The sequence below is a fragment of the Zosterops lateralis genome, assembly GCF_965231275.1.
Source record: "Zosterops lateralis genome assembly, chromosome: 8".
Taxonomy (NCBI): domain Eukaryota; kingdom Metazoa; phylum Chordata; class Aves; order Passeriformes; family Zosteropidae; genus Zosterops; species Zosterops lateralis.
This window is the reverse complement of record NC_139768.1, coordinates 10853083-10908242: the sequence shown is the minus strand read 5'-3', so window position 1 is coordinate 10908242 and position 55160 is coordinate 10853083. Positions and strand designations below refer to the sequence as shown.

The 55160-nt window shown below is 43.7% G+C and overlaps 2 protein-coding genes across 3 annotated transcripts; one reads left to right on the top strand and one right to left on the bottom strand.

The window, feature by feature from the left end:
* Nucleotides 1-472: 472 nt before the first annotated feature.
* On the top strand, nucleotides 473-17153 carry DRGX (dorsal root ganglia homeobox; the record flags this gene model as incomplete). The annotated part of the gene is made up of 6 exons (XM_083867028.1): nucleotides 473-506; nucleotides 3375-3472; nucleotides 3698-3799; nucleotides 6440-6612; nucleotides 6922-7034; nucleotides 16885-17153. The coding sequence occupies 6 exons, from the start codon at nucleotides 473-475 to the stop codon at nucleotides 17151-17153; spliced, it is 789 nt and encodes a 262-aa protein (XP_083723154.1).
* Nucleotides 17154-30777: 13624 nt separating this feature from the next.
* Nucleotides 30778-50823, bottom strand: LOC310912183 (cardiac-enriched FHL2-interacting protein). Of its 2 annotated transcripts, XM_083866503.1 has the most exons (4): nucleotides 50532-50823; nucleotides 44735-44930; nucleotides 40033-40204; nucleotides 30778-38308 (listed from the first exon to the last, which is right to left on the bottom strand). In XM_083866503.1, the coding sequence occupies exon 4, from the start codon at nucleotides 38130-38132 to the stop codon at nucleotides 33507-33509; it is 4626 nt and encodes a 1541-aa protein (XP_083722629.1). In that variant the 5' UTR covers nucleotides 38133-38308; nucleotides 40033-40204; nucleotides 44735-44930; nucleotides 50532-50823; the 3' UTR covers nucleotides 30778-33506. The 2 variants fall into 2 exon arrangements, with proteins under 2 accessions (XP_083722629.1, XP_083722630.1); XM_083866504.1 differs by lacking the exon at nucleotides 44735-44930.
* Nucleotides 50824-55160: the final 4337 nt, after the last annotated feature.

Genomic DNA, 55160 nt, shown 5'->3' with positions numbered 1-55160 from the left:
GATAGATAGATAGATAGATGGATGGATGGATGCATAGCTAGGAGAACAAGAGAGCCACAATCTGCTATTCTGGGCAGAAAAAAAAAAACAACAAAGTTTTGCTGATTCTGATTACTGTACACCAGCCATGGAGTTTTCTGCCTTTAGCATTTTTAATTCATGGCACAGGGTTAGACACTAATTTCTCTTCTTCCTCTGGGATGGGCTTTAGGGTTATGGATGAGTTTCTTTAGGTGTTTTCCTCTGGCTCTTCACCTGTTCTGTTCTTTCCCTCTGTGTCCTCAGGTCTGCAGGAGTCACCCCGGCGGCGGTCGCGGTGCCGGACTGTGGAGCTGGTGCCGCTCCGCCGGTGCGGGGGGTTTGCGGGAGCCCCGCGTCCCACGGGCTGGCCCCGGTGCCGGTGCCGGTGCCGGTCCCGGCCGCCGTCGGGCTCGCAGCTGCGAGCAGCGGGCGCCCACCGAGCCGCAGGGCCATGTTCTACTTCCACTGCCCCCCGCAGCTAGAGGGTGAGTGTTGTCGCACAGAGGTGTGTAAGTACAAGAGCTGAACTTGGAGTTGTCTGCGGGCGCGGGGTGCGCTGGGGACGGGAGGAGAAACTGCCACCGAACTTGCGCCGCGACTGTCATTGTCACAGATACATGCTGGGATAAGATGCACATTTATAGAGACAACTAAGTAGCATCCTTTTCCTTAAGAAAATACAACCCTATCCCCTTCCCCCCTCCTCCTAGCGTTCCCCTCTTGTCACAGGAAGGAAAGAAGGATTGCATGATTTTTTTTTTTTTTTTTTTAATTTGATTCCTGCTGGAAAGGGCTTGGTTTCACACCCCCATCCCCGTCATTTTGCCACCTGCCTCCCCTCTGTGGATAGTGATCCCGCAGTTGAGCCTCGGGCTAAGAGAGAGATGCTTTTCTCCCCTCCCAGCACAGATGTTGGTGTCATGGCTGTAATCGGGACACTTTCAGGACGTGGTCACGCCTCCTCCCTCCAGCCAAAGGGACTGCATAAATCTTTAATGCTATTTTACAAACATTCTGTGGGAGGATGGGGAAAAAAAATGAGGTACATCAGAAGAGAAAAAAAAAAAAAAAGGCGGAAAATAAATATTTGGGAGGATGTTTGTTATTGGTCAGAGACTTTTAAATTTATTATTATTATTATTAGTAGTAGTAGTAGTGTTGTTGTTACTGATTTCCTATTTAAAAAACTGGCAGCCTTGAGGATTTCCCGGTGGTGTCCCCCCCGCAGATGCGCAGGCCCCGCTGTCCCCTGTCGCTCCGGCCGCTGCCCGCAGTGCTCGGAGCATCCCCGGAGCCCCCGCCGGGCTGTCCCGCCGTGCCCGAGCTCTGCCCGCGGCTGCTCGGCGGGCAAAGCGACCCTTCCCCGGAAAATCCCCCTGCCCGACCACCCCGCTCCTCGCACGGGCATCCCCCGGCGAGGAAAGGGCTTTCCCTGCGGCGGCGCTGGCAGGAAGAAGTGGTCCAGCGGTTTCATCCCACTTCGGGGGAGGGTCAGCATCTCTTTGAACGCGGCTTCCCAGGGCCAGCGGAGCCAAGCCGATCTGTGTATCCCGGCTGGAATATTCGCTCCGCAAAGTTTTTTCCAGGCGGGACAGGGGAGCCGGGCTGGGCAGGACAGTGCGAGGGTCCCTCCCGCCGGTGCCGCCGAGCTCTGAGGCGGCTTTGTTTGCTTGTTTTTGGCAGACAGCTTGGGAAACGCGCTCTTGTTTTTGCTTGTTGGTTTGTTTGCTGTGTGTTTGTTTCTCCGGTGCCTGTGTTTGGCGGCCCGAGAGCGGGAGCGGCCCCGCAGGCTGCAGCCTCTCCCGGCCCCTCGTTCTCCCGGCTCGGGCACTGCGGGGCGGGGGAAGGGGCGAGCTGTCCTGCCCAAGGGCGAAAACAGCGATGGGCATCACAAGTGAAAAAAAAAAAAAAAAAAAAAAAAAAAAAAAAAAATATATATATATATATATATATATATACACACCTCCGTCCAAAGCCCCCCACCCACCCATCACAGAAAGGCTCTGCTCGGGCAGCGTTTGGGCAGCCGGGGAGGGCCGGGGCCGCAGGGAAGAGACCGCGCTCTGGGCGCCACCAGGACAGTGTTTTATTCTCTGCTGAGCCCCTCCCAGGCCCACATGGGGTGAGGTCTGTGCGAGGAGAGGGCTCGGGGCCGTGTTTATCTTCTAAATGATGCTGCAAGATGAGCGGTGACCTCCAGCTCCCGGACCCCAGGGGCAGCTCTGCCAGGGGGGTCATGGGGACACCCAGCAACGCTTATGGGGGTTTAGTACTTTTCTGTTCCGTGAGGGTTTATTTTGGCTTGGTTTGTTTGCGGGTTTTGGTTTGGGGTTATTATTATTATTTTTTTTTTTCTGGTTTGGGGTTGGATTTTTCCCCCCTTTGGTTAAAGTTTTGAGTGTTTTTTTTTGGTCAGTTTCGTTTTGTTTGTGTTTTTTTTTTTTTTTTTTTTTTTTTTTTTTAGTTGTCCGCGAACAGAAAGGGAGTGACACATTTCACCACGGGCACGCAGGGATGATGTGTTGTGGCTGGGGGAGGCAGGAAGGCCAGGCTCTGCCCCATGGGACACGGTTGGCATCCCGGTGGCCCATCTGCCCTGTCCCGTTTATCTGGGGACAGAAAAACCCGCGATGCCCTCCAAAGCCGGTCGGGGAAGGGCAGGGTGGCCTCCTCCAGCCCCGCTGCCCCTCCCGGCCCTTCAGCCGGGCCGAGCCTGTGGGGCCGGGCTGTACCGAGCCCGTGGGGCCGGGCTGATGGCGCCTGTGGGGCCGGGCTGTACCGAGCCCGTGGGGCCGGGCTGATGGAGCCCGTGGGGCCGGGCTGATGGAGCCTGTGGGGCCGGGCTGATGGAGCCTGTGGGGCCGGGCTGTACCGAGCCCGTGGGGCCGGGCTGATGGAGCCTGTGGGGCCGGGCTGTACCGAGCCCGTGGGGCCGGGCTGTGCCGAGCCCGTGGGGCCGGGCTGATGGAGCCTGTGGGGCCGGGCTGTACCGAGCCCCAGGCCCGCGTTCCCCTCCAGCAGCCGGGGCCGAGCCCTGTGGGGCCGGTCCGGTGCGGGGACAGGAACCCGCCAGCGGGGCCCTCCTCGGCCGGGCAGGGCCTTCCGCAGACGGGCACGGCCTTTGCCCGCTGTCGTCCACACGCTAATGTCAAAGCTTCGTCTCTGCGTCCTTTAAAGCACAAATGGCCGGACAAATACTCTTTCCCGGGACGGGGTGAGCCCCGGGCCGCGGGGATGGGGCAGCGCTGCCCGCCCGAGCGGCCCCGGGCCCGGCCCTGTGCCCACAGGACCCTGTGGCCGCCCTGTGCCCGGCCCGATGCCCACAGGCCCCTAACGCGGCTCTCGGCCCGCAGGCACGGCCCCCTTCGGAGGACACTCCGCCGGAGACTTCGACGACGGGTTCCTGCGAAGGAAGCAGCGCCGCAACCGCACCACCTTCACCTTGCAGCAGGTAGGACCCTCTTCTGCCTGCCCCTGGCCTCCCCTTGCACCCGCTGCCCGGTGCTTGCTGCACCATCCTCGCTCCCTGTTTCCCCGTGCCCGCTCCCAGCTCCTTCTGTGCCAGCCCCATCCTGCCTGCCCCGTTTTTCTCATCCCTGCCTGGCAGACACCCCTGTGGGGCGGCCGGAGCCCCCACGGATCCCTCACGGATCTCTGCTCTCTTTCTCTCCATCAGCTCGAGGCCCTGGAAGCCGTTTTTGCTCAAACGCACTACCCCGATGTGTTCACTCGGGAAGAGCTGGCTCTGAAAATCAACCTCACGGAGGCCAGGGTGCAGGTAAACATCCTGGGGAATTGCTTAACTCGGATATTCAAACTGGCAAACTTTTTTTTTTTTTTTTTTAATTTTTTTTTTATTTGACATCATGACTGCAGAGTGCACATTTGGCCAAAGAACGCAAATGAAGACGATCTGTCATTTTCATGATGCACTTTAATAACATCAACATAATGTGGAATATTAGATTAGGTTGATTAATCGGTCATTCATAATTAACTAGTGATAATGTTCTACACTAATTTGTCCGCGTCTCCAAGGTACTAAATTACATCAATGCACATCCATTTCCTTGCTTTTGGAGGGGGGGCGTGGTGCAGAGAAAAGAGCTGAGACGTGATTCTCCAAAGCAACTATGACCACTGTCGAGCAGTGGGGTTAGTCAACTGCAGGGAGCCCGGCTGCCAGGAAAAAAGCTTCTGCACCTCTTCGACTTTTCTGCCCTTTGCCTTCTTTCTAAACACTTAATTTAGGCAGCTAAAGAGCCTGCAGAGCAATTCCCACACCTTTAATATGATCCAATAAATACCATTAGCCATGATTACTCTTTCCACGGACACACTTTTTCCAGCCCTTCCTTTCTTCCTTCTCCTCACCTTTTTCCTTGGTTTTATTTTTTTTTCTTTTTTCCATGTGTCTGTTTTTCCATATCCAGTCCATACTTATGTGTACATGCTCTGCTAAGAGAAGCAGTCCTGCAATTGTCAGAGATGGATCCCTATAACTCTTCAGGCATCCACCACAGAGTTGCAAACCATTTTTTGAACAATTATGCATTCATTTTTATTTATGGGGCTTTTCTGCACGCTGTTCTTCTATTTTTATTTTATTATTTTTTTTATTTAGGTGCTTGGGGTTAAGACTATGCAAAGATCTAATTGTAGGAAATATAATAGCTTGCCTTTTGTTCCCTAGGGTCATGTTAGTATCTCTTAAAACCCAATGGCTGAAGAGAGATAATGGAATTCACCACAGTAAATTGGGGATTGTAAACAAATTATTTCTCCTATAATCAGATTATGTGATCCTGATTATTAAATCTGAACATGAATCATTGGTCATATGTGGGCAAATTAAACTGATTATTATTTGGAAATGAAAATCTCCTTTTACCACTGCATTGTAGGTACTGGCTTAAAAAAATAATAAAAAATGCCATTTTGGCTATTGGTGCCTAAAGACTGAACTGCAAATTGAGATAAATGGGACAATTATTGAGCATTCAGAAGTGGAAGATCATAACTTCTTCCTGAAAGGTGCAAGGGTGAGATAGGGGTGGTGACAATTAGATTGCTGAGGACTGGTGTTTAGCCTTGTTGTTGGCTATTATGCAAACAGACAATAGATGCAAGCATTTGTTTAGCCTGCTTTCATGCAGGGACATGGGGAAACACAGAGGATGGGAGATATGTTTACATTTATACCCCTTGCTCATTCAAATATGATTAATGTGCTATAAAGCAGAGTCTTAATCGAAGATGATGTTGTCAAACAATAACTAAATAGGGAAATAAACGACTTCATCATGCTCTTTCCTCAGAAGCAGGCAAACTGTCAGTGCAAAGTCATTAAAATATGATAATGAAAAATAGCTCAATTAAATATTGTTATAGCTGTGACCTTCATTCAATTAAGACACAAGAAAGTGTCTGCATTTTGCTTTGCATTTAACTGCTCTAAATTTAGAATATAGATAAAATCATTATTCAATGTTTGCTGATACATGCAATTAAAAGGCAGCTAACTAAAATGGAATTGGAGAAGAAGAATAATAACAATCTCGCCTATACTTGAATTCATGTATTAAAATGTGGATTTCCTGACCTCAAGAGAGGCTTGGCATTTTCCACCTCAAACATTGTTCTTTCAGCATATCAGCTGCAAGGTTAATAGAAAAAAAAAAAGTTTTTAGACTAATAGGCAAAAAAATCAAGAATATGAGTATTTGTTTTGCATATGGGGAAAAAATGTTTTGGAAATGGGTGTTCTATTCTGAGGTCCTAGTGTGGCCTGAGGTGGGGGCAGTGGCATGACCACATTATTAAACTGCAGAATAATGTTCCAGAATTAGTACCTATCAGCTTTTGAGTCCTCTGAAAGCAGACTGGGAATGAGAGAAAGAACAGCCAGTTTCAGCTCTCTCCAGAAAATGGGCTGGATGAGATGGCCAGATACACACCTTTTCATTTCTGACCTCTCTGATTCTAGCAGATTTAAAGACTTATATATGTTTTCATCACAATGCTTAGATATGTATTTAACACCGTCCCTATAAAAAGGCTTTTAGATGTGTTAAAGCATAGAAATCAGTGAGAATTCAATGTGTTCATAAAGGCTTGCATGTGATTAAATGCTTTTCTAACTGGCACAGTAATATCAAAAATATTACTTTTAAAATTTTTGTTGTGAAATGTGTTTTGAATGTCTTTAGACATTTCTGGCTTGTTTTCCAGACACAGAAATATTACAGATACAAATGTAATCATAGGACTCAACCAGAACAGCGATGGGGATACAAAATAAGAGGAAGGTTTAGCCAAGATACTAAATGGCAGATTTCACTAGAGTAACAATTTACAATATCCTTGCTTCACATTTGGCTAAACATGGATTTCACCTAGGATTGCTCTCCTGCTCCAGGTGTGGTTCCAAAATCGAAGGGCTAAATGGAGAAAAACAGAGAGGGGTGCTTCTGACCAAGAGGGCTCTAAGGAAACCATGGCTGAGGTGGCACCTCCTGCGAGGAATTTAAATTCCCCTTCTCCAGCAGATCAAACCAGGAATAAAAAAGAGGGTCTGGAGATCCAGCAGAGGTAAGAGTAATAGATTATTCTATCAGCTGTCTGTCTGTGGGGCAAGAATGCCTCCTATGTGTGTATGTGCATACAGATTTCCTGCTATGCCTTGACCTACAGGTATCATCTTTAGAAAATGAAGTGTTTCTTGTGCAATCCACTGTTCCCTGTGGAGATGCTGAGAAGCTGGTGGCTGTGGGAGACTGATGTTGCCCAGCCTGGGTCACATCTTGTTGGCTGCTGAGACACCAATGTGTTTGTGTGCATGCACAAATGGAATCAGCTGGTTCTGGTTTTGTAAGGAAGTTGTTTTCTCTTCTCCATCAGCCTGAGCCGATCAGTGGGTCCTACAGGACCTTTCTTCCCTTCCTGCCTGCCGGGGACTCTTCTCAACACAGCCACCTATGCACAAGCTTTATCCCACGTCGCCTCTCTAAAAGGTAAATTACTTTATTTAACTTTGGGGTAAGCTCAAAGAGCATCCCTTTCCAGCTAAGTGGCATGGTTCCACTGCCCTCTGTGGGGAAACCTTTGGGAAATGGTGAATTCCTCTTTCTGTTTAGATTGGTAGTAATTGCACTGACCAATGCTGCACGTACCAAAGTGAGTCTCCCATTGTATCTCATAGCATCATTTGTGGCAAAACTCCTTCATTTTACTCTGACAGATACTTTTTTGTGAGGTCAGGTTTTCTCTCAAGAAGTAAGTCATTGTAGGGTTTGCTCCTTTAGAGTTTTTGTTGCATATGCTTTTTTTAAGAGTTAAATTTATTCTAATAAATTAGTTATATACATCCTTTTGCATTATGTAGTACCTGGCACCATTACTGATGCCTCATCCGCTCTTTGCATGTGGTTTCCTTTGCAGTGCATTTCTGCATAATCCAGACCTTTCTCTTCTTGGACAGTAGGTCCCCTTTGAGAACTTGAATAAAGCATGTTCCTGGGGACAGACGGGGGGGATATAAAGTAATTCCTCATTACCTGAGACCCAGGCTTCAGCAAGGGTACATCCCGTGTCTATATACTTTCAGTTTCCAAAAAGCAGCAGTATGCATCTTTTAAAAATAAATCACCTACTCATCCATTAGCTGTTCTTAGTCTAACAATTTATAAGACTAAGGGTGTAAGCAGGATGAATTCAATTTATAGATTTATGGGATGCAAAGCCTCATAGCAGTGCCAAACACAAAGAGGCACATACATTTACTCTGCGTCCCGATGTGCTGCAATAACTTGTGAGGAAAGTTTCTCAGTTAAAGACCCCCCCACTATAAAGAAGAATGTTCTCAATACATCTCACTGTATTCTCTGGATGTCTCATGCTCCTTGTATTTCCAGTTAAATCAGTGCTGCCAGGGTATATTCCTGAAGCAAATGATTGGAACTTCTGAGTTGTGTGTTAAGTCCTGCTTCCTGCACCTCCTTCCCTCCTGTCCTTCAAAAAAAGCTGAAACCAGACACACCACACAGTTACTGCTCTTTGGTAGGTGGGAAACCTGGAATTCTGAATCAGGAAATGACACAGAGGTGTGACCTGAACCCTAAAACTTTAAGGTTTATTATTGCCTGTAAGTGGGCAGCAGCTGTTTGAAGTGCCTGAGTCCTCTTGATCTCCACCCTGTCCAGTGTTGGGGTCATGAATTTTGGCTTTTTCCATTGGGCAGGAACAGCCTCTCTGGAGTAGGTACAGCTGAAATCTTTCAGGCAAAAAAAATGTTCATTGATAAATGTAGCCCCAGACAGGTTGAAAAGTGTGGGAAAAGGGTTGTGTTCAGTGAATAATAAAGGGGTTTTTTTCTTAAAGTTTACATTCAAACATTTTCAAAATTAAATGCATCAATATGTGTTTTCACTTGTTTCATATTTACATGTAGCTGAATTTTAAGAAAAAATTACCCAAATAAACAAAGCCAAGCAAAATGAAGTAAAAAAGATTAAATAATTGTTGTGACGGGTCGGTATTTTTAGCTAGTTGGTTTTTTGTTAGTTTGGGGTTGGATTTTTGTTGTTGTTGTTTTTGTTTGTTTATTTTTAGTTTTATTTAGTTGGAAGGCTTCCTGATATTCTTTTCTTTGATTTTACAGCTTAGCCACTAAATTGAGAATCTAATAATTTGCTCTTTTTTCCTTGATTGAAGTTTTACAGCCCAGGGGGAGAAAAAGTTCTATTTCTGAATCTTTGGTAGATATTAAATAGTCAGTTGTGCAGACTAAGAGACAGTGTCCCTGAAAATCTGGTCCCAAATGTAAATAGAGACTTTTTTATTTATACAATTTGTAAAGGAATGTCCAATTATCAGATGCCTGCATATTGTCTCGGTGAATGTTGTCAGTTACACATGCAGTTCATTCCTGAAATGTCTGTTTTATATTTCCTGCTTGGCACTAGAAATCTCCAGGTACATGCAAGGGGACTGGGATAAAGTAGTATATTTTGATTTTATGAAATCCAGATTTGAGCATCTGCGTATCGTACCAGGAGCTGCCTGTGCCTGTCAGCGTATTGTTATCCTTGCAAGGAGCTGGTAGTCTGAGCTGCTGCTTTGAGGGGAGCTCTTTTTCTTCTGCTGCCAGCTCTGCTTCTAGGTCTTACTAATGTGAAATTCTGGCTTTGAGGTTAAGGGGGAAGAACTTACTGTTATATGAGGGACCAAATCTGATATGTACAAGCGGAGAATATTTGTAACATCTTTCTTGTGGTATTGATACGTGGAGCATTGTGACCTCCTTCCTTGGCTCATCTCCACAAGTTCCTCTTTCCCCACTTCTCCAAGAGTAATTCACTTGGGCTGGGGTAGGGCTGTGCACAGCAGTCACTGAGCTTTGTCCTGTTAACTGGTGACCAGGACAATCTCTAGAGCTTCTGAGTGGAACAAAGGTGTCACAAGCCTAACACACAGTTTGTTATCCCTTGGTATGGAAACTCCAAGCTCATTTAAAGCAATGTATTTGAGAGCACAATCAAGCTCATCTATCTGGAGGAAAAGATAATGGTTGTGGGAAGGAAGGAAAGGATAGGGAGAGACACAGTGTTCACAAAACCTTAATATGACTGTCTTTGTCATATACTCGCTTCAGTTTGCTTGACTCTCCCTTTTCATTTCCATTTGAGACAGGAGCTGTGTGCATGTATATGTATATGTATAATAGTATATGTTCGTATACATATTAATTAAGGGACCTAAGCTTCTCCCTTGAAAATCAAGTTGCATTTTGCTGCAGAAATTATGCCAGAACCCTGCCACAGTCAGTCTGTAAGCATAGGACTTTATGTCACACAAATCCCATAAAACTCAGCACAGGGCATAAAGTTATGAGCTGTTTGGTTTTTGGATTGCTTGGATAAGGGAAAATCCAGCAAATAGAAACGTTTCCAAAATTTTGCAAGTTTTATTAAAGACTGAAATGATTGAGAGGTCCTCCCAGTATTTGTCTTGTTCCAGCCATGCTTTGAAACTACCAGGAATTCTCTGCGCTTTTGAAAGCAAAATAGTTGCTCCAGAATCAAAGCATTATTTCACTATGAAAGGATGCATGACCCTGCTTTCTTCTATGCAAGTGTCAAACCAAATGCAGCTCCTCTATGACGATCTTGTAAATAGATATGTATTCCCACCATTGGTTGAACAGTCCTGGCCAGTAAAACGAATCATATTTTTCAGTGCAGCCATAAGAGCTGCCTGCAAAAAAAATGAGCACTCTCAGCACATCAGGTTCTACTAGGAAGTGTAGGTTGTTTTCTTATTCTTTTGAGGAGACAAGATGTGCTTTGTTGGACTTGTGAGCCAACACTTTGCTGGTGTCAGTGAATAATATTTGACTGATGCTCTAAAAGGAGACAAAATCAATACAGTGAGTAACAAGTGATGATGGTGATGTAAGTAATTAATAATTATTTTGTGCTCTCAGGGACCATTTTCATTCCGTCATCTGAGAGTTCTCCATCTTTAGTAAAAAACCTAATACCTCTCTTTCTCTGACTTTGCTTGGCTCCAAACCCAGGTTTCCAAAGCTACATAAAGTGCTTAGGTCAGAAGGTTCTGGGATTTAATTTGTAGTATAAGGATGTAATAGTTGAGGGTGAAGTTGGTCTACAAGAGACAGGAAATCTCAAGACAGCCTAGTCTGGGGCAGGGACTAAACCTGCAACTTTGCTTTTAGAAAGACTGAAGTGCTCATTAGGCTTGCCTCATGTGGCTCTGGACTCCACATGTGCCACTTCTAGGATATGGGGATATTGTTGGAGCATGAGACCAAGTCTGCTCTGATGAATGAGAAGAAAGCTATTTTCCCTAAGCACTATGCCCCATGAACTCTGCTGTCTCTGAAACTGAGATTTTTTCCCATCAAAGTGAGGATATTGACACCACAGGATGTTCTGTTAATAGGATGGGCTGGCTATTCTATGCAAAGAAAACTGTTATTCAGAATATAGACTTTTCTAGAGAAGAGTATTATCACTGGACAGTTTTTCTGTGTTTCTACCAAATGTTCTCTGTTCTGTAATACAACAGCCCTTTTCCTGTCTCCTGTCTCTCTGAAGTTTGACACATTGGAGGCTGTAGTCAGTACCAAGCATCTGTTAACTACTGTATCATCTCCCTATGTACTATTCTGTGAGGAAATACAATTCCTCATTTGAAAAGTTAGCACAACATCATAATTTCTGGGGTATACAATGTTTCCTACTTCAGGGGTTTAATACTTCACCGCTGGCAATACTTAGGAAAAAGGTTGACTCACAGAGATGAAATTTCTTTGAATTTTTTCTCTGAAATTGCCCTGATTTGACAACTATGCTACTTCATTGTGGTGACTTCGACAGTTCCATGATCCTCCAAGATGAAACACTTACTGTAAGCCAGGCATCTGCAGTCCATTTAGTAGATTTAATTGCAGACCTCAAAGATGAAGGGAAAATACTTGTTTTATTTATGGGCTGTAAAACTATAGAGTCATCTGGAGAAGGTAGTGCTCTGTGCAGAGAGAGACCTCAAAGTACCTTCTTAATGGATGGCAGCATGAATGCAATTCATTAATGCAGAAGATGTTATTAATGGGTGTAAACAAGAATCTCCGTTTTTTAGCGGATGTGTTCTACCGTTCTGGTGGCTGAGGCCAAGAGTGTGTCTGTTACGTTCCGCTGAAATTTCCCCAGACCCCATGATGAGTGAAGTGTATGAGGAGAGAAATAATTACACTTGCCAGGGAATTACTTTCATAATTCACCCACAGCTCTGCTCTGTACAAGTTATAGCTCAGTTAGTTTTCACGGCACCTCCACACCACTGATAGAGGAGCATGACTGCATTATGCACATCCAAATGGGTATTGCAGGGCACTGGTGATTAGGGTCTTTTATGGTTTGCTGCTGCTGTGGTTGCTGTTCATATAAGGGAGGCTTAATTGCAATATCCAGGGAAAAAACCTACAACATAACTAGAACTGCCTGTCCATTACATTTCAATTTCTATTATGGAAAGATGAAGGGAGTTTTCCCAGTTCCATTGGGCAATTCCCATTGGCAACCCTACAAAAGAAGTGTTCAAGGACCTAACTCACCCTTGAACTGCTGATTTACTAGATCAAAGCTCCATTGTTTACTGTAAGACTGGGGAATGGGAATAAAACTCTTGGGGTCCTTTATTTTCAGTGTCATTCTTGATTATGGACTTACTGACTTTTCTCATGTAGCATAGTCAATATATTAAGTGGGTTTGTTTGGCATTTTTCCTAGTTTATCTTAAACTCTGACTTCAGAGAATCTAAAACATTTCTTTAGCTTGCTGCAGATGCACACACGTTGGGAAAATTATTTTGATTCCCATCACAGGTCTCCAGCTCTAGCACTGCCTTACCTCACAGGTAGAGAGTTTTGGTCTTTTTCACAAATACTAGGAAAACACCGGTACTTGGAGCCCTAAGATCCATGGATAGGAAATACGTGCAGTCTTGTTCCTCTGGGACAAATCTTGGTTAGGTTAGTTGACCTTGGCTGGGCAGGGGTTCCTGTTGATGATGTTGCTGAGCTGACAGTTTTCAAAGCACTGGTTCTGTTCTCCCAGCCTTTTTGTGGGCTTTGCTGCCAGCCTTCCTGCCCTAACAGGCAAGTCCTGGCTTTTGATTTTTTTTTTTCCCAAAGAGTGCTATTGGCACAAATAAAGGAGGATGAAATCCTCCAATTCCAGTGTTGAGTTATTTAGACAAAAAGGCACCTGGCGATAGAGCAACTGAGCCAGATCATCAGCTCTTTGTTGTTTCCACTGGGCATATAAGGGTCACAGCCAAGGAGATGTGAGATTATAAGGTTTGGACTCTGCTGTCACCTCTGAAGTGTTCTTCCAGCCTCTGGGCTGCACAGGGTACCTTCCACATTTCTCAGTGGAAGAAGAAACCATCTAGTAAAATTCCTGCAGCCTTGAGGCTAACCCAAATTAAACTGGGGCCATCTGATGCTTCTCCATTTCAGGACTGAGTTCATGGCTTTCTTGTTCTGAACTTCCTGATGCAGAGCTCAAGAAGATTTGGATAAAGCCACTTGTATGTTTCCTGCTTTTGACTCAGGCTTTAATAGACAGAATGTTGGTGTCATCTCTGATGTGTAAGAGGGAGCTCCCTTTGAATCAGCTCCCACTGGTAATCAACACTGTGAACCTGAGGTTGTTGTTGACCTTCCAGTCCTTATGAAAGGGATTAGAGCTGAAGAAAACCAATGTGATGACTATGAGAAGATAACAATAATTAAATCAAACGTAATATTTTCTCTGAAAGCTAAACAGCATGCATTGATATATGAGGATTTTAAATGGGATTTTTTCTCTCCTTCTCTCTATGTTGGGTTGTCATTCAGCTGTCTATATCAAATGCTGATATACACAAATAATGAAAGAGGAAAGGCATGTGGGGTTTGCCTTTTGGAAAGACTACCTATTAAATTCTTTAAGCTCTTGACTTGAAACACAAAATGCATATGTAAAAACTTATATTATGTATCAGCATGTGCCCCACTCCTATCCCTCTCCCACCTGAAACTGAACGATGGAACTGCACAAAAGAGTCCACAGCGAAAAATGTAGATCAAATATTGTTACAATTTAAATGTGATGTTGGCAGAGACAAGACAAAACTAATTTAATTTTTCCTGTCAGTCTCTGTAGTAGATCAATTAAACTGCCAAGTGGATCAAATATTTCAGACTGTATTTATTACATTAAGTATTTATGTTCAGGCTGGGCATTTCAAGTATGATCTCATATAGGAATAGAAGGAGGTTCAGATCAATCCAGCAGAATTTGCTGTAAGTTAATGGAAATCTAATTGTGTATTTTAATTTTGTGTACAGGAGGCAGCAAGTTCCTGAAAGAAAGCAAACAATACCCTGTCCATATTGCAGCAACTTGATACAAATCTTGTTAAACTAATCTCAGATTGTCACAGATGTTGGTGGGAGCTGGATCAAGATCTAGGGCTGACAGCTGTACCCTCACTGATTTTGATGGGAGCTGGATGCCTGAAGTCCTCTGAAGATTCAAAATAAGTAGGAACAATTCCTTCCTTTCCCACTGTGGGCTCAAGGCTATTGCAATAAGATGTTAAAAATCACTGCTGCCTGCTATATATGAGTGTCTCTTTCTTGGTCAGTGTCACTTTTCTGGAGATTATGGGCTGACTGACAGGCAAGTGGAGACCTTGGAGTGTCCCATTGTTGGTATTGGCTTTGTGCTGGCAAAGTCCAGTAAATTTCACTGGACTTATTATCTGCAAATTCAGGTGATTGTAAGGTAGAGTCAACCTTCTTTACAACATACATTAAAAAGGAACAGGGCTAAATTCTATTCTCTATTCTAGCTGGACCCGGGACCAAATGATGCTTTTTACTTTACTTTATTTCATGTGTGATATGTTTGCAAGTATTTTAACCTCAGTGAAAATGAAAGAATGGTTTATGGGTGAATTATTGCTAGAGATAGCTTAGTTTCCACCACAGGTAACTGCACCCTCAGGTTGCAGAGCCACTAGGTAATATCAGGACTAATTATTAAGCAAAGAGCTTAGGCTGGTACTGAATACTGATAAATATTTTATTCCTCTAACAGCGGAATGAAAATTATTCTTAGGGGACTGAGCTGATTCCTGCTTTTTTGAAAAGGGGAAGACTGCTTTCCACTTCTCCCCACCTCTCACTAAGCAATGTCTGTGCCCAGTCCTGCATTAGGCACCAGAGGCCAGCCCTCCCCTCAGCCTGGGAGCTGAACAGCTGTGTTAGAAAGCCTCATTCAGTTTGTGCTAGAAAGCAGCAGAGCAAAGGCAGTTGATGCTCCTGCAGCCTCCCGGCTCCCCTGTCTCTGAGTAGAACCTGAAGATAGTGGGACTTGGTGCAAAAGACCTGCTGCAAACTGCAGGGACTCTGAAAGGACTCTCCTCCCTCTTGTTAAAACAGTGGCTGTGATTCAACAGGGCAAAAAGTGACATTATGAGCATGGCTGGTGGTAGGAAAAACTGTAAGTTGTGCTACTGAGTAGATTTTATTATAAACCCTCCTTCTGACCTGCTCAAAACAGCCACAGAATTCAAGATAGAGCTTCCTAGAGCTAAAAGCAAAAGAAGCAGAGGATTTTAGTCAGGTGCTGAAACTTGCTTGTGCTTAAATGCCTGGACCTGTGGAAATGTTGGTCTGCTAATCATATGGTTTATCAGAGAAGTATTACAAGAGAAAAGGGATCTTTCCATTTATATTAATAAGCTGTCCTTTGTAGATGCTGTTTTTTGAAATACAAAGAATACTTTTTCCTGAGTATTACTGGCAACCACAATTGCTGTGGAGAAGTCTTGCCAACATCTTAAAAACAAACAACTGGCTGCTTTCATTCCTAGCAGATGAGTGCTGACCCGTTGCTACCAAGAACAGAAGTGTAAAACTCTGTAGGTTATTAGTTCCATCACTTAGTCATGAGCCATTTAACTCAAATATTAACTGCAGAAATTAAAGCAAGTCCTTGGCTTGGAAAGATCAGGGGAAGATACTGCATCGTGTCAGGATGTGTGTCACTGGGCTGTTTCTTGTTGGAAGGTAGCATACCAGCAAAAGACAGGCTTTTGCCAGGGGTGCACATGAGGATGTGGAGTTGGTGTGGCTTCTAAGACCCCGGAAAAATGGTGACTAGTGGTGTCTGGTTTTTTAACCAGAGAGTAAATTTCAGGAATAGCTCAGCCATCCCACCCTGCATCCCCATCCTACTCCTCTGACACATTCAATAGATGCCTCTAAGCTGGGTACCAGTGTGGCTTTTTGGATGGGCTGCATGTCCTGTCAAGTGATCGACCTACACTTCCAGGTGTGCTTGTTTAGGAACTGGCCCAAGCTCCAGCATTATCAGAGAGAAACCAGAATTGAAGCCTGCAGTGTTCCGTCACAGGAAGACAGCTGGTAGAGTGAGGACTGCCTCTGTCAGTGGGTTGCAGGGAAGATTTTGGCTTCAAGAGAGAGGAATCACTTCATCTGCTCTCCACGGTTTTCTTGCCTTCATGTTTCCCAAATGCCAGGGTAGAAATGCTCTGGCCCATCTCTCCTCATGGGACTCTTAAGCTGTATCACAGCAGCAACTTTAGGTAGCCTTGGCTCACTTCTGGAGGCCATTCTCTTTGAGGTGTCACCCTTAAGCAGCACAGACATTGAATTGGGTAAAGGTAGAACAGACTCTTGCAGGTAGACATAGTGCCAGTAGTTGGCAGGGGCCTGGCCAAGGAAAACTATCTCATTTTACAGTGAGGTAAGAGAAAGTCGTCATAATATTTTCATCTTTCTCTCTGCTGTAATCTTTCAGGCAAAGATAAGTGACAGGACTGCTACACTCACTCACCAAATGCTGCTGCCCACATTGATCAGGCTCAGTGTGCAGGTGCAGGGCAGGGGACATCTCCAGCATGGGGCTGATGGCAGCCACAGAACAGCAGCTTGATATGAGAGGAAGGAATGAGCTGAGCCTTGCTTATGAGGAAATCTCATGCGCGATCTGAACTTCACTGCTCACTTCTGTCTGTATTTCCCTCATGCACTCTGTCACCCTGGATGACTCACAGTGTAATATCCTTCTTACAGAAGGATCAGCAGGACAGGATATGGGTTTTCAGCACTAGTGATCCAGAAGACACCTGTGTACTCACTAAAGGTCAATGTACCCACTTAAAGTGAACCCCACCTCCGTCCTCTTCAGACTAACCATGGAGAGAAGAGATGGTCTCCATGCTCTTCCCCAGCAGTGACGTTGCCTTCTCTCCTTCCTCCCCAGGGAGCCCTCTGTGCTCGTGCTGTGTTCCCGACCCCATGGGCCTCTCCTTCCTGCCCACCTACGGCTGCCAAAGCAACCGCACCGCCAGCGTGGCCGCGCTGCGCATGAAGGCGCGTGAGCACTCGGAGGCCGTGCTCCAGTCTGCCAACCTCCTGCCCGCCGCCAGCAGCAGCCCCACTCCTCCTCCTGCCAAACCCGGCCCTGAGGGCAGCCAGGACAAGCAGCCCTCTCCAGCCAAGGAGCACATGGAAGGGGAGAAGAGCGTATGAGACCGGAGTGGTGCTGGCCCCGCGGCTCAGGGCGGTGGCTCTGCCATGGGGTGAACTGCAGTGGGGCCGTGCCCAGTGGGACGTCATGAGGCCACCAGGGACCCCACACAGCTGAGTGGCCTCTTTGGCTGCCTTTCATGCACCCTTGCTTTTCTTGTGTCGCTGTAGGTTCATTCCCCTGATTTATCAGCACTATCTGTGTTTGGAAACGTTCGTGAAGCTGTTTTTATTCCCCCCCTGCCCCATACATCCCAGGGACACTGAAAGGCTCAGGATCCTGGCTTGCTCCTGCTTGTCTGGACTTCTCATCCTGCGTGAAACAGATGGTTGGAAGCAGCACATCACTTCCAGATGTGAGTTCTGGAACAAGAGATGCACCCAGGCACCAGTTACTCCACTGCTCACAACAGAGGGGAAGGAATGTCCAGGTATAATCCAGTTTGGCCTGCTGTTTTCTGAAGGCATTTGACCTATCCCAGGCAATGCAGGTGTAAGAGAAACAGAAAATAGAACAAAACCCTTCATAATTTTTTTCTTTTTTTTTTTTTTCTCTGAAAGTGAAACTTCCTATGGAGTAGATTATTGGGAAATTGCTGAGATCAGTTTACTTGTGACTATAATCCTCACACTAGCCTCTGTGTGAACATTAGTGTATTACTCTTGCCATTCCCTGGGTTAGACATGAAAGACACATGACTTCAGAGTGGCATTCACAGCTTCAAACAGTAATGCTGGTATTTAATGGAGAGTGAATTGTCTAGATCTGCACAAAGCTGGGGGTATTTTGACATCACTGTCTTGGAAAAAGAGACCGAATGACAAAAATAATCCTTCACTGCAAGACTGAAAATATGTTTTTCCATGTTTTATGTTTAATAAAGTGGAAATAAAGCTTGGAAGGATATTCCTTTATGCCATCCAAATTCAGACTATTCCATTTACTAAAAGCTTGTTGTAATGAATCTAGATATGAAAATATATTAATTGTTATAGATTGGGAACAGTGTAAAGGAGAAATTGATGCCTTAGTAAATTTAGTCTTATCTCTCACCCAAACCTCCACAAGACAAAGCAGATTGATCTGAAGAGTAGTAATTTTAATCTAGGGTGCCTCACATTTTTTTTTCCATGTGAACTGCACTTGTGGATTTAAACTTAGTGACATAGACTTGAATTTTTCAGGTGCCATTTGCAGATTCCTTAGGTGTGTCCACTGATGTCCCTGAGAACAGGCTGAAACCACTTATCTGAGATTTTGATCAAGTAACATGGAGGCTAGTGGAAGGATTCCTGTCACCTCTGATCCTGCACATTGTGCTGCAGACCTCCTAAAATGTGCTGACCACATGCCTTTACACAGGCTTTTCTTCAGCTGTTCACAGAATCCAAGTTGGGGATATGCTTGGAAAGACAGTCCTGAGTGAGGTTGGCCGCAAAAAAATTGTCTCTTCCATGTAAGTGATTTCAGCCCATGAATTTCACAGAACCTGAGACTTCTCTGGGGCTCACAGGACCCCTTTATACCCTCTGGTGTACACCTTCCTTTCCATGAGGCATGGGTTGATGTCAGCACCCACTCCAAGGGGGGGAGCCCTGGTGTTTGTGGGGTCGCTTTGCAGCACCAGCACCTCACTGTGGAGGAGCCAGGGGCGCCAGGCACCCCCAGAGTGGAGTTTGTGTCTTCTGGGCACAAGCCAGCAGAGAAGGCATTGCCAGGTCTGTCCTTTGGGCAGAGAACAAAGAAAAGTCAGACAGGGCCCACATTCATCAAATGGAGTAAATTTGCTTTATTTATGCCACACGGCATGTTTCTTTTGAGATCCTTAACTGTCCTAATGCTGGGAGGGGAATCTAGAGCAGTGCTCCAGCTTCAGGAGCTGCTCTGCTGAACTGCGGGTGGAGGTGGCTTTCTGGCTGCAGGTTATGGCTTAGTTTAACAACAGCAACAACCCTTTTCTTCCACCAAAATAAAAGAGATCACCATGTGCTTTGTTGTGGGGTTGGAGGAGAGAGAATCATTGTTTTCTTAGTGATATTCCCAATCATAATATTTTTTCTTCCTCCTAAAAAAAGACTAAAAAAAATATTCCAGTCCAAAGAGGCAGACCCAACTTTATTTCAACATAATTGCCTTGCATTCAGTTGAACTTCAGCCCTTCTGTACACTAACTCTTCAATCTAATTGTTTGATTAAACTCGTATTTCCTCCAGAAAGGTACATAAATAAGTGAATTGTTGAGCAAATTAAGAATACTTAACAGCATTGCATCTGAAAAGTAGTTACGCTGATTAAATTTTCTGTCCTTGAGGATTTTCAGGAAATTACTTTTGATCGTCAATAACACAATTAAGTAAACTACACGCACATTAGCATGAATAATTGATAAGAAATTATGTATTACCACGAAGCACTGATTTAATAATTCATGATGCGACACTCTAGTGACTGTGCAAAACTGGATAACATCGACAAGTCTGCCTGATGTTGCTGGAAATGCTGCAAATACAAACAAGTCCCCAGTTTTGTTGTACAATAAAGGAAAGTATCTGATGCATGCTGTAGTTTCTGTTTGTTTAATACTTGAATAAATTTAGAAAGAAGACCCTGAAAAGCTCCTGTACTGTTTTCATTCGGATCAATTTCTCTGTGCTTTCACATTGATGACTGCCCAGTTCTGCTTGGACCACAGTGATGTTGCAGAGTGAGGGAGGCTGTCCCATGCACAGCTGGAGCCTGCTGAGTGTCTCAGAACTTGCAAAATTAGGGGACGCAAAGCTTTACAGAGCCTCCTGGTAAGGAGCATTAGTCTCCCTTAAGCCTAAGCTCTTCAGTGTATGATGTGTCTGTGATTATAATTATTCAGTAAGATTTTCTGGGTGGTTGCTCCAAGTCAGCCAAAAATGAGGCTGATGTGTGTGTTTTGAGTGTACACAATGCTGTTTTAAATCCTAGGCCAATTCTCTTACAATTCTTGCAGTTTGGCGAGGGGAGGCAGATAAATATCCATGTTCTTGTCACCATATTGGAGCAACCAGGGCATGGTGAGCCACCTCTTCCTCTAAGCCTTTGATCTGAGACCTGGCTGCTCAGGGCAGTGCATCCCAAGAGAGCTTGCTTTAAGTCACTGAGCAGTAGCACAAGGGCAAGAGCAAAACTCCAGAGATCTGTGTCTCAGTCATGCTTGTTTCTAGCCACCAGACCCTGCTGCCTTCCAGATGGACTGCCCACTGCAGATGAGCCACCTGCCTCTTTTCTGTGCTGTCATATATCAGGACTATGCCACTTAAACCACTCTAATGGCCATTTCGGTAGCTCTGATTAAGTCTGGTATTTAAAAGTTTATAACTCGGCTATAAAAAGTCACTCAGGCTGAACCCCAGCTTGAGAGGTCCAAGCCCAAGGGGATGATTTACATGAGAGCTACTCCAAAATTAGCCTGCATGGTATTTTTTTGGTTATGTGAAGGAAAATTGAAAACCCAAGGTTTAAGGGTGGATATGACAAATATATTTTGTTTGACAGCTCACTCATTGTCACTGGATCCTATGCAGTAATATTCTCTGAATTTCTGTGCCACCATGAGCCATGCATAGAAGGGACAGTCACCGTGCCAGTGTTGCTTGCTTAGGTTTGGAAAAAATGTCTCCAGTCCTGGGCTCGGCTCCTTTCTCAAGAGATCACAGACACCTCTGATGCCCAGGCTCCCCCTCATCCCCCACCTTCCCCACATCCTCATTCCTGGCCCTGTGGGAAGCCCATGGTGTTGCCTCCAGCCCGAGTGCTGAGGCACCACCATACTGCAGTTCCTGCTGGCCCTGGCCCTGAGGGGGCTCCTGCAGGGCCATCCAGGAGCCCGTGCCTCGGATTGTGTGGGGTGACACAGCAAGTTGGGCTGGGTTTTTTAATGGGGTTGCTGCAAAATGCAACACCGTGGGGCTTCTTTATAAGGCTGTGTGCTGTTCTCTCAGCCCTCTGTGCTTGTTACCTCTCACACATCTGTTTAAGTCTCCTTATGCCTACGCACATTATAACAGGAAATGTGGAGCTGTGTTTTCGCTATTGCTCAGTTATGCTTCAGGCTAGTCCTTCCTACACTGCATGCTGGATAGTAATGAGATTGTTGGTCTAATTGGCTCTTTATTAGGAGTATTATTTACAACAATGCTGAAGGCCATGTGCATGCAGATCTTGGTTTACCATTAAACTCTTCCCTCTTGCAGTCAGTGCCCTCCTCTCTGTTCCCCACAGATTGTTGCCCTTGGTGAATTTGGGATGACCTCTGCACTTCCCAGAGGAGTTGCCCCATCCCAGGTCATGGCCAGGGATAAAAGCCTGCTGGCAGGGCTGTGTCTCTGGGAAGCTGCACTTCTGCTGTGCACTCAAGCTTCCTGCTTCCCTGCAGCAGAAAGAAGCAGGAGCAGTGTGGGAGGAAGTCATTTGCTGCCGGGTGGACCACAAGGGACCAGGGGATGGAGATGAAATGCTTGTGGTGTGCTGCTGTGGCACATTTTCCCTCTAAAAGAGCTCTGCTCGATAAAGATGCTGTTGTGCTTGGCTGGCGGTGTGGTGGGAGCAGCGTGTGAAACAGGGGAAGTGAGATGCCCTGAACTGATACCCGAGCCCTGAGAACATAATTCAGATCTCTCCACTGAAGAGTCTGACACCCCTCTCTGAGATCACAGTGCGGCCTGAGGGCGGGGGGTTGCACCACCACAATGCCATAAATAAAAGAGTAATAGAGTACAATAAACAACACTTTATTCTTTCCAGTTAAAAACTTCCTTTGCAGTGTAGTAAAATATTGACTTTAGGTGGCCATATTACCACAAAATAAGATCTTTTCTTGGTAACTACCAAAGAAGCATTTGCACAGACTTGGCTTGTGAAAATGTGAATTTCATTGGCCTGTAGCACATCCAGCCTTAGTTAAAAGTGAGGTGTTGACAATATTTTAATAATCCAACCACAGTGTCCTTGTTGTCTGCCCTAAGATGTCTGCCACAAGCAGGTGCTGGTCTGCTGTTTCAGAAGTCTGAGCATCACATTTTGGAGTTGTGAGGCATTTCTTGTGGTAAACCAGTAATAGTTAAATCTCCCTGGGATTCAAAATATTGGCTTGTCTAACTGTTCTAGTATTTAATTTCAATGGCTTCTTCTGTACTCAGTGTTTTTTTCAATATAACATCCATAATATGAAACAGAGAAGGCAAAAACCGCCACCACTTGTGTCATTTTACCAAGAAGAGTTTTCATATGCAGAGCAACAAAAGGCAGCTTCCAGAAGTCTGTTCTGATGGGCCTTGAAGTTACTGAAGCTGCTTCTGATCTCAGACAGCACAGCTAAATCACTCTACAGTGTCCTGGAGCATCTGAGATTGCAACAGCTATTTGTACAGAGAAAAATATCCACTCCTCTGTGCTGGTCTAATGGCAGGGTGGCTGTTTACTGAACTGCTTTCTAAGGCCCAGCACAAGCCAGAGTACTGTGACATTAATACTGTATACAGGTGGACACCTGGAATATGTCATCCTTCATGACTTACCATCTTCTGCCCTAATGATGGCCTGAACACACTCTGAGAAGTGCCTTCAGCCCAATCTGGGTATCCTCTGATAGTGTACTAGGAAAATGCAGTCTGAGAGCAGCCATCAGAAGGCAGGCCAGACACAGCCAGCCTGAGACACCTCTCCTTGGGATTGGTCAAGGCCAGGAGAAAACTTTTCATTTTTAATTAAACTGTGTTTGCTTTGTCAGCTGAACTGGTTTACCTTTCAGTTCTTCTGTTTCAGATTTCTTTTTTATTAAACTCCAGCATTCACTATTGGCCCTAGAGACTAACACTTGCTATAGTGGCAAATTTATTAGGACTCCCCTAGGTACAAATAGGGCAAGTTTTTTATTATGTGCACATAGCTTCTTTACACTCGCATTGTACATGAGGCAATGTGTTAAATAAGATCCAAAGCCCATTAAATGAAGAAGCCCATCTCTGCAAAGAAGACTCCCCAGGAACCTAAACTCTGCCTGTTTTATCACAGCTGGCTCACCCTCGCTCTGTCGTGCTGGCTGAAGCCATCAGGTTTTGGCAGATGCTTGAGAACCAAGATGCTGATGTGATCACCAGCCTTGGCACAGCAAGGGATAGGAACATCCCTGGGACTTGTTACTTTTTATTAGAAATATTTCTGTAGCAGAAATGCACAAGAAATTGGCTGCTGGCAGGGAAGGAAGATGTACAGGAGAAAAGAGCTGATCCTATTTCTCCTCTGAACCATTACTTTAGAGCTAAACCCAGCTGGGACTGAGCCAGAGGCTCTCTGGGGAGGATTTGACAATCACCATCCAACAAGGGTCAGAAAGGAAGTTTCAAAATCACTCTCAGAAAGCCAAATACTTGAATACTCCTCCTGTGGGTCTGAACCTGGGAGCCATCCAGATTGATGCTGCAGCCTGTTCTGATAAATAACAGAGACAACAAGCAGGCAGACATTGTGTGTGTGTGAGCATGCACATTTAAACCACAGCTTCCTCTCTCTTTTGGTGGAGTTCTCTCCTCCGGGCTCAGGAGCAGCATTTAGGTGAGTCAGCTTCATGCACCCCACAGAGCCCTTCCTCTGCCCGTGAGCCCAGGACTCACTGCACAAGGAGGATGAAACCTGCTCACACTATGAGGCTGTGGGTGGAGCTGACAACCTGGGTCCAAGCTGGAAGCAAAGGAAGGGAGAGAGTTTCTTGCTCAGTAGTTTTTTACTAGGGATCCCTTTGCACTGTGACAAGCCAACCTGAACCCTATGTTACTTTGTTTTTTTTTCAGAGCAGACATTCTGAAGGGAGATATTTCTTGCTAAGGGGACCCCTCTTTTAGTAACTGAATGAGGCTCCATGGCCTGAGAAGTGACTTGTCTCTTCACTGACAGCTCACAAGACATCTGGGACCTCTCAGTGTCACCCTGCTTCTCAATGCCACACTGGGTTGTTTGCATCACATCTTCACAGAGATGAGTAGTAGTACAGCTGAAGATGCAAGTGCTACTGTTTGTCCCACACAAAGGGGTCACTAAATATGGGCTGAAATTCTCTTCTGAAGTAGCTGCTTGGTTGGATTCAATTTTTTTGTTGTTATAATGTTGTAGGTCTGCTGCTTTGTACAAATATCAAGTGTCCACAGAGGTGTTGAGGCTGGGAAGCCTCTTGTCTATGGGAAACTCTGAAAATCTTCAAATTCCTAGCCAGTTCAGATGAAATTAAACTTTTAAGAAAATAATCCACTGAGTTAAGAGCTATGCTTTTTCAACAATCACATATATATTAAAATTTAGTGACACTGGTACTATTCTGTTCTTCAATACACAGTTTGCCAGACACTGTGAAAGCAGGAGAGGACAGAATAAATGACAGTCTTCTTTATTAATTAGATTTTAGAACTACATTAATGAGCCAGAAAAGTAGGAGCCAAGGTACTGAAAACACCTTATTCTTGCTGCCACTGCATGGGAAGGCAATTTAACCTTGATTCCATATTCTCTGTCTCTGGGACTTACATGTGCCCAACCAAAATAGCTCCTGTGTGTAAAGGTGGATATATCTGGCCCACAATTTAACAAGGCCCTTAGCACCTGCCACAAGGGAGAATTGCATTGGCCAAAAGCTACTTTTGTAAATGATGACACCTTTTAAGCACGTTGTTTTCACTTCACCCTTCCCCCCACCCTCTGTCAGAGACCCTCTCTCTTCCTGAACTCAGCTCCTCACATTTCTATCAGCAGGAGGGAACATTTTGGGCTTGCTACAGGCAGATTGGGAAATACTTGTGCTGGCAGAGTTGGCAATAAGCAGCAAGGAGCAAAGTCTTCTAAACAGCCCAGCATGTTATGGAGGATGATGTCTGCTGTGTGCTCTGTTGGCTAACAGCATGTACACAGCAATGTGAGCATTAATTTGGGGGAATTAGGAATGAGTGAAGGTTTAGTTGGATTCAGGCTGGATTTAGGATTAGCCATAATAAAAAACCACACAAACTGGGATCGTGTGGTTTTATCTGTGGCCTCTGAGCATCACAGGCTTCCTTCTGCTCAGCCCAACTGGCCGTATGCAACCACGGCTGACAATGCTGTTCCAGCAAATGCCCACAGCACAGATGCAGTCACATGTATAAAATCTTTGTTTTACCCCCAGCTCAGCTTTATTTACAGGTTGAAGGGTATTTACCTGCTGAAAGAGAGCTTCAACTGCAGTGTGGCTGTACCATTGCCTTTATGTCAGTGCCCCTTTCACAACCACTGGAAGCTTTCCAAGGCCCAGGCTGTTGTTTGGGGTTTTCAGACGAGAGAAGCGTAAAAATTGACAAGTGCAAAGCACGTGGTCGGTGTCCTACTGAGCCTGATCAGAGAAGCTCTCAGAATGCCCCGGGGAGGCAGATATTGCACACCATTAAACATGTCTCGGATGCCCAGAAGGATATAAATCCACAACCAGGTTTCTCCACCCCTGGAGAGCACAGTTAGGCAGCAGCGGGAACAGCCCCCCTGCAGCGTTAATAGAGGATTGCCAGCGTGGGGCTGGGCACACGGCAGCTGCATCCAGAGCCACGGACAGTCCGGCACAAGAGGGAGCTCCGCTGTGGCTCATCGTGACAGCCGCTGCTGGGAGCGCTTGTCTGTGGCTGCATCAGAAACTGTTCCCCTCGCACAGCGTTTAGTGACTGCAGCATCTCTTCTTCATTCCAAAATAGACTAAAAAAACCCCTAAACCACGACCAACAGCAAAACAAAACCCCCAAACACTGGAGAAAAAAAAAGTCAAACCAATATTCAGCTCAACAAACTACAAAGAAATAAATGAAAAAAACACTTTGTGATATTTGAAACCCTTTTCTTTATCTTCAGAATCATAATACATGTTTTTAAATTAATGATTTCTTTAAAAAGTACTTTCAGTCCAAAAGAAAAGGTCTAGGACTGTTTACTTAGACATCCATGTAAGCAAACTAAGACTTCTTAATAATTTTTGAGCAAATTTCCCATCGGAGGAGACAGCAGAGGTAAAAATAACACTCCAAATAGATAGGGTTTTTACCAGCAATATCACAGTTGTAAAAACAGTGTGTTTTTCAGCAAATAAGCTGTTTTATCGGAAAATTCCTGCTAAGGTGCAGTCATGTGACTTGGCTGTGTCAGTAGGTTTTGGTCCAGTACCCAAGCTGGTATTTGATCCTGCTGGGTTTATGTTAGGGCTCATCTGGTTGCTAAGGAAAGGAGTTTATGGCAGCAGGATCAGCGCTGGGGCCAGTTCTGCTGCTGGGTTGAACTGTTGGGGCTGATCCCGTTGCCAGGAGGAGTGTTTGTTTCTCGGGCTGATAATGCAGGGGGTTCAGGAAGGGGACATAGGTAACAAAAGGGCATCTCAATCCCCTTCCCAGTTCCACCTGGATTCACCAACTGCACCACCTTTAGCAAGAGGGGACGATGTGTGGGTGACCACCCCTTCAGCAGAGAGATGGAGGTGTGGGAGCATCCCAGGTACAGCCCTAGTCCTGGCAAGAATGTGGAAAGAAGCAAACATTCATCTACCTGGAGTAGTGGAACATGGGAATCCCAGGGGAAAACGGAGCTCCCCCGTGGGAGTTGCAAGTAAGAGGATGTGTGTAAAGACACAGACAAGTGGGAGCTGGGAAGGACATTGAGGGCACTGTTTAGACCATGTCCAGACACTTCAGAAGAACATGAACTCTATATCTAAGTTTATATAGACACGTAGACATACCTAGATACATCTCTATACAGATATGGGTGCACTATAGACAATAGCATTGTCTTAGTATAAAGTGGTAAGAGGTTCTGTTTTCATTCTTTTTCTAACTTTTCCTGTTGGAAATTTCAAATAGCAGAGACGGTTTTGGCATGGAATAATGCTGGAATGTTTTGACCCACATTCCTTGGGAAGGGATGCAGTCTCAAGGCACCTGTTCCAGGCAGTCAGTGCTCACCAGCAGAAACTGATTCTGCCAACAGACTTTCAGGAATCTCAGGGCAATCAAAGAGAGTTTCTCTTGGACTAGACCCAGTTCTCATCCCCTGTAGCTTATCAGCGCCAGGAATAGAAAGAAGGATCAATGTTTACCTCAGAGTCTGTAATCTCTGCCCTGTTGATGTAAGAATGGTGCTGAAGAAGGCCACCTTAGCTCACCTGAAATGCTTCATGTTGGTGACAACACTGACACTGCTGCCACAGCAATAATTCCATTTTTGTGTGCTCTGAATGCTGCCATTCCTTGTGCCAGCTTTAAGCCAGCAAAAGGACAGTTGTGGTAAGATGAGGCTCTGGATGCTGGTGGTCAGGAGTATGAACACACCAGGGAGCTCCACGACAAGAGAGTCCAAATCAGCACAGGGAAGAGTCAGTCTGTCAGGCAGCTTGCCTTTGACAAGCCCTGGCTTTTCAAAGTGCAGCTCCAGCTTTGAACATTTTTTGCTTTTTGCTGGAGTCCCACTTCTTTCCATTGCTAGAAGGATTTCAAAGATTGTCCCTGCTTCTCACAGAATCTTTCCTCTCTCTTTCTTTCAAAGTACCCCAGGCCTCAATTTATTCAGTATGGACTTGGACACAGGAAATTGCTTATCTTTTACCACTGCAAGCTGCTTCCCCCAAGGCTTGAGTTAAATCTGCTTTAATAAAAACACAGAGCTTTATTCAATTGGGACATAAATGATTTCTCTTCTGCACTACTGGAATGCAGCTTTCTAACTATGTCCAAGAGCATATTAGAAGCAAGTCTCTAATTGGCCATATAGTACCAAAGATCTGACTATCTAATGTGAGAAATCAACATCATGAAAACTTTGAGAATATCAAAAAGAAGCAAAGGAAGACCACAGGTCATTTTCAGCCATTCCCTATCCATTTAAACCCTGTAATTACAATATTATATTCAGTATCAGGGGCCAGTGTTAAATGTGAGATCATCATAAAACCAGAATAATCATCTTAAAGACAAAATAAATTAATCATTGACCTCTGTTATAATGAGGATTTCACAAAAAAACCCCAAACACTAAGTTCACTTTACTCAAGTGTTCCATGTTCTTTATCTCCTATAAGGCTCTGAAGCAGAGTTTCTTTAATAAAAATGACTGATGTACACCAGTTGCTCCAAATTACACATTTATATGTATTCACTAAAGCCCATGTAACCCATCATGTGCAATATCACCAGCTTCTGATGCTGTTTTTCAGTGAGAGAGGGATGAAACTTAGAGTTTTTTATTTACTCAGAAATGAAACAGAGTATATCCTCCAAACAGAGATATGCAAACCTGTCAATGTATTTCTGGTGAAAACATAACCAGCCAACCATTCTCTTTATGGCCTGTTATATTCATATTGCAGTAGCACTTTCACTGTCAGCAAGGACTTCTTGGCTACTCAAGAATCAAAGCAGAGCAAACCTAAATAAAATAGCCAGTCTGGACAAGGATTGAGCCAAAACCACCCTGAGAAGAGTTTCCACTGTGTTTCATAACACAACATACAATATGATCAATGAGGAGAAATGTGAAAAACGTCAAGTTACCTGGTAACTTCCCCAGATGGATGGGACACAGGGAATACAAGAGGGTGATCATCATCCAGTGCTTTTGACTGGGTGCTGGCACCATATCTCCATGGTCCTCTGGCCATAGAGACCGCTGCTCTTGCATAACAGGGAGGGGTGGGAATGATTGCAGGAGTTGTGGGCCAAAGGTGTTTCTGCCCAGTCTCCTGCTCCCTCTCCTTAGGAAAGGGAGGAAGGGGGATGAAGCCTTGCATCCAGTCATCTCCTAGATCTTTTAATTGCATACCACACACATACACACACACAGACTTCCTTGTTCTCAACTTTTTCTGCCAGTATAACTGGAGACGAAATTACAATGGCATATAATTACAATGAAAAAGCTGGCTAGAAGTCATTCCAGTATTATAAAACAAGTCTCATTTATTTTGTTTATTAGTTAATAAATAATTACTTATTTGCAAATACAGTTGCATTGATGGAACGTGCTGATGACAAGTATCTTCTTGGACAGATGACTTAGGAAGGCACTGAACACTCAAGGAGGAGTTGACAAAAATCCATGCATGTAGGCCATTTCAATTAAACTCTCTAAACTCTCTAAAACAAATCCAGCATTTTCCACGAGGAAATTCAAGCCCTTGGGACAGAGCCATGGCTGTGGGATGGCTGTCCAAGTCTGCCATGTGACAGCTGGACTGTTGGCATTGCAGTCACCCAAGGAGGAGGTTCAGAGGGAGGCAGTTCTGGCCCTAGAACCAAAGACTAGCTAAGTCAGGTTTGGCCCCAGCCACACCTGTCAACGAAGAATCACCACTCAGGAGCCTCAGGGCCCCAAGAAATGCAACATGCACAAAGGCAGGAGAAGGGAACACTGAAAACAATGACCCCCGTTCCCTTCAGCCTGCTGTGTTTCTGCACATGCCAACAACCTGCTGTGTTCTTTAGCCCTGACCACAGCCTGCTGGCAAGGCAGGATTCGGCTTGGTTTGCATCAACACCTCTTAAACCTATAACTTAATGTCACTGTCACAGAACAGTGCTTTCCTACAACTGCTTTCATGACTATTGCACGTTTCCCATAGCACCCCTCCCCCAAAGAAAAGAGTCAATTTACAGCTCTCATTCTGCCTAGTACTGACCTCTTTCAGCCCTGTTTCCCACAGCAGCAATGGAAAACATCCCCCAACAAACACAAACAGAATAGGGCAAGGAACGAAAAATATTTGTTATTTGAAAATGCATCATTTGTCCTCCTTTTAACATACAAACATTTTGTGTTCACCATCACAGGCATTACTGCTTTCTTTTTCTGATATGCAAACAGCAGTTTTACAGATACATTACATATAAATAAGGTTGTTTACATGGATGCATGTGTGTGTTTGTACACATACACTCCCACAGCCTAGCAAAAAGTTGGCCAGCAGCATGGTCTAGGCCAGGGACAGGTTTGCTCAATACCAGGCTGGGGCCTGAAGCAATACTTTTCTAACATTGTTCATGCCCTGTGGCAAAGTGTGGAAAGCTTTGGATACAAGACAAGAACCACTTTCTTATCTATTCTCAAAACTGTCCAGTTTGTTTAATTTCACAAAATCATAGACTCATTAATGTTGGAAATGACCTCTAAAATTGTGATCAAGAGCTGACTTAGCACCAAGTGTTCACTACACCTTTTGAACACTTCCAAGGATGGTGATTCCATTCCCTGGACAGCTTATTCCAATGACTGAGCACCCTTAAAGTGAAGAAACATTTCCTAATATCTAATCTAAATCTCCATGGAGCAACTTCAGGTCATTTCCTCAGGTGCTATCTCTTGTTACCTTGGAGAAGACCCTCAACTTGCTACAACAATTTACCTACACATTCTCCAAGTCAAAGACCCCTCAGGGAGCTGTTCAGAGATGCAGTCCACTGTGAATGCAGCTCCCTGAAGCTAGCAGAAAGGGCTGATGGAAATGAAGAAGTCCTACTTGAAATGTATTTGGTACTCAAGTTAGGACTGGCTCCTCTTTAGATGCCCATGTTTCAGTTCACCTTAACAGCAGAGGGAAATATACCCTGTCTTCCTCACATACTTGGAAGCAGTATAATGGAGCATCCCATTACTCTCCACAATAAGTTTTAGAAGATCCTTGATAAAAGGTTGCAGAAGCGTGCACGTCTATAAACCAAATGACACTTAAAGAAATAAAAGAGGCCTTTTAAAATACACATATATATTTTTGTCATCAAATTGCCATTCATTTTTTAATCTGTGAACAGATAGTTCATACCCATAGTCTTCCCTTGGAAAGGAAGCTTTTATCCTGTCCTCTGAGAGCCTACTTCTTGACTTGTGGCCTTTAAGGGCATTAAGATGTGTAATACCACACACACACATGCACACACACAAAAAAGGCTTGTGCAACCTGATAGGCCTTAGGATTTCATAGGTTTTGTCTAAATGCACCATGGAAAACTCTAATGGATCTATTTATCTATATTTTAACAGGTAGTTGAGATGCTGCTCTATACTGGATGGATCTTATGCTGTATAGAGTGACAGCGACAGAGAAGTGCAACATAAATAGCACCATCAGCTTACAAAATATTTGTGACTAAAAAAATATTTGTAGTAAGAGCCACTTCCCATAATTTAACAACTTGAAAATTAATTCCTGTTCCTGAAAAACGCTTGATTTTCAGGGCTTTAAAAAAAAAAAGTCTTTCAAAATGAGCTCTTTCTCAGTGGACACTGCATTTGCTGAGTTCTGAGTAAAAGTTTGTTTAAATTTTGATGCTTTCAGAACAGGATCACAGGATAATTCAGGCTGCAAAAGATCTCAGGAGAACTCTGGGTCAACCTCCTGCTCAAGGAGGGCCAGCTCTGAGGACAGCCCAAGTTGTTCAGGGCTTTTTTCAGTCAGGCATTGAAAACCTTCCAGGGTGGAAAACTGAACAATAAATGATTATTCAAATATGGGCTGAATATGCTTAAAACCCAAACATACCAGTACAAGCTTCTTCATTTCCAACTCACACCTCTGTTGCAATCAAACCTACCAAATCACAAAATGCCTAACAGGTGAAATGATCCTTAGAAAATCATCAAAGGCTAAATCCAAATCCCACTGTAATCAATGAAGTGATGCCCTTAGTGTTTGTCTAAGAGAAATGTTTCAGTAAGTGGCACTGATGAAAGGAACTGTCTGGTGGGACCAGGACAGGTTGTGAACACATGGCTCTTGTCAGGGATGGAGGAGGGCTGAGAGCTGAATTCAGCTAAAGGAAGGAGAAAAACCACGAAGTGGCTCTATGTCCCAAGAGCAGATTCACTCCTGGGAAATTTACTGAAGAAAAACCGTCATGAATATTAACTGGGAGAGTGGAGCAGTGCCTGTGTCCTGTCTCCACGTTGTATTCATTAACAAAAGGCCTGATTCATCCCTTTCTTTTCAGGAAGTCAAGAGCTGCTTCACTGAAAAAAAAAATTCTGTAAAAATTGCCTATGTGTCACTGGCATAATTCTTCCTTAGAGCTTCTGCATTTCAGTTGTAACTGGGGAACACAGTATGAAAATGAGACAGAAAAAACTAAGCCAAAACTCCAAATATAGATGCTTACAAACAGGCACAATACATTCAATTTTTCCATTTTTTCACCTAGGTTTCCTCATTAACAATGATCATAAAAAAGAGCTTATGCAAGGGTGAGTGATATTTTCATACAGATCTTTCAAAGAAAAGTGATAATTCAAAGAAGCACTTTTCTAGAAATTAATACTTTGGACATTCTGAATATTTTGTTTGTTTGTTTGTAATAAATCACAGAATCCACAAGATCAAAATTAGGTACATTTTTCAGGTTTTAAAAGTTAGTTCTATGTTTCAGTGGGAGCCTGAGAACAAACCAAAACACATTTCAATTACAATAGCAAAGAACTTCTTGTCTTAATAAACAATTAAATACTGTTGTGGGATTTCATTCAACCTGCTCCTCACCAAAATATTTCAGGCCAAATATCAAGATAATCTGAAGTTTTAAGTTGCATTAAAAATAAACCCTGACTCTGAGGGAGCCTATTTGGATGTTATCAAGAAATATAAAGGATTCAGCAGCATGTTAGTGGGCACTGCAAAAGTATACGAGAAGTCTAGAGCAGCTGCAACTGTATTCTGGTTGTTTAAAAGGTTGGTTTTTTTTTTTTTTTTTTTTTTTTTTTTTTTTTTTTTGACATGGCTGTTGTATCATGCATCCAGTATACAATCTTCTTGTCAATGACATCAGGGCACTCAACGTGTGCAAAAAAACTGATCTTGCATATATGGCATATTCATAGCCACATACTTTCTACCTGTCTCTGTAGTTCAAAGGCAGTATGTAAGGAAAGGTCAGTAGATACAGCATCAGTTCTAGGTCTCACAGGATGGTCTCATAGGTTTTATTTTGTGTCATGTATCATGCAACACATCTGGGCAATAGGACACTTGCTTTGGCTATCCCAGCCTTCTTAATGACAAAGCAGCAGCAGCAGCAAGCAGTGGCTTCACATTGTCAAATGTATTTGTCTAGTTGGCATTGCCCCTTCATCTCACTGATAATTTGGTGCTTGCTCAATTTCTCTTTTCTTCAGAATGGTCATTACCTTTCATCTTTCAACATGAACAGCTTCTGTTTCCTTTCCCACCCAAACCACAATGAGATTCAGACAAAGTGTTGCACAAATATCAAATCTGCATGTGCTTTTGTGTGCATGTGTCTGTCCAAACAGTTCTTAAAAACACTCGCTGGCATGTTTTGTTACTTCAGTTTTCAAGATACTCCTTCAGCAGCAAAATCATCTAAATTGGTGAGGGTGACAATGCCAGTATGTTGAGTTGGGCTCACATCCTTTCCTAAGTGAACATGAACTTCTCCAGCATCTTGATGGTACGAGTAGGAGGCTGGTTCAGTGTAGGGCTGAGTATCCACAGACTCAGTGTATCTGTAGTCCTGCTGGCCATCTTCAGGTAGTTCAGCTGGTTCTGGTCCAGCAGGCACTGACCAGGCAGGTTCAGAGAGTTGAGAAGGTGATTTCAGCACTGCCACTGATGAGGCTGGTAAAGGCAGCACTCTGGGGTAGGAGGCATAGGGAGAATTCTTAATTTCTGAAGAGGTGGACTGGTGTAAGTTCTGTTCCAAGGAAGGGACTGAGACTTGAATATATTTGCCAGTTTCTGGGTCATAAAATGTCTTTAAATTAACTTCGGCTGGTAAATCTACTACATAGTATTGACCAGAGTCAGGGTCTTGGAGGAGTTTCCTCTGGGTTGAAGAGGATGAGAAGCTTGCTGGTGATGCAAATCTGGATTTTCCAGTAGTGGTTTCTGTAGGAGTAAAAGTTGGGTGAAGGGGAGGATGAAGGGGAGAATATCCTAAGGATGAAGCAGATACTGTTGTCTCTCCAGAATGAGTATGCTTTCTCCCTACAGCATCTGTATGCTCAGTCTGATGGTTTTTCTGCTGCTCTTGCACTTTTTTCCTCTTGTTTGCCAGCTTTTTAGCCCGACGCAGAGCTTTTTCTGTTTTTGGTGGCACAGTGGGTGGCTTGCCTGCTGGTCTCCCACCAAGTCCCCTGGGCTCCAGTCTCCCATCTTCCCCTGCAACCTCAGAAAGTAGATTCCTCTGTGCAAAATCGATTATCTCTTCTGCAGGCATATAAGCTTGCCTCTCTAGTGCCATGCTCAACAAGGCAGGATTTGCAACATCCTCTGTCTCTCTAAGGCCAGAAATAGTTGGTTTATTTGACAATGAGCTGGCAGCAAGAGAGTGCATTGTGCTTCCTGACCTGGGGCTTGTAACAGTAGAGCATGAAAGACTGTCTAACAAAACAGGTCCACCTTCTGTATGCAGGATGTCCTCTAAAGTGTCATTGGATACAGAAGAGCACGTGTGGTCCTCTAATATGGATCCAGTCACAGGGGAAATTGTCTCCCTAGTGATTATTTTCTTTGCACAAGAGCCCCCTTTGCGGTTAGATAAATGATGATTCTTACAGTAATTTGTCTTTCTTTCTGCAGGATAGCTGGGGTTGTTTTGTGCTTGGTCACTTTCCACACCTATAATTGGCTGTGTTAAGCTGTGTCTTGCCTTTGTAGGCTTCTTTTTACTTCTACTGACACTTTCCTCATTCTTTTTCCCAAATTTATTTAACAACTCAAAAGTCTTTTCATCTTCTTCTGTCAGTTTTCCAAATGAAAAGCTCTCTGTATCTTCCAGAAGACTGGGATCCAGTGCTACTGAAGTAGACCCAGACTCACTGGCTTCTTTTTCTCTGTCAGTTGCTCCATCTCTCACATTCTGCTGCCCTCTGTGTCTTGATGCCCACCAGCCAACCTCCTGGGCATGCAACATATTTCGGTGCTGCTTGCTGTAAACTGCTGGGGACATAAACTTACGTTCCATTTCCTTATAGCTGCTGCTCACTGTGTCATCCAGGGAAAATGACCGGAGCAGGGGCAGCTTGACAGCCCTTATTACCTGAGGTGACCTGAATGTGTTATCTTTAATCATAAACAGACTGGGTTTGGTTGAGCTTGAAGATGATGGTGTTTGTGGTTCCTCAGACTTGGGGATGGACATGTCTCTTATGTTGTCAGATGCAGGATTTGTGCTGTTGGCCTCTTCCCTTTTCTCTCTCTCTAGTTTCTCTTTCATCAAGCTCCTTTGTTCATTCTCAGTAATATCTCCCTCCCTCTTCTCTGCTGCACCAGTACCAGGGCTGATGCAATCACAATATTGCAGTTCATCTTCCCCAACCTCTTTCCCTCTCTCCTTGTGTCTTTTCTTACTTCCTGAACCCGTTTCACTGTCAGTCCTCTGGCTTTCCTGGAGGCATGTCTGCTCCATCAGGGGCACTGGCAGAAATGGCTCTTCCTGAAGTGGCTGCTCCACTGTGGAGACAAAGGATTGCTCTGAAGAACTAGTGCTTCTTTTGCCTCGTGCTTCATGGCCAGGTACCACAATGTTGGTTTGGGTGCCACTGTAAGGTTCATTTTCTTCAGGTGAGAGTTGGTTTAGGAGTGTTTTGAAGGCAAAATTTTCATTCTGAATAGCAGCTTGTCTTTCATTTTCCTCACCCTGCACACTGTGATTTTGCATGGGCTGCCCAGCTTTTGTATCTACATTGTCTCTATTGAATGGTCTCAGTGCTGGATACTGCTGAGGTTTTCCTAAATCAAGTTCATTTGATTCATGTCTGAACGAGGGGAAATTCTCATTATCCCCTGTGTTTTTAACCAGATCTTGGTGTTTTGAATTGTCTTGCTGCATGCTGTCTTCAGTTTGGTAAAATGGAAGGTCTTCTGTTGTCTGGGGTGAACTCAAAGTCAAGTGGTTACCTGTGAGGTGTCCAGTTAAATCAGTTTTACTGTCCTTTTCATGAACACCGCTAGACAACACATAAGCTATATCACTCAATTCATCTTTCTCTGTAATATTTTTCTCACTTTCGTTATGCAAAGTTGAGAATGAGGCATTCATTTTTGTACTCTCCTGCATATTTTCCCTTGTTTTATTTTTCTCCTCCAAGGCCCTTAACATGGGAGAAGGGGTATAAATGCTTTTAACGCGTTTACGCACATCCTTTAAGTTAAATAACAGACTCGATGCTGTCAGCCTGTAACCATCCCAGGACCTGGAATCATCTAAGGTGCTCTCCTCATGGTCTCTTGAGGCCATGCTCTCTGCAGGAGGAGGTGTCAGTGGGATCAGCTCACTTTCAGCAGTGTCCACCTCCTGTTTTGGTGGTATGACAGGTGTTAGGAGTTCAGTGATGTTGAAAGAAGGACTGATGGATCCGGGGGAGTTTGCCTGTTTAGCCAGAGGAGTCACATACTGACCAGGGTCAGCACTGGTCACCTTTTCAGACAGTGAGGTCTTGTGGCTGTCTGTGACCTTGTCCTTTGCAGCTTGTCTCTTCCCTGCTGCCCTTTCTGTAGCCCTCTGTCTCCTCCAGGGTGGACAGGTATTGCCTGCTTGGGGGGTGAGGGGTTCCTCTTCTGCTAAGGTGGCCTGGGGTTTTGGTGGAGGTGGGCTGGGTGTCTCAAACCTCAGTGAGGGTGAAACCGTCCTATAGGACACAGACTGGGGTGACACAGAGGCTTGGGACAAGGCAGTGGGGGAAAGTCGAGCTGGCACTGGGGGTGGGGGCACAGGAGGAGCTTCAGGGGTAGGGGGTGGTGAGGGAGGGCCAGGCTGGGAGGGGGGTGGGAGAGGAAGTGCTGGTGGGGAGGGGGGTGGCCGAGGGGGACCCTGGTGTACATGGTTCCTAGGGGGAGGTGTGGGAGGGAAAGCAGCAGGAAATTTGGTTTCTGAAGGGAGAAGACCCTGAGGTACAACTCGGAGAGAGAAAGAAGCTTCTTGTACAGTTGGCTTCATCTGAAAATCTTTCCCTTTCTTCTTAGCAACAGTGGTTGTGACTGGTGACAATTTATGCTCACACATGTGGGGTCCTTTAACAAATGGTGATTCTTCTGGGTATGTGAGACCCTCCTTTTTCATATTTATGTCAGCAAATTCCTCCTTTTCTGTCAATTTTTTATTATGAACATTCCATGATTCAAAAGCACTGTTCTCACTGTGAAGAAAAATACCCTTTTTTGCTGGCTCACTAACTTTCAAGTTTCTGTTTTTTAAAGCCTTCTTAGAAGAATGGGAAAAATTTGACTTGGCTACTTTTGACATCTCAATCAGCACAGGATAATAACCATCAGAGTCCCCATAACTCAAGTCTATTTTATTAGGTCTTCTCTGTGGCTCATGTTTGCCACTGAGACAGTGGCTACCTTGACTATCCTCAGAAAATTCAGAAAGTTCCTTGTGGATGCATAAAATGTCTGTATCATCGCAGGAAGCAATATCATTGCCATGATTTATTTTATATTTTTGAAAGCTATTCTTAATGGGCTGCTTATTTGCTATCAGAGAACTTCCTGACCCTTGGTCTGCAGTCTTATCAAATGTCTTAATCAACGAGGACACTTTTGAAACATGCTTATTGTTCCTTGGACCAGGGACTGGCAAATTCAATCTCCTTTCAATGGCAAATGTGTTGTTTTTAGCAATCCTCTTCTCCTCTGAAGCATGCTTTGGTAACTGCTGGAATGTGGAAGCCCATATTGTATGTTCATTGTTTTTTGCTGTTATCTTGTCATAGACATTGCTTTTCCTGATGTCATGGTTTAACGTCCCTGAGTGAAATTTAGCAGACAACTGGAGGGCAAAGTCAGGTGAAATGGAAAGTTCTGGTTCATTGTAAGGGTCTTCGAGTTCTGCTACACACAGACTTTTGAAAGCCCGATCTGTGAGGCTGCTCACCTCTCTGTCTGTGTCATCCAGGAGACTCCCAATACTTGAGGAATCACTATGTCCTTCTGTATGTTTCTTATTTCCCTGCATTGTTCATGAGAGTCATGGGTGAAGTATCCAAAGGAATAGTTTCAGGTGTTGAATAGGCAGGTGACTTTGTGAGGCAGATCCAGCTGTTTGCAATTCACAAGCACAAAGCCATTCTTCCAGATGGTGCTACTGCACATTGACTCATCTTACAAAATAGCTGAAGGAAACTTTCTTCTCTGCAAAGCCAAAAATTATAAATTATCATTTTTCTATATTAACACTATTACACAGAGAGCATTTTCCTGATATATCGGTCACTGACTAATTTTGTGGTGCACAATGAACAACATGAAGAATCACTGTTATTTTGGTCAATTCAAGTAGCTCATGGTAGATAGTTTAATTTCTGGAAAGAGCTATTAAAAAAAGTGTTTTCACCTCATATTCTTTACTTGGGCTCTTAAACAAGGACATGTGAAACAAATTTCAGGTACTTCCCTTTCCATACCTCCAACCACAGGTACTTCCCTTTCCATACCTCCAACCATAAACATTTCCAAATACTGTGCATCCACTTAGAAAAGGAACTTTACCATTTTTGGCCAGGAAGAATTAGTAACAAAAATCACATTTAAAAAGATGTCACTGAGTACAACATTGCACACTAAGTCCAAAATTAAAGAAAAGTCGATAAAACTTAATAGTTACAGCTTTTTCATGGTAACTGCCATGGACACAACCCTTGTCTGAGAAAACAGAATGGCACTACAGGTGAAAGGATTACTGTGCACCTTCCAGACAAATAGTGCTGGGGTACAATTCAGCCACCCACAGCAGGATACAGTTGGGTTGTGTTGGTCTGTTGGAGCTGAAGAGGCTGCTAACATCAGCTTAGCCAGCAGAAGGCAGGAGTGCCTCGGGGACTGTAGCAGACCCACTAAAGTAACACAGGGAACATTCGGTTTCAGTTCCAGGACTGCTGAGTGCTAAAGGTAACGCATTCAACACAATGATAAGATACCACAGACTGGGTATGATACACAGTCAGGGCCCACAGTACTGAGGTTTTTGTGTATCTCCTGTCTGAACACAGGATAGAGGAATCTTTCATTTGAACAAGTGAACACAAAATAGACCCTTGAAATCTCTACACTAAAACTCTTCACAGTTTCTGTGTAAACTCTTTAGATGATTATTCTCACATTCGAGGACTTGAGCAGAGTTTTGACTAAACTGCAGTTTAATACCATACTCCAGAATTGGCTAAAAGTCTTTAATGAAAGTCTGGACTGTATCTCTCCTCCTTAAAACAGCATCATGAAACTTGTGATGAGCTGAAACACCACAGTTCACATCTACAGCAACTTCTATACAAGTGAAAGATATCTACATCTCAAGCATGGATCCACTGATTCAGCTTTTAGAACTGAGCAATAAAATTCAGATCTAGATTACAGCCTCTCCTGGTATCCAATCCCTGGTTCCACCTTGGTCCATCTCAGTAAACCTCTTGGAAAGGATGTGTTTTTCTCTGTGATGACCCAGTGCTGGTCAAAGTATGAAAAGTAAGAGAAACTGAGCTTAATCAGCTGAATTACTCTGGCTCAGTTGTTTCTTCAAATGAAAACACTCCTCACCTTCCTTTTCTATTTAAAAGAATCTCAGCTAACCTATTTTTAGACTCAAGTATCATAGTGAATTTAGATCCTGTCCTTCCAACCATGCAATTCCAATGACTTATGCATAACTACAATAGATTTATACCAGAAATAAAATAAGTCTAACAGAGCTTCTCCAACTTACTTTGTACAAAGATTTTTCAAATGTGGGTTTCACCCCCCTCACAGACATACATCTTTGTGTATAATGCAGCAAGAAAAAAGAGAAGATGAATGAAAGGCCATCTTGCTCCTGGTTTTGATTCTTAACTGTTATACAAATGAGAAATACAAGTACATACCTGCCTTATAATTCTGCTTCTTGTTTTTAGAACTCACTTTCATACTTGTATTTGGCTTCTTTTCTGACCATCTTTAGTGAGGAGGTAGAAATAGTCCAGTTATGTAGATTCGACAGAAGTAGTGTCCCAGGATGTTTCTGACCTTCAGCATTTTTTTGATCCTAAGTGAACTCTGCAATTTGAAAACAAAGATATTTGTTTGCTTGATCTGAGAATTGTTTTGATCATTTGTTCGCTCCCATTTTACAACCATTTTAGGGCTGATTTTCAGGATTTCTCACAAAAAGAGACAGCTGTCCATCCCAGAGTGACAATAACCAAATACCTGTTGGGTTTGATAGCTTGTGGAGTGCAGTCAGGTTCCTAGCAAACAACTGTCACAATCTCCAGCACACTCTGGTAGCCCCAGCAGGGACTGACAGCTGAGTGAGCAACGATTTCCTGGCACTCTGCCCTTTGCAAAGGCTGGATGATGACTCCAGGCTGAAAGGAAGAATTCTTCCCTGCTGTGCTACCCTGTCAGAGGGACTCAGAGGAAAATATGTGCCTCCACTCCAACTGTATATGGCTTTCTACTGTCAACAAATACAGACATCAATCTGGACAACTTGGAACTAACGCAGCTGAGGTTTGAAAGTCCATGGTTTTCACTGTCCCTGTGGCAAAGGAGATGAAAGGTGGACAGCTGACATGGTAAGAGGCAGTAAAAAAACCCCATATTTTTGCTTCCATGCATGAACTAGAGGCAAGAGATGCTAAAGGAAAGCTCGGCCATGGTGAACATGAATTGCTGCCATTCTTCTGTTGTGGAAACTCGCAAGGTTCAGGCCAGTTTGCCTAATCTTTGCAAGAATATATCAATTTCCTACAAGGAGAACTGTCTGGCCCTGAGGTAATGCAGATAGCACAGTCTTCTCTAAGGAAACTTTTGAGTCAGCTTGTGATATTCAAAAACTACTGGCAAAAGGGGCAACAAGGGCTCACCCACTGTGATTGTGTCCTGCACCTCGCCTGAGGAATGGCAATTATCAGTGTGGTTAGGGATAAGTCTGTACCAAACACAGCTTTTTGTTGTCTAAGATATGTGGGTTAAAAAAAAGTAAAACTAAAGAAAAATCAATCAAACAAACAGTGCTACATCTGGTTGCAGCCAGATGTAAAAGGGTATCCTCTCTCCAGAGATGTGCAGTCAGTTCTCTCTTTGCTCAGAGGTTAAATTACAATTTTACTGCTTCTGTGGTACTCTTAACTGTGCAAAGCCAACACAGACATGGGAGATGGTGATTAAGTTCTGTCTCACTCATTAACAAGGCTGCTGACTACATTCCAGTAGCACAATGTTTGTCAGTACTTAGTGGTGGTGGTGTCTGAACTAAGAGGAATCTTGGCTTTCAGATCTCATGGATGGAGGTCTAGAGAAATATATTGTCCCTTGTAAACTGAGAACTTTTGCTGAAAAGTGAGTAGAGTAACTATAAACATGGATATCATGTTGTAATCTCAGCAATTATTTTCCTAGATGGAGTCACAGTTACAAAAACAACTCGGCGCCACTGATTCAGGAAAGAATAGTGACTGCCACTGTCTCTGAAACCCTTGTGACAATCCTTGTCTTGCCTGGACATAAAACAAGTGCTTGTGAAGTGTAATGTTTCAAAAACTGTAAAAACTGTACCTGCACCAAGTGTTCAAGGTGCAGACCGTTACAAGGACTAGATGGAAACAGCAGCACTGTACTGATGTAGCTATTCCTTGTAAATACGATAACAACTTCTTAGGCAAAGAAGCTGTTCCTGACTGTTTTAATGAGACTGGTAAAGTCTCATTTCTTTACCTTTTTGGACAAACATGGCAGCTAAAAAGCAAGGTGCAGTATTTGAGCTTAGGTCAGGATTCAGCTAGTTCAAACATTTAAGGATGTCTGAATTTAGTCTATGTTAAAGAAAGAGGAAAGCAATGCTGGGCATCTGAAACCACTTGGAAATGCTGAGAAATGTGTGAGGTGTTAGTGGTAGGCATCATCTGATACGAGCTACTGAAAAGGTTTATATGATCACAGATTTCGAGCAGTTTAATCAGAAACCAACCTCCCTCCCCTTTTAAATAGGAGGCTTTTTTCAGTCTCTCCCTTAAGTGCCTAGCAAGTTGTGATGAGGAGGTTAAATTACAGATACTATTCCTGGCCTGGCACAGACTGAATGTCAGCCTTTTTTTTTTCACTAGACAGGAGCTGGGTAAACCAGCAGACTTGGCTGGAGCATATGACATCACTGCTGCTGCAATATATAAAGGGCCAGTTGGTTCCCCCACCCCCTTGGGCTGGTATTTGGCTGAAGGGTTATGCCATGAGACATCACAGTGGCATTTTGGCAGCGCCTTTGGGAGTTGCATAGTAGTCTGAAGTCAGCAGCACTGCATTACCCATGAGAATGAGAAGGAAAGATTTTTTTTTTTTTAAAAATCTTTGTGAGCTGGTTTCTTCATGTGGCCCTCTCTCTGTGGCATCCATCCATGGCTCCAGCCCAAAATTCAGAGCCCTGTGGTGACTGCTGGCTGACGTTTATTCAGGAGCATGCTCTACTTCCACACATGCTGCTTCTTTAAGTTTCCAGGGGCTCATAATGACAAAGAATAGCTAATGCTCCTTACCATAGGAAATAGAAGAATCCCTAATGAATTGATGACTTTTTTGCCTAGGTTCAAATTTGTTCATGGCACACGCAGGATTTCATAATCAGATGAGAGCTCTGGATGGAAAAAGGTCTCTTCAGCTTTGTGTCATCAAGCTGAGGCAATGCTCCCAGCCGATGGCAGCTCCTCCGGAGCCCGAGTGGGGCTGGCTCAGCGAGGCCCCTTAGATATTGCCAGAAAACCTGCATGGCAGCAGTGATCAGCACATGAATGACTACAGAGTGTGCTGCTGCTGGTCAGTGATTACAACACTGATGTCTTCATTGCACATTTAAGAAAACAAACAAAAATATGTCAGGGAGTTAACATGAGGACCTGGGGGAGGATGACAACACCCTCAACAAGCAGGGGAGCTGCCTCCAAGAGAGGCACTAGTGCCCAAGCCACATTTCCCTGAACTGACAAGAAAGGCAATTTCTAGTTTGAGGTGGCCATAAAATTTAATCTGATTAGCACAAGCCTCTGTTTCCCTCATCCCACAAGATCACATTCACCAATTCTTTGTAGTCATAAAGGGAGACCAAAGTGAATTCTCCTGCTTGTGGAAAGGGGAACCACTTTACTCAAATATGAATACCTGTCACAGCAGAGGGAGGATGAAGTGGATCCCTTCAGCCTAGGGTGAAAATTCCAAACACTGGCAGAAATCACTAGCATAGAACAAGGTGATCTCAGCTATTCCAGCATCAGATCTTTGATCATTGCACTGGAGAACAAGGCAAAGAAACCATGTCTGAACCAAACCAGTGTAGGGAACTGGGTCCATTCCCCTTGAGGGTTTGGCCAGGCAATTGCGTCTTGAACGGCTTGTTCTGGGCCAGAGAAGAGGAGGGATTGTTCTTGACTTTGGGCCAGCTTCTGTTCTCAGTTACACTGGTATAAATCTAGAGTCATTTTACAGACGTCAGTAGAATAACTGAGAACAGAATTGGTGACTGAATACGTCTATTTCCTCAGCCAACACTGGTGCACTGTCCAGAAGCTACATATGCAACTGTAACCACAGTAAAGTGAAATTCAACATCTGCAAAGAGGCAAACCTCACCCCCACGAGGTATTTAGACCAACATGCAAAAGGAAAGGGGTTGGAACCAATACCACATTTCTATGCCACCAAATTGTGCCCTCTGGACAATTCTGTTTTTCTAACCTATATTTCTCATCACTGAAAATAGCAGTACATTTGGGATTTCTGCAATATTCACTAGAATACATAGTGAAGAGTGGTAGGGTAGGCATGGTATAGTTCCAGACAACACCAGCAGAGCTACCTGCCAAGCTGAATTGCCATCATGTGGACAGTATCAACTTTTGCAAATATGTTTGTGTATGTGTTAGGAGAGGTTGTTCTCATTTAGATAGCTTTAAAATTTCACATGGAATTTCTCTTCATGATTCTGAAGAGAAATAAAATCGGAAATTTCAAAATTTCTTTTAGAATTTAATTTTTTAAAATCTTAGGTTATTTCAGCATTTTTAGTGAAAAAAGACTGTGAGAAATAGCATATATATATATACTGTAATAATTATAATAGTGTGTTATTACTGTCTTAAATCAAAGAGGGTGTATGCTATTTAACATTAACTGAAATCTTTCATTTTATTTTCTATGTCAAACAATACTCTGTTGGTACTGCAACAGAGAGTGTGATCTTGTTTTGAAATTTCCCTAAGTAAATATTTCAAATTGTAAAGCCCATAAATTTCCAATTATCTTTCTAGGGGAAATATCATTAAAATGAATATGGTTGTGATTTTATTTGTTTAATCAAACCTCTTCTTATTTTCTTTCTGAAAAAAAGAACTGAAGTCTTATTCTTCCAGTGAGCTCTACTTCATTTGTTCCAATGGGAGCTGGAACCAGGGACTTATCAGTTCCAGGAAGGTCAGTGTAGGCTGTCCAAGCATGAATTCAAGGAAGAAATGTACTTAGCTAATGTGTGTTCTGTATCCTGCCGTGTCCTTTCCTCAAGGGAGGTGAACCTCTTGCAGCCCCAGCTGAAACGCTTACCTTTCCAGCTCAGACCACAAAGCTTCAAACACTGGAAGATGAAGACCTCACATGAAGAAAAATGGGAGGAACAGAGACTACAAGTGTCTCTACCTTTCCCTTTCTGGTTCAGTGGCAAAAACCCAACAGTTATTTCCAGCCGGTCTCCGGACTGCCTTCCCCAATGTCCTCCAAATGCCCCATCCTGCCAACAGGCCTGTTAAGTTTGGAAGAAGGAGATGTCTCTCAGAAAGAGTTGTATCTGGACTGAGGCTTTCTTGCAACTCCTGTTCATCCTTTCCATCTCCTGATTCACTGCCTTTGAAGAGCCAGTAGCATGCAGACGTGACGGGGGATGTCAAAGGCACAGAGCACACGACTGACACAGGCCAGGGGCAGGTGCAGCACTTGACAAACAGCACAAGTCTATGACAATCACAAGGCAAAAGGGATGGTGCTCCTCCCATGACCTGAAGTCAGCACAGACAAGTGACATTTAAGCAACTGAACCCAAACAGTGCGTTTCTTGGCATTAAATATCTGCCTGGAAAAGGCCACTGTCTGTAACTAGGTCAGTCACTATACACCAAGATATTTATACAGCTCCCCAGCAATACGGTACATGAACACCTCGTGGCTATTTATCTTTGCAAACTCTCCCACTGCAAGCAAGATCTGTGTCTCATTTACAGATCAGCAGTTAAGGCCCAGCTTCAGCTGATTTACCCAAGATCAAAGAGGGCACTTGTAGCAGGGTAGGGAACCAAGTCTGCGCTTTCTGAATTGCACAAAGAAGAGCTTAACTTTCTCAGGTAAGGCAAAAATATGCCTTCCCACTGCCCTTCACAACTCATGGTACTTTAATCTCTGTGAGCCCCCCTCCACCCCCATTTCAACTGAGTATGGTGCTGTAGCTTGGCATTACGTTGTATAGTGAAATCTAACCAGATTTGGAGGCAACTGACTGCAAAGATCTCTGCTTCATCTCAGATGTTTGATACCTAAATCTTGCTCAGATTGTTAAAAGGAGGCTTTCCTCATAGCTGATGGTGATGGCTGATGTTATAATGGTATGGAAGGATTTTGGCTGATGAGACAGGTATTCACCTCCTTCCACTCAGCCTCAGGTGAGACTCAGATGATGAAAGCTTCTGAGTTTTCACTTCCTGAATGGGAGAAAGGAGATTATCCCACAGCAGAGGGAAACCTGTGGAGTATCACAGCATTGCAATGGCTAGAGGTGGGAGATGACAAAAGAGGAAGGGAAATAAAATATATGGTCAAGAATACAAATATACTGGTTTAGATGCCTTGTAATCAGGAGCACACCAGACAGTCCCAGTCCCTGTCATGGGAAAATTGTAATGATATCAGCAAGTATGTTAGACACAAATGGGCAGCAGGTGTATTCTCCTCTGTGACCTACACAAAGAAATCTGCAGCTAGCAACAGAGCATGCATCACTTCTCTTTCCAGGCTGGGGAATCTGAAACCATCCCCCACTTACACTGCTCATCGGCCCCAACACACTGATACCATCAGCATTGTCAAGTTTACACTTAAGCCATTTAAGCTTTTGACAAGGAGAGTCTGACCCACAGCCACTATAAAAGATACAGTCTCAGGAAATAACAGGCTTGCAGAAAAAAAGGATTATTCCTTTACTGGTAGTCTCATCTTCTCTTTTTCTTTATAACTTCTGGATATTTTCAAGATTTGGACAAATACTTCACTGAGTCTGTTTTCTTTTAAGAAAAGAATTCAAAATGTTTGTACATGCTAAGTTCAAAATTGTTCCATCTTCTAAGCAGCTTTCTCACCCCTGAATTCCACAGGATTTAGAGACAGGCAACATACTGAAATACCTGTCTTATGTTACCAAAAACCAAAAGTTGTAGGTATCAGAGGTGAGGGAGAAGGTGGAGGCTCTGGCTTTCAGAATATTCTGGCTCAGGTTGCAGGAACAGAGCTATTTGTTACTTACACCTTGCTATAGGTTTCCAATGCAGCCCAAAGAGCCCTGCTGCTGAGCACGTAGTGTGGCAGGGAGGGTAACACTCAGTGCATGCCAGAGCACATGACTCAAGCACATAACCATCCTTTCACATAACATCTCTCCTCCGATGACAAACTGCCCCTCAACCATTTGTGATTACAACAGAGCCATTCCAGTTGAAGGACAAAAGCTGTGGCTTGCCTGCTGCCTGCTGTCTGGAGCATGGCCATGGGACAGCTACACACCTATGGGAGGGCAGGGAGAGCCCACTCACCCTTGCCCCAGGTATCTCTGGAGGACATAACTACTTTCCTCCTTTTGAGGAGCAAAAGTCAGGAGAAAAATCTCACCCTGAACAAGATGAAAGTTCCTTCCAGCTCCCTCTTTCTGCACTGTGCACAGGAGTTGTTTTGGTTTTGCCCTGGGAAATGCAGGCTCCCTATTCAGAGATTGATTAATTGTTATGATTGAACGGTGAGTCCCCAAGCCAATTCCTCATTCTTTCACAGTTAATGCACTTGCATTAACTTTTGTTTCTTTTAATTATTCTGTAAAGGATATATGCAAAAGACAGAAAAGGAAACATCAAGAGTTTTAAGCAGAATCCACACTTGTTCCTCAAGAGATAGAGTCTGATGACTCTGGTTGAGTCAGTCTCTCAGCAACTTCAATTATGCTGTCAGCACAGGCTTCCCTAGGCCCTCTGAAGAAGCCTGCAGACAAACAATGGCGTCACCATCAGCCTAGTGCTGTCACCAGATACTTCTCTTTTCCCATCCCTTCTCCTCAAATCTCCCACACACCACAGAGGTGGCAATTCCATCTGCTTGTCTATGACTTCATTCAACTCACAAGCCTGGTCAAAGACTAATTTCTCAGTTTTGGAGTGAGAGACCAAATCCTAATATCACTACTTCAAAGCAGATCAGTCAGAACAGAGTCTCCATGAACGATATCATGATAAGGAGTGATGCCCCACTATTCCAGCACAAACCCTGACCCAGCACAAACTCTGACCCAGCACAAACTCTGACACAGCTTGCAGGGGTCAGTTCCCTCTGAGTATGACACTGTTTCTGCACCAGTGTCCTGGGCAGTCCTGGGCACTCATCTGCAATTTCTGCACAACAAAGCCCTGTGCTGTGAAGTATGCAAAGGATAGAGACAGGGACACATGAAACACACCTCAACAGAACAAAAGCTATCAGAAGAGTGTAAAATTGTACATGGGTCTATACTGAAGCAGACAGGCAAGCCAAGCTGGCCTCGAGGTAGGACAGCTTATGTCTGATCCAGGTACAGCTGATAGACAGAGGCACACCTGAGACTGAGGATCTCCAGTAGCTGCAAACTGCCAGAGACTGCTGTTTGCTGACTTTGCAGGTTAAGACATAGCCAAAAGTAAACTACATACATCTCTTTGAGAGATTCGTCGAAAAAATTGCAGGGATTTTCATATCTGTCTTTTACAAGTGGAAAGTATGAATTAGGTGGCCTTTGTGTACCTGACTGCCATAGCCTTATCACAGTCCCCAAAACAGCCTTTGACACAGTGTGTAGGCTACAGGGAAAGCATCCTTGAAACTAAAGGGATGTGGTTATGTGAGAGGCTGAAAATAAAGATGCATCCCTGTTTGACCTTCTTGACTCGTAAAAAGATGGGTCTGACTCTTACCAGATGATTTAGATTAATCATTACTAGCTACTGCATTCTTGTGTGTCATTATTTGCAAGCACAGGTGATGGAAAGAAACTTAGAACTAAAATTAAATATCTGCTTTCTATTCCTGTCCAAAGAGGATTGGCAGGGAAACCCAAGGGAGACCTTACTTCTAGGTAAGGGTTGTCCCCTTACAGCTTCAATGCTGCCTTAATTTCTCTGAGACTGCTAAAGGACAGGGGTCTTGGTGGCAGTCTCTTCCACCACACAGACTTGAAAACCATAAAAACCTGGCAAGCAGCAAGAGTCATAGCACACCAAGCTCAACACACACGCACAAATATACATATATAATATATACATAATACAGATATACACACACACAACTTCAGACATGTGTAAGTAATCACTGATCCATCCAAAAGCATATGCAGGCTTGATTGAAGAGGAACAACCTTATTTCAGGGGTAAAGCTCCCCTCTGAGTGAACACATGCAGCTCCCAATGTGGTCCTTTCCCCACACACCTGTCAGCTGGGTCACAGACAGCTGATCCCAAAATGCGACACAACCTCAAGCAATGCACCGTTACCTCTAAAAGCAATAACTCACCCTCTTGCTCAGAGTAGCCAAAGCTCTGTGTGACCTGGCACCCCAGCTGCAGGCAAGCCTGCAGCTAAAAACCACTTGCAGAATTTGCCTCTGCCAGCAACTTTGTGTGTAAATCAGCTGGACTAAAGAGAGACTGATACAGATGAGTGGAATTTTCCCCCTCATATGGTTAGTTGACTTTGTTTCTAGTCTTGAAGGGATTAACAGTTTGGTGGACCTTTTCCACAGCTCTGGTAATGCAAGTACAAGTGAGACAAGAATTTCAGAGAAGCAGGTAGGAATAAGAGGCTGCAGAGCAAAATTTCTGTGTGCTTTTGGCTTGCAGTGCAGGGGTGCAATTACACCTGCAAACTTCCACCCAGCTGTGGCCTTCAAGTTACGACTGCTTTGGTAACTAAGCTGAGAATGCCTATATAAATACCTTCCTAACAAGAAGTGTGGAAGGATAGAGAAATGTAGCTGGGAATATTTTACATCACAGACCTCATCCTTCAAGCATTTAACTGAGGACATTTGCTTTTTAAGTTGTCAGTTCTTTGAAGAAGTGAAGGAAGAGAGCTACAGACTTTGATCCTGTCCAGAAAGCTTGTCTGTCCTTCTTATCTCTTCTCTCTTTTCCTTCTTCCCTGCCTCCCTCCCAGAAGTGGCAGAGGACTAGAGAGGAACCCTCTAGCTGGTACTGTACAAATTCAGTGTGAACCAGTCACTCTGGTCTGCTGCTATAAAACTTTTTCCTATTCAGATTTAATCAGATTGCCAGCTCAGAAGCCATTTAAAAAAGCATAAGCAATTTGGCTTCTCAAACTCAATTTTAATTATTTGGATAGCAGACTAAGAAGTTCTGCAACAACTGGAGTAAGAAAAGCCTATGCCATTTAAGAAATCTTCCAACAATTAAAATTGGAGACAAGTCATAGTCACAGTCATTTATTGTGGCCTCTTATCCCTCCATAGGTATTTGAACTATCTTACTTTTTCAGGCTCTGTAGCATTATAATTACTTTTTATAAAATATTTAAATTACTCTATTCCTATTTGTTCCAAAAATAGAAACATCCAACAGCCTTCCAAATTCTATACAAATCACTAAAGTTTTAAAGAGTAGCTTATCTGTAGGCAGTAATCACCTGGAATATAAAATCAAAAGTAAAACCAATGTATATATTTCCTTAAAGTTGCTTATAGCACAATGTGCAAGAATTAAATGAAGCTTCATATCAATTTAGTGCTCTTTCAAAAAGATCATGCCTCTTTACAAAATAATTATAAGTCATAAACAGTATTCACTGCAAACAAATCCATGTGTATGTCTCTTTCCACACACAGACTCAGAGAGACAACCCTGCATTTCTCTGAGAAAAAAAAAAAACTGGACAAAATGAAAGGACATTCCACCTCTAATCACTGAGGAAAAGATTTAAATGCTGTTTGATTTCTGCTGTCTGATCAATCTCATTACTGATCCGTAAGTGCACACACATTCACCCACTCAGAGACCACCATTCTCCACAAGTTCCCTGTTTTAAAAACACCCATATGCTTCCCCCTTACCTTCTGTGCTCCAGCTTCCTGATAGGGACAATGCAGAGCTGTGCTTTCTTCCCTTAAGTCAAAGCCCCAGCACATTTTAGAGCAGCCTGCTCACTATTAGCAGTTCCCATTATTTATATGTGTCGGACTCTTCCTCTGAACATGATTATTTTAATAAAAGCGACGACTGAAAAATAAATAAAACAATAAAAGTGGAGGAGCTAACCCTTGAGCCCTCGCAGACCTGCCCAGCCAGGTGAAGTGAAATGAGCAAGGAATCCAAAGTTAGTAAAATGTATTTAAATAGTTATAAGGCAAGGGGAAACCAAACGGAGATCATGGTGGGGAAGAGGCAAACATACGTATTGGAATAACCACGCGGTGTCGAGTAACAGACAGATGAAACAAACAGTCATCAGCTATTTTTACATTCAGATTGGCCATTGGTAATTCTTCAGAGATAACTAATACAGACAGCAATGCTGTGCCATGGGCTCACTGCTGCCAGTGAAGCAAACCTTAGAGCCCTGCAGTTTTGTACCTACAGGTGGGAGGCAAAGTGTTTATTAGGGTCACCACTAAAAATACTGCGTACAAATGCACACGAGTAACACATTGCTGTCCTATGGGTGCTTCTTCATAAATAGCTCATTTCATCATCAAGCCTGGACACATGTAACCAATGTTCTTGGAGTTCTTGGAGTAAGGACCTCTTCCACTGTCCTTCCAAAGCAAACAAGATCATGGAAAGCACATGCCAGCATTGGGTTTCATTTGGCCCACTGCAATAGGATGTTGGATAATGAAGTTGGATAATGGGGGAAATATACCATGAAGTCACCAAGCTTTTGTGCTGCAGATCTGAACAATGGATGACACCCTGTGCCATGCTGAGTGCACACAGCATCTTACTGGAGTTCAGCATCATCTTGGACTTGAACCACAGCCTACAGCAAGATGAAGAGCAGGGTGTGATTACAACCCAACTCCTGCAGAGCAGGACTCCATGTGAGCCCAGTAGTCATTTGCATGTTAAAAAGAGCCGCTAATTACATTGCTACAGCATGAGCAAATTTCTGCTGCCTGAGAATCTCCAAGCACTTGTGATGAACTAATTGTCCCTGAGATCCAAGAGCAGCCCAGGCTTACTCCTCCTTGGAGGGACAATAACCTGCCTTCTCCAAAGCAATCTCCAGCTTTGAATTCCCAACCTGGGGGAGGTGTGTTTTTCACTTTAGATTCCAGCAGGAAGATTTTGCAAAGATGAGTCTCCTAAAGTCCTGGTCTGGCCTTTTGGTGCTCAAGTCTTTCTTCTAACTCATCCCAAACTGAATGTTGGTCTTGCCAAACATCAGGACACTTCTAAGTGTTAAGTTCTGGCCTGGAACTACAGAGTTCCAACAGCTTACCATGCTCTGCACCTGTAAGAGCACTTCTGCACAAAGGTCTGGTGAATCATTAGTCATGGCACCTATGGATTCAGACATAGGAGAGAACTGGTGCACATTGAAAAAAATGTTTGGGATTACAAGAGACAGTGGGAAAAGTAGTTTTCAGGCACCCAATGCCACAACTGTAGGCAAAATTGTCTGTATGTGTGTCTGTCTCTCCCATAGATTTCTAAAGAGGGGAGGAATGTATTTCTGGAATACTTCTGCTAAAAATAAACCCATCTCTGCTGTCTATGAAGAGAGGCAGGTATAGCCCTGCTTTCTGTAAGCCCTGAACTTGTGAACTGCTGAGAGGCTGAATCACAACTAGAAAGATCCCTGTGGAAATGGTAACTGCTAATGCAGGAAGGTTGGCTGATTCCTTGGAAAATCCAAAACAGGCCTCTCACATGAAAGCAACTGGGGTTAATATTATTCATCATGGTTAATGTGGTTCACAGACTCCAGCTTTGAAAGGACTCAAATCTTGGGATAGGCATTAAGCTTATTCAAACACTGTGATAATAAATATTTGCTAATTCAGTGCTCAGATGAGACTCTGGGATCAGATGGCCTGTCATTAAAATAAAACCACTTCTGGGAAAAATTACTGAACAACACACAGGATCCACAACCCAATGGCACTTAGATGTTGTTATCCTGTTCCCAGGAAATTTAAAAAGCAAAAATCCCTGCTGCTTTTTTTCAGTGAGTGTCGAGCAATAACAGACCAGACTGAACTTTTGTAGACAGCAATTTGGACTGAGATTTTAACCTTGAATAAAAACATTATGCAATTTGCACAAATATATCAATGGAAAATGTATGTATGGTTGTATGCATAATGAACTCCATCTTTTACTCACACACTTGAAACTTTGTATGCTTGGCAATGCTGAGAATTCTGACAAGAGAGCCTTATGCAAGAGCAGTAGCTTTCAGCCTTTTCTGATCTGTATCCCATCTCAACACTTTCTCCAGGGAAATAAATGGAGTTCTGCCCTACTGACAGAGACAGCTTTTCCCCTTTGTTACCTTAGCTGCAAATCCCAGAGAAGCAGTATGCAGACCCCAAGGGGTCAATGCACCAATCACATGCAAAAAATCCCTGGTACATGGAAACCAAAAAGTGGAACTGATTATAAACAGAAATGAAAACATCACCCTGGACTAGGAAAATGCAAGCATCAAACTGTTTTGGTTGCAGAAATTAAATGCTTTATAATTCTCACGGCATAAACAAGCAAGGGGTCTATTTAGGAACCCATGAGAGCAATAGGACAATATTGAGTTTTCAGTTGTTTGCTCACAGCACTTTTTGTCCAGCAGAGCAACACAGGTTCAGTTCTTACCTGGCAGCAACAGATTGAATGATTTGTTGACTATTATCACAGTGAGCGGAATAACTTGATCTCTGGGCACTGGACAAGGAGTGTAGGTAAGTGTAGAACATTGGCTGGGCAGAGCATGGGTCATATCAGCTGGACAAAAGCAGTGAAGCAGGGAATTGCTGATACAGGTATTTTCTCTCTCAAAGGGGAACAAGATCAAGGGTGCATTTTCTGCTCAGCACCTCCTCCTAACCAACACAGGCTGTGCTGCACACATTATCAGGGGAAATGACAGATCATATTCCTCTCTGTCTGTGCCCAGCCCCTTACACATCCTGGTTTGAACCAGATTCTGTCCTGACAAACCCAGCTGAGAAGATATATGTGAGGACATAAAGGTCCCCAGACCCGAGAACGATTACCAGTCCTATGGCCTCTTGCCTGGGGACATTTCCCCACCTTTCTGGAAGAGCTGCTTATCCACCCATCATACAGAATTTGTGCAATGAGATGGATGCACAGCCTCTCTCCAGGTCCACTCCTTAGGGTTCAAACCTTGCCAGACGATGCAGTTCATTGGTCCCAACTCTAAGGACTCCTAGAATTCTGACAAGCAGAAAAAAAATTTAGCCCTATCATTTTTTTCCTATTTGTCCTTTCTGAAGCTTTGAATGAAGCCTAGAAAAGTAAAACACATCTGCAAAAGGAAGCTCTGGAAGAAATCTGAAACGGGTTCAAGAAAAATAAATATTTCCTTAATTTTATCTTTCATAATTTTATAACATGGTGTTTAATATAATAAAATGTCAAAATTATTTTCATCCTCCCCTCTGAAAGTAGTAAAATATATGATTTCCTAAAAAAAATGGCTATGTTTCTTCTCTGAAATCAGATTTCTTATGAAACCAACAAACTTTGCTACATTTTGGTTTTGTCTGCATTTACGATCACTGGCAGACATTGGTTCCACCATCCTTTTGTCCATCTGTGAATAAGACCTTAAATGCAATTTTAAAAGAATTTCTGATCTCCTGATCTCCTCTCCCTGCTGTTGTGCCATCAATAGCACCCAGACTCAGCTGACTCAGAAACAACTTGTCTGGATTCCAGCCTGGAACGCTCATCCTAAAACTCTGTGAAGTGCCCGACCGTGGCACCAGTCTGGGGCTCAGCATCTCTCTTTTGGCTTTTGGAACAGAATGTAGACTAGAAGGACTCTAAAAACACAGCCTCAGGGAGATTCTTGGCAAGGATGCCAGTCACAACCTCATCCTGCATATTTCCCCCAAATCAAACTGGCATTTCAGTCAGGAGCAGTCAACTTTTACCAGCAACACAGCCACCTCATGTACAGTGAGCACACCTGAAGAACCCCAGAAAGGTGCTTTTGCATAACTGCTTCACTATTAAACACTCTGCCAAGAGTGGAAGACAGATGTGGCAATAAAGAAACTAACTACAGAGAATGTTAAACAGCAGTAGAGGGCTAAATTAATCTACAAGTAAAGATTAAACCTCTAAAACACTCTTCTACCTGGACCCATTTTTCACAGTGCAGGGTTTGCACTACCTAAAATAGCCAAAAACCTTGCTAAGTACCTATCTGCCTTCTGGGCATTGATTTTCCTTGGAAATCTTTCCCATCTCATCAGCAAGGATATATCAGCAAAAGCTGACAGCACTTTGCAATTTGCAGGAGAGGCTCAGCCCGTGCTAGGACACAGAATAAACCAGTCTTTCAACCAAAGTTTAAGAAATGAGCACACTTATGACATATCAGATGTGGGAAAAAATACCTGTAGATACTCTGAGTGATCTAAAATTAGTTCTCATTAAAAACATTATGTAGAAGCCAGCAACATTTAAAGATACTAGGCCAAATGCATTAG

Bases quoted from the DNA above. Each gene is read 5' to 3' on its own strand.
- LOC310912183 (XM_083866503.1), bottom strand. From the start codon at position 38,132: ATGCAGGGAAATAAGAAACATACAGAAGGACATAGTGATTCCTCAAGT.